Below are 70,193 nucleotides of genomic sequence, written 5' to 3' on the forward strand. Positions count from 1 at the left end.
GGTGGTAATAAGCATTGAGTTTTTCTCCTAAAGCTTTATTTTTGAATTTTTGTTTATGGTTAGTTTGCAAAATTAACCATGAAAAACATTGTTGGTTTGAATATTGTCTATGTTTCAAAATATTTTTTTAAGGTACTTTTGAAAAAATAATTCATGAAAAAAACATGATTGATTCCACGGTTCCACCATATTCCAAAAAGTTTCATGATAATACATGATAGATAGAGAAAAATAAATACTCCCTCCGTCCCTTTGTAAGTGTCCTGCTTCGTAACTCCAACTTATTAAAAAGACATCATCATTACACCTTTCACATCAACTTTTTCCTCCACTTTCCTTACTTACCCATCATCATTACACTTTTACTTACTAACTTTTCAAAATAAAATCTACTTTTAGGAACAAAATAGACAATACACCAACTTTTACCCCCTTAACTTTACAAAATGGACACTTATTAAGGGACAGCCCAAAATGGAATACTGGACACAAAAAAAAGGGACGGAGGGAGTATGATTTCCGAATTTAAATCTGTGAAAAATAAATCGGTGGGATTTTGTTATTACGAATTTTTTAAATATTGAAATCCTTTCAAAATTAGGGAAAGATTGAATCTCACTAAATTAGAAAATGATTGAATCCACTAATTTAGAAAAGCAATATACACATACATATGAATATCTTATTAAGATGGTAAGATGGGTAATTCACCATCTAAAAGGATGAAAACATAACTGTTCAAAATGACCTCAATGAATGATTGCGTGGAATGGAGTTTGAGGATGGATATTTAAGTCTCCCTTAAAAATTCTTACGATCCAAATTAAACATGCATTAGATATATAATCTCGCTATGTGAGATATAGAAAAATACCATGGAGGGTGTATTATTAATCTCATCACTATGAGTTTGATGATTTTTTTTTTATTTTTATGGTTCATGCGCAAACCATTGTTAAACGGCATCGCCACGGGCAGTCAAACGATCGAGGGTTTCGCTAGGGGAAAAAAACATGGGCTCATTCTGGTGGAAAAACTCAGTAAGATACTAGCATGCAACTTTTTGAAGTACAACCGGATGATTAATCCTTTAGTGGGAGCAAAAGAAAAATTTTGGAACTCAATTTCGATCTCAGATACCAAGTTCGTACTTCTATTCCATTGACGTCTTCTTAACGTCAAAAAGGAGCGTAAAAAATCACAAGCCATCTTGAGAAATATGGAAGTCTCAAATCAAATGGTGCCTGGAAAAACAGCAGGCTCCTGAGAAAGCACTAATTCAACTGATCAATTAACTTGTCAGCCAGAAAACTCCCCTATTCCTGGCTTTATTTGCTTGCAATCACACCGATAACATGAGAAGAAAATTCAAATTTGGTTTCAGTCTAACAGGCCAAAGACGGGTATCACCGTATCACTTATCTCATGCTCAATGAAAAAACGCAAGAACAAAGTAAAAAACGCGGGCACCTTACAGCAGCCACTTATCACAGAGAGGATTTCAAATACAAACCTGTTCTTGCCAACTAGTAAGACATGTTGTAGAAGTAAGCAAAATGACTTGCAGTATTGTTCCTGTCACAATTCCGCTCCAAATCCCCTCGCCTCTTAGATTTTGAAAAAACCCAATACAATAGCCAATGGAATTCCAACCAGATACTATGCCCCAAAATTGACATAGGTGCCAATATGCTGCCACCCACTTCCTCTGGCAATCCCTGCAGCAAAGGAAAATTAACTTTAAGGTGTGACATGGGGTTGTAGAAAGGGTGATCCTATCAACTCCAACACTTTCTTTGTTCTCAATGCCTCTGTATCAGCCTACCACCTTGGTTTGTCTTTCAAGGTTGAGCAACGAAACTTTACGACAGCATTTTAGTACACTATTGTGGAAATAGTTGAAGGAATCAACTTCCAATGACAAGTAAAGGAAGCTTTGCATAATTTCACAGAAACACCTTTGACCGAAAGATAGCCATTAAGCTGCATGTTCTAACACATTTACTAAATATGTGGACTTCAAATTAGCATAGAGGGCGTTTGCTGTAGATTTTGGGGAGGTGATTTTAGATTTCGCTAGTGTGTTTGCCATAGCTTATACTATTGCTTTTGAGTTGACATCGGTTTTCATGCTTTTGAGTTTCGATTTTCGGAAACAACTTCTGTATAGGCTAATGTTCAATGAATTCCTCCGTAGTAAAATGTGCAAAGATGCATGAAATCTAACCAGATAGTATTGCCATTAAGCTGTCCATGATGATGGAGAGACAGAGAAGAGGAGACATTTCTCTGACATAATCCACGACATCTTTCTCACCACTATATGCATATCCTAGAATGAAGCGGCAGCAAAAGAGAGCCGCGCTTACCATAATTGCCTTTGCAACTGCAAGAACCATCACAGCGCAGACACTCAGTTGAGCTGCCCGTGAATTCCCAGCTCCTAATTCATTTGAAATCCGAGTGCTACAGATATGATCAATTTTATTCTTATCAGTCATGTATGCACTGATGCACATAAATGCTTCAACTAGAAACAAGCTTAAGAAAACAGTACTTAAAATGTTTTATGTACGAAATACATGCTTAAGGAAACAGCTATCGAAAGCAAAACCTTGCAGCCGCACCGATAGAATATGGTATGAGGGAGTGCAGTGAAGTAGTTGTAAGGCTGTTCACACAAATGGTAGAATATGATAAGCACTTACGTTGAAAAAGTTCATATAACAGAAATTCACAAGAATAGAGAAGAAGCATACCAGATTGAAAGCACGGAAGATTCGAGTTCTGGGTTTGGTAGAAGCCCGGACAACAATTGGAGTAGTTCAAATGACCACCATTCAAGACTGTACATTGTGCATGGGCAGGAAATATCAGGATCGAAAAGGGACATAGAAAGTACGTAAAACTAAGGCAATGTTTGGTTCGCTGGAAGGAAACTGCAGTGAAATGGCATTCCCTTGGAATGTTTGTTCTTACTACAAAAGGAAATCATTACTCAAAACAGTTTAGATGAATAGCCATTCCACCAGGAGACCAAGGAATTACGATTCCATTCGTCTCTGAAATCACCAGCGAACCAAATGCACCTAAGTGCAAAATCTGCGCTCATAGAATACCAAACCATTCCGGCAGAAGGAAGAGCGTAGCTGAAGAACTCCCCAATGCTCAGGAAAACATCCCTTGACAAAGAACACAAGCAGTTTGTCCATGAAGATCCAGAGAAGAGATATCGGTTGGCAAACCAGAATGAGGGACAATATTGCTCCATAAGTATAAGTTCCAAGCTTTCAATACTGCTCTGCTCCATAAGCTTGCCCACACTGGGTTTCCAATGCACCTGCCATCCCAAACCGCATACATATAAATTAGTAGTCAATTTGTTATGGAAAAAAGACGTCGGTGCAAGAGGTAAAAAGATCAAGAAACCACTTCATAATGCATAAATTTTGAATTGGGTGTCCATATTAGTTTGGAATATTGCAGGGCTAACTAAAACAAAAAAAAAAAGGACAAGAAACAAAACTTTACAAGGGCACTGTAGCCGGTAATGTTGGTGAGAGGTGGCAATTGCCACACTGGAGAGGGAAAGTTCACTAATGTGTCCCACCATTAACATGGGTGGGACATGCAAGAGGTACTGCGACATTGTCACCACCACCATCGGCGCTGCTATGGCGGTCACCTTCTTCAGCTCTTCCACAAACGCCTTCGGTGCGATCGGCACCAACTTCCTATCTCCATTTTTCAGCAACAAAGCCTCTTCCATCACCCCCTTCTAATGTTAATTTGGCTTCAACTGTCAACAAGAAGGAAACACAAAAAAGGGATAATTCTGTGCTTTAATCTTTGTATTTCCCATACGAAGATTAATAAAATCTTTTTTCGCCGTTAAAAAAAATAAAAAATCTTGAAAGAAAATTCACCAACCACCTTATAAAAAGGTTCCAACACATACCATAAAGAAACTGATCCCAAAAGAAAGTACCATAAAGAAGAATAAAGCAAACATGTTTGGAATCTTTTGAAAACTGTTTACCACTAGTGATAGCTATAGAGGTCAACATCTAGAGCTTGTCTTGTTATGAGGATATAATATGCATGAGCTCTTGCATCCATATTTCCTAGTCAGAATTTGGCTTACTAGGAAAAGAGAAATGAACTTCACAGGCCAGAGAATCCAATATATCCCAATTGAATATAACTAACAACATCCCCACGAGGTTTTTCATTGTTTATTAACTCTAAAGAGTACCTAATGTTAATTAATAAATGGAAAAATGGTGCACCATTGTCCAATTTGGCTCTTAGTCCAGTGTGCAACCAAAGACCGGATTTTGACAAAAAGTCAATTGGGGTATGACAAGCAGGCACGGTGTGCCCCAGCGGTTGACAGGAACCGTGCCCCAGCGGTTGACAGGAAGCCTTGCAAGCTACAGCTAACAGACAGAAGAAAAGAAAGAACACATGTGAGCCCACCCCACCCCTTAGTCTCACTTCTCTTATCCTACAATCAAACATGCTTAAGGTACATCTGTCCCATCTTTTATGGGATTGGTTGTCTAACGAATAGGTAATCCCTCCACAATTTATTGCATTACTCAGGCGTACTGCAAAGAAAACGGTAGGTCATAGACTGGAGGACCCCCGGGTACATCGTGATAACTCTCTTCAACCAGATCAACAAAGGCAAAATCAGCTAACTTCTCCACCGGGAATTCCAAGCGGTCAGGCAACTCTTTACAAGTAAATGAGATCTATGTGATTCCTTATCCACCTCAAATTTTATTTCTTTCCATGCTTTATGTATTTCACCATTCATTATAAGCAAACCAGAAGATTTTACTTAAAGCTAATATAAGGGTTCAGAAACTGACAAAAAAAAAGTGTCTCCTTACTCTCTAAAGAGCCAAACGGAGATACAAGCTAAGTAGTCTAAAAGGCACTGCTAACTGGTTTCTTGAAAGTGGATTGGTACAATACATGAAATCCAATTAGACTTGAAAGGGGTCCAATTAGACTTTGGCCTTGTTGGTTAACCTCTCCATATTTCTAGAGACTCAAACAAATGTATTCTAGGCTTCATTTCACTTATCAAAAAGATGTGGAAAAATAATTTCTCCAATAAGTTCAGTAAAGTGAAGTCAAAAGAAAGTGAAAGTATTGTCTCTCCATTTTCCTACTCTCTGTCCACTTCCTTCCGCTAAGCCACCAAATGACCAAATACGTAGTGTTGTGAATCCCTTATTCAATACAAACCAGAGAAGTTCTTAAAAAATGGCTCTTTAGAGAGGCCAAACAGGACCTAAACATCAAATCAGGGATAACAACAAAGGCGCGAGTGCTGGAACTAGGTGGCGCCTACCAAAAAACAAAAATGCATACTTGCAATGCAAGGTGACAAAAAAGAAGCAAGAAAGTTGCAAAGCAGGGTAAAGCATAAAGCATCTATGCAAAAGGCAGGCAAAGTTTGGAAGGCACTGCAAAAAAAAGCTAGATTTTTCGTCTTCTCATCATTCGCATTCCCGGTGATACCACGTGGCCATACAAACAAGTGAAAAATCTCAATGGCACATAAAGAAAGGACCGGATTCTCTCCGGTCATTGTCCAAGACAGTCCAACAATTTTGTCACCGCCCAAAGGATACTTACCAGTAAACTATTTGATATTTGAGCCCATAAATGTGAGGGAGCTCCGGCAACTATCCGAGATAGTTATGTATCTACTCAATTATATTTGGTGACACTGCACCAAAAAATATTACTGTTACACTCGGTCTTAATCACTTATTCTACCCAACTTGAGAGCAACAAAGTAAAAGGGAAAGAATTAGAGAAGTCAGAAGAAATGTCTTCTTATTTTCTAATACAATGAACTTACTTCAATGTTTTCTTTGCCATTGAATCCCAAATGCAAAACATTTATGTCCATTTAAGTACCTTGCTTTGCTATTAACCTTCTCTGCTGTTAACATACATACAACTCAAATAAGCCCAAAACTAAATGGGGAACTAGGATACCCCACCAAGGGAATGTATAAATTCCTCTACTGCAGAAGAATAGTCCTCTTCTCTCTCCATGGAGTCACATTGGGTAATACTGTGTTACAATGCTGTTTCCTTTTCTCTGTTAGATTTGGTTAGTTCTATGCTGAAAATCCTCCTTCCTGTCTTCCTTCCTTCCTTTTCTTGACTTTGTTTGCCTGCAAAATCCACAATAAAATTACTTCATCATCCTAAGAATTGTATAACTACACTTTGGATGTCATTTTCCTCTATACTCCAAATCGTTATCACTGTTGAAGAGGTGTATGGAATAGCAAATTTTGGTTTCAGGCCTATCTTCAAATTTAACATAAAGTTCTTATCTTGTTAACCTTTCTAGATAACCACGCAATCCGGAAAACTACTACCAAATTTTAGTTACGACAGAATAAATAGGAACCCAAAAATTGCACACAGAAAGAGCAACATTGAAATGATATTGAAGTACGACATGTTTATACTTCAGAAATGTTGTTGTATGGCTGAAAACGAATAAATTTATGAAGTGCTCAAATCATGACCGGCTCAGAAATGTCAATCATTGAACTATCCAAAGTTCCAAACTCTGGGAGTTAGCTATCACCCATTGCCATTAGAACCTGATGGAAATTTTTTATTCCAAATCATGAAGGATGGTTTCATTCATCAAAATTAAAAGGCTCCACCACAATGAAGATTTGGACAATAGGATGGAAACAGGGAATGAGAAAGGGGAAAGATATTAAGACACCAAAGCTGCATCAGCCATCAAAACATTAGAAGAATTTACTTGAAATTGTGCCAATAATTTATTATTTCCCCATTTGACCATTTCAGTATGCATAAAAAGTGCAAACACAACAGATGAAAGTAGTCTATTTGATGACACTAAAAAATTGTACAGGAACATTTCTCGGAGAAGATCAATCATCGAAGGTAGCCTTGAATCTGTTGATCTAAGCCTAATGCAGAAAAAAGATGACTCATTTTTTGGAAAAAGGATGCATATTTAAGATCTTTCATGTTTGCCACGAGGAAAACCAAAACAAAAAAAAGGATGCACAAGTAATCAGCATGTGAGAATTTGAAACATGAATACGCTGAACCACCAAGGGAGAGTGAGAAACTTACCTTCTGATATTCAACACAGTCAAGGCAAGAACCCTTCAAAATGGAAAGCATGCTGCATCTAAAACCCCAGCTTTTCATTCCGGAACTAACTTCGATGATTTCTCATGATTAAGCATTCAATCAAATCAGGATTAAAAATATGTGGCTGGACATGAATCTGGGGAAAAAATGGCCCAACATTACTATTGCCTCTTCAAATTTTGTCTCTTGCTAGAGCAGATTACAACTAGCTACTAGTTTGACCAGTTGTATTTACACTATAAAAAGCAAAGTCAACCTGGCAATAAAAGCAAACCCAACCCCAACATAAAAAATTATATCACCACCAGGTAAAGACCAGAAGAGAAATAAGAAACCATACCTCAATTTCAAGATGTACATTAATCGTCCAAGGACTGTACTTGTTCCTTGTTGATCCAAATAATGGGTATATGAGCAATCTTCAGCCAATCCTCACCACTCTCTTTCTTGCACCGGCTCTCCAAATTTGGACATCCCTCAATTCGCAGCTCTCTCAGATTCTTTTGACCACCTAGCCCATCCGGCATAGACCTCAGATTACTACAACCCAAAATCTCAAAGTATGATAGCGACTGGAGGCTTCCGAGCCAGTTTGGTAGAGAAAATAATCCTTCACAAAGCCACATCTCCAGACGCTGGAGAGAATTCAAATGTTGCATGCCCTCTGGAAAAGATTGTATCTTAGGACATCCATTGATAAGCAAGTGTTGGAGTACTGTCAGATGTTGCATTCCCTCCGGTAACGACCTTAGTTTGCGACAGCGTTGAAAACATAAGGATCTGAGAGAAGTTAAGCCTTCCAAGCCCTTAAGGTCCATAAGACTGGCACATTCACTTATATCAAGTGAGTCCAGAGAGTTTAGGATTTCGAGTCCTGACAAATTTCCTAGTTTAGGGCAGTAATTAAGTATCAATCGCTTCAGAGAAGACAAACCAGACATCTGATTTTGCAGAGTCTCGATATTGGGCATACACGTTAGCTGTAGGGACTCCAAGGCCTCGTGATTTTGAAACAATCCATCCGGTAGAATCTCCAACTGGAGGTTAGATATCAAAAGAGAGGAAAGCGAAGTCAGATTATTCACTGACTTGAGTAACATTTCATTGTCACCAATCCACAATCTCTTAAGTGTTGTAAGGGCAGGCAAATTAGTTAGCTTGGGGCAGCTTATTATATTTAACTCTCGTAGGCAAGGAAAAATATATTGTCTTTCCATTGTCGACCATTCCTCCAAACTCGGCATTTCTTGAAGACTGAGTGTCTCCAGCGCCTGGAATGAAATTTCCCCATCTCCATAATACTCTGGGTCGAAGCACTTCAGAGAATCCATTCTATGGATATTGAGTTTTTTAAGGGAGAGTAGTTTCCCAAGAGGCGGAAGCTGTTCACATCTTGTACAGAATTTTAGGGAGATATCAACCAGATTTTTAAGAACCAAGCCCATCATCCAATTTGGAAACTTTGAACCTCGGTAATAATTTATACTCAGCTTCTTCAGATTTGAGTGAGGTTGGAGACTCTCAAGCACCCCTTCAACATCATTGGGTAAGTTTTCATATTTGTGATCACTCCAATGTAAATACAAAGAAACAAGATCATGTTTCCTCTTCAAATTGGCACTCTCAGCGTCCACTGGACTTCTTACATTATCAAGTCTCTTTATGCTCAGCTCCCCCCCAAGATTAGAATCTTTCAGCTCGCCAATACGATAACCCTCACCCTGGCCAACAATGAAGATGCTTAGTCTTCGTAGGGAAGTCAGTTGTCCCAATTTAGGGGGCATAGAAACAAGAGAATGACACCCTTTAATGTCCAGGTATATGAGATTTCTCATATGTTTCATGCGTTTGGGCAACTTCCAAAGCTCATAACAATGTTTAAGTTTCAAAGTCTCTAGGTTTTGGAGATCACATATTGATTCTGGAACATATACTATATTAGAGAACGACATGTTGAGGTATCTAAGATGGTTTGAGTTGGAAATTGATTTTGGTACGTTCCCAGATAAAATCCAAGAATTCAACTCCAACACCCTGAGATACTTCTGTTTCGATACCCAAGGAGAAACTTTTTCCCAAGAAATACGAGTGTCTGGATGTAAAACAAACGACCGAAGAGATGGAACTTCAAGCATTGCCTCATTCCAAGTTACTCCCCCTGCTGAGTGAATGTTAAGAAGCAAGTGACGAACCTTTCCTGGAACTTTCAGATCCTTATGCAGGTCCATAACATATAAATCATATTGCATAATAGATAGCGCCAGATCGTGCATAAGATCGTGCATTCTACATACTGTTTTGCAATCGAAATTCTCCTCCACATCTTGTAAGAAGGATCTCCAAACTAAGTCATTGAATATCTGATGGCCCATGTCATGTAAAGTTGTTTTCCCTAAAGAGGGAATAAAACCATTCGCCATCCACAACTCAATCAGCATGTCTTTCTCCATCTCACTGTCTTTAACGAATATACAACAATAAGCAAAACATTGCCTCAAGTGTGGAGGCAAATTGTCATAGCTCAACCGTAAGGCAGGCAAGATAGTACTTCCATCATCTGGTAGATCCCAAATCTTACTGTCCCTCACAGATAACCACTCACTTTCACTGCTTTTAAACTGCATGAGGCTTCCTAGAGCTTTTATCGCTAAGGGCAACCCTCCGCATTTTTTCACTATCGCCTTCCCAATCTCAAACAGCTCATGGTTTTCCTCCATCCTTCGATTGTCAAAAGCTCGTTGCTCAAACAAGGACCAAGAATCATCCTCCGATAGACCAAACATACAGTGCACAGGAAGTGTAGCCATAATATGAGCGACTTTCTGACTCCTTGTTGTCACAACAACCTTACTGCCTTTAGCTCCACACCTAAGTACATCTTTTAGTGTATCCCACTTCTCATGGTACTCATTCCACACGTCGTCCAAGACAAGCAAATATCTCCTGCCACTCAATTTTTCTTGGAGGCGGCGCTGGAGTGGATCCAAGTTCGTGATATTGCATGCACCTCCTTCTATGGACTCTACAATCGCTCCCGTTAATCTCTTTATGTCGAAATCATCGGACACGCAAACCCAAAGTCTTAAATCGAAGTGCCCCTCCACTCTCTTATCATTGTACACCAATTTAGCGAGTGTAGTCTTGCCGAGGCCCCCCATGCCGCATACAGCACACACCGAAACACCATCACGGTCGCTCAAATCATCGAGCAACATGTTAATTATCCTTTCTTTCTCGTCATTCCTTCCAAGAATTTCGGATTCATTCACGAAGGAACTAGTCTGTCTTCCCTCCACCCCACGAGATTCGGGCACCATCAAGCCCTCCGTCAGGTGAAAACTTCTCTCTCCTGCAATTCTATCCAATCTCTCCTTAACACCCTGAATCTTATTCCCCATCTTCAAACGAAATATAAGCCTATTTGGAAGAGAGAAAAAGGCACTTACTCGGTGTATTTGAGAATCCAGTTTTCGTTTGAGGGCTTCGGTGGCGAATTCGTCCAACACGTTGTCGGCATCGTAAGCTGAATCCTTGAGCTTTCGGAGCCAATTCCTGATGGGCTCGCTCGTCCATTGCTTGGCCTCTGCATCAGCAAGCACTGCCTGGATTGTACTCAAAGTGCTCTCCAGATTTTTCAGCTCAGTTTCGAGACCCCAGGCGATTCCGAACTCCTGTAGGGCTGAGGAGGTCAAGGTCGTGAAGATTGTCTGTAAGAGAGAGGAGAGGAGTACATCTGCCATGGCCCTGTTTTTCTTTTCTCAAGGAGATGAGATGAAAAGAAATGCAGAGTTTTTGAAGATAAAAGAAAGGAAAAGAGAATTGGGAGTGAGAAAAGTAGGGAGGGAGGGAGGGATAAGGTTTGGGTGGGCATGGTGGTTTCTTTCATTTGTTTTCCACATAGGGGGCTCCACACGTTGTTGACTTGAGAAGAGAGAGAGAAGACCAGACCCCAGAAAACAGTGTTTCAGTACCATACCATGGCTCTTCGCGTGGGTTGCTCCGAAATTGGAAGGTTACTTCTCTCTCTCTCTCTCTCCCTCTCTCTGGTAGCGAATGTCAATTCCACCCGCCATCACGCGGGAGATTTCAAAACGGTAGATGCGGAGAGGAATTACCGGAGGAGAGTACAACCAAAACAAAATGAACATGGAGAGTAAAATGAGAGAAAATAAATGGTACTGTACTAATTATTTTTGAACTCCAATTTTTTATAGATTTATTTATTTTTAGTGCCTAAATGGTACTAATTATTTTTGAACTCCAATTTTTTATAGATTTATTTTTTTTTAGTGCCTAAATTACACCGAGTTAAAATAAATTTGAATGCATTAATAAAAAAGTGGAGTGCAAAAATTATTTTTTGCATTTTTATTCAAAAAAAATTGTAAAATCTTGCAATAAAATACTCATAGTTATTAACTTACCATTGAAAATGACTTTGTTTTCTCAAGTCATTTCGATGTTTAAAATTAGTTAAAAAATGAGTTTCGGGAATCTCAATAACTTTTAGGGAATTAGTAACCAATAATTTTGTTCTCATCCCCACCGCCAAAATGTACCAATAATTTTGTTTACATTTGGTAGCAGTGATTTAGTATGTGATACTATTGAACAGGTGAGCTATCTTTAATGGATGAGAAATAGTTTTACTCATACATTGATAAGAAAGAGTTCTCTCTCTCATAATTTCTTCTAAATCCTCACCAAATCACACTCTACACGGACTGTTAAGCCTTTTTAAAGGGATGGTTGGGGCGACAAGAAGAAAAATAGTAAAACAGAAAACTTCATTTCCACTTTCTTAAATAAAAAGGGGGTATTCATATCATTAACCACACGATCAAGATTAAACATGAAATCTGAATGTAGAATCCAACAACTCTGTAGCTCTATATGGTACAATTATAGTGGCCTTGTCCCGCTCTCACTTGCGCAAACATACACAACACAAGGCTCCCTTCAGTCGACAATTTATTTGAGTACATCAACACCTCTTAAAACAAATAATCCAAAAGAAAGAAAGAAGAAAAACTCTACAACAAGATCCTAGACTCACATTATTGAACATTGTCGTACTCAGTCCGCAAATCAAATTTCCAGCTCGAGCCTACAGCCACCTCAGTTCTTGTGCTGAAGTCTCCCACTTTCAGCACCAGCATATGGATCGATCGTGACGTTTATCACAGCTGGCTTCCGGGCCGCGAAAGATTCAGTAAGAGCAGATTTGAGTTCATCGGGTGTCTCAACAAGATAACCCTTGCCCCCAAAAGCTTCAATTAGGAGATGATAAGCTGCACCAGGGACAAATGAAGTAGGTGCAGGGTCATCCTTAAAAGGACCAGTAATTTCTTCAGGGCTTCTCCTATCACCGCCGTATACACCACCGTTGTTGAAAACTATCACCACCACAGGTAACTGATATCGAACCAACGTCTGCAGAAGTTCAAAAACACAAAATGCATAATTAGAGATGGTACATATCTTGATTTCCATGTACAAAATTAATAACCTCATTAATTAGAAATATCAAAAGATCAGGGCTGGAAAGCTAAAAAGTATAGTAGTATCTCATAGAGACTACATGATTAAACAGAACATCTGGATCTCAACATTGCTATTTGAAGTAGATGGTGGTGAATTTCTTACATACCTATTCTTTTAGATGTATGATATACACCGTTCTGCTGCAGTGAGTCTAAGTCATAAGGAACAATGGTTACGGAGAGATGATAAACACTACTGTCAGGAATGAGATGCATAGTAACATACCTAGTATGAAAAAATTCAGGGATGACCCTACATCCCTGTCAAAAGTTTTAACATGATTTTTTTTACTGCTTTGCTCTATCTCGGAATTCGATATTACAAAAAGAACTTCACGTTCATGCTCATGCCACTAACCACCTAAGATAACTTAAACGGAAACAGGCCCGCTTCATACCGAGCCAAGAACAAAATGGCAATCCTAAGAGTGCAGTTAAATGACATATGAACACTACCCATAATAACTAAGCTCAGCATGACATTATAGCCTACCCAAATTCGGATTCTTGCACAAACTCTAGGAACCGATGCCAGCAGTAATTGTCGAGACTTTATGTGGGGTACCAACTACCAACAAATAAGCATTCAAAACATAGCCTCCCTGCTGGGTTTAAATAGGATATACATATGGTTCCCCGAAGAACACCAAAAGATGAGAGATTGGCATGCTTTCGAATCCTCCTTAAGCTTCTTTCTTTTCTTTTTTTGCACCGAATCCTCCTAAAGTGGTTGAGCCCCTCACATCAAGGTTGAGGGACCAACCCAAAAGCACACTGCCTTAAAGGCTGGTAGCAACAGTACTCATATACATCCGCTAACCCCAATGACGAAATCATTGTCCCAGCTTTCCTTCAACCTCTAACCACCTTTAAACCACTCTTAGGGGTTAAACATTTGTTTCTTAGTAACACGCATGAATACTTCAATGAATGGAGGAAATACAAAACCAGTAGTTCGAACCATCTATTCTAGTGGCTTATGCTACAAGAGGCTTGAAAAAGAACCCAAATCACAGTCGAAAAAAACACTCCTCACCCTCACTTCACCATCTACATCTACTTCCTAAGCACCAATAAAGGAAGATAAAAAATCTGTCACCTTTTATTAACTTAGGACAATGGCTTAATCTGCAATTTGGAGAACTGACCAAGGCAGACTATAGATATTCATGACTGCAAAACCCGTTGCCTAACATTCTTTTAGCTGATGATGAAATCTAATCCAACTCAAAACAAACTGCTACATATATTCTGTCCAAACCAGAAGAATCATTGCTATGTTGGCAGAATTTTTTATTCCTCGAACTGAACCTAAATTTAGTAACTATAAAAGTAAATAGAATCCAATAATTATATTTTCAAGTACGACGACATGTTTACGTTCCAAAAGATAGTTGTCTGGCTGAAAATGACTAATTTCATGAAGCGCTCAAATTATAATCGGCTAAGAAATGCCTACAACTTAACCTCAAAACTTACAGTGGTGAAGAGAAACTTGTAATCATTAATACCAACACAACTTAATGGCAATTTTTGGTTCCAAATCATCAAGGATGATAAGAACTGTTTTATTCAGCAAAATTAACAGGCTCCACCAAAACGAAGATTTGGACAATAGATGGAAAGGGGGAACAAGCAAGGGGAAAGATATTAGTACGCTAAAGCTGCGTCAGCAAGCAATTAAAAACATAGAAGAATTCATTGCTTGAAATCGTGCAAAGGATGAAAGTGAACCAATACCAACTTTTTTCAAATCTAGACATATCTGTATGAGCATTAAGACAAATTGAGACATTTCTGAGTTGACAGCCACCATCTCTTAGTGGTCATGGAAGTACCTTCTCCAGAACTGAATACTTACACTTCTTACAGCAGAAATGCAAGGGGTAACATTTTGATGTAACAAGTGCACAATTAAGAATTCAACAAGACAAACGCTTTGTCTTTGTAACAATTCTATGCCAATACGCTATGATGCAAGATAGATGAGTTTTCCATTGTCAGAAGGATAAAACATATAGATGTATAGACAATAGGCAAGTACGGAGACAAACCTCAACTTCCATAGCACTAAACCCAAATCCAGAGTCCCCTTCGACTGCTACCACAAGCCTGTCAGGTGAAGCCACAGCTGCAGCAATGCAGTAACCAAGACCAACCCCCATTGTCCCCCATGTCCCAGCATCAAGCCTAGTCCTAGGCTCCGTCTGAACCAACACAGACCTACCAACATCCATTGTGTTTGCCCCTTCAGAAACAACTATCGGAGCAGGACTACCCACTCCCAAAATTGCATCCCTTATAATTCTCATCGGTGTCAGAAAATTGAACGGCACAACGTCCTTTGCCAACTGAGCCTCCATTTTTGACACGTTCTCATTCGCTTTCTTCTGTATAGCTTCAACCCAAGGGTGAGTTTTCCCCAAGCAAAAAGGGTCATCCTTAATCTCCTTATTAATCATCTCCACAACCTTTGCTGCATCTCCAATCAAACCCAAACAGGGTTTTCTCAGGTCAATTTCCTCCTTGCTTATATCCACTAAGATGAACTTCACATCTTTCGACCACTTCGGCGGCTCCCCAAAATGCAACAACCAATTAAGCCTTGCACCAACTACGAGTGCAACATCACATTTACCAATGGCTAGTGACCTTGCCGCTGTCGCAGCAAGCTCGTGGGTGTCGGGCAACAATCCCTTCCCCATGGGAGTCGGCAAAAACGGAATCCCAGTAGTCTCAACCAGCTTCTTCAATCCATTCTCAGCTCTAGCAATAGCCGCACCTTTACCAAACACAATCAATGGCCGCTCTGCGTGCCGTAACAACGAAACCGCTTTTTCAATCTCAGACTGCCCAACAATTCCAATTACCTGTTAGCAATTTCATGTTAGTGAACTTGCATAGATCAGACAACCATACTCTATCTACTGTCCCATATATGAGTAGTGGTGGTAATGCCCATCGAGTTGTTCTCCTAAATCTTTATTTTTTTTTCGTCTTTTCCAAATTTTTGTCAAATTCCTGTTATATTTTTTGAATTAATCATCCGAGATGAGTCTAAAAAAATTTTAAAAAAAAACATAACAAAAACTTTAAAAAAATCATAGACGGAAAAAGTGGAAGTAATGGTTGTTAAAATCTTACGATACGGGATACGTATTCTATGATTTGTATCGTCTCCTTCCAAAAACGATACTTATCACACACTTTTTTATAGAAATCCTACGATACGGCAGCGTATCCTATGATGTAATAGCGTATCCCGATCCACAGCGTATCCTACGATTACTTACAGAGAACAAATCATACCATATTTTAAGAAGTTGAACACCAAATGCGTTCTGATCTTTTCATCTAGTTATGGTCGTGCATGTCCAAATCATTTAAAGAAAACCCAAACTCAAAGCTCGAATAAAAGAAAGAATGTATTTCGATCATGTTTTGCGTGAATCAAATAACGGAACGTTTTCTTTTCCCTTAACTCATGCACCAGAAAAGGCATCAATGCGATAGGCCCTACCTGAGAGACTTGGAATTTTCATCCTAAAAGTAATTTTTTCATATATAGAACACTAATTTTTCAAATATACACCATATTTTTAGATTATAATTAGATATAACTATATTTTATTGTATATTAGTTTCTGTTAATGTATCTTACGATACATAAAATCAAATAAAAGATACACGATATGTATCCCGATTTGAAAACACTTTACAATTGCTCCTAAACTTTTCTCAACAATCACAGACGAAATCTAAACTTTTTCCAACAATCGTTTCATTTTTCTACACTTTCTTGATTCCTCTTATTAAGAGGAATAATTGCTCCTAAAATTTTTGAAGAAAATCGAAACAGAATCTCACTAAAAATAAATACTACATGGTGTCTCCATCCGTCCAAAAAAAAATGTCTGGTTCGCAAATCAAGAGGTTAAAAACATTATATTTTTCATTGGAGAAAATTCAACTTTTCTTCAAAACTTTAAAAATTCATTGATATCTACTATCTTGCAAAAAAAAAAAGTTAAAATATTTTTCATACAAAATATACATTTTTTGCTAAGTTCTCGTTTTGCCTAACCGCTAACCGGACATTTGTTTTACAATTTCTCGTTTTGCTAGCTGCGAAATTACCTCTTTTTCGACACCCTTCTCAGCCTCAACCAGCAACTCCTCAGCTTCAGCTTCACTAACAGTCTGGTGAAGCACATCCGTCGGAAGATCCAAGTAACACCCGCCGGGCCGACCCGAACCCGCTTTCCCAATCACTTCAAAAACACACCTAGGCACCTCCTTAATATCCCTAACCCTAACAGAAAGCTTCGAAAAGGGTTTCACGGCCTCGACCTGATCCAGCTCCTGGAAATCTCCTCTACCGAAATACCCCTGGTCGCAGGATCCCGAGATCATTATCATCGGCCAGGCGTTGGCGGCGGCGTTGGAAACGCCGGCGAGGCCGTGGACACAGCCGGGGCCGGAGACGGTGAGGAGGATCCCCGGGCGGCCGGTGAGGTATCCGTAGGCGGAGGCGGCGTAGCCCGCCGACTGCTCGTTGTGGAAGGCGACGAAGCGGACGCCGAGGGTCACGGCGCGGGTGGCGAGGGCGGTGACGGGGATGCCGACCACGCCGAACATGCGGTCCACGCCGGCGCGGCGGAGGGAGAGGGCGACCAGCGCGTTGCCGTCGAGGGGAGGGTAGTTGTTGGTTTCTGCCATTGACGTGAAGGGGTTTTCGTTCTTCTGGAGGTTTACGAAAGTTGGGAAAGTAGTAGTGGGGTTTGTAGTGAGAGAGAGAGAGAGAGAGAGAGAGAGAGAGAGAGGGGGAGGGTGTGGGGGATTTTGGTGATTGGGAAACGCGTTCGTGGGAGAGATTTATATAGGTTTTTACTTCGTTGCGAAAATGGCCCCTGGTGGTTCGTTAGGGGCGGAAGGCAGGATGGACCGACCGGTCGAGTTGGTGGTAGTCCAAATTGAGTCGTCTTGGACTTTTATTCAGCCGACGGTGAGAAAGAATGAGAGAAGAAAGAGGATATTTTTCTTATCAAATCTCGCTTCTACTTCTTTCTTATTTTTTCTCTCCATTTTTCATGTGCATGCTCAATTCAAATGAATGATTTCATAAGAAACCGCAATTCTTTTCTTTCTTTTATCATTTTTCATCGGCATGCTCAATTCAAATGAGTGATTTCATAAAAAAACCGCAATTCTTTTCTTTCTTTTATCATGAAATCCTTTCATCTAGTGTATTGTTCATCGTCCATTATCAAGGTAAAATCCGACGGTCTAGACTATGCACTCTAGACTATGCACAACATGATTCCTAGATCCATCTATCAAAATGGGATGTTTTATATTCCAATAATGCGACAACCACACCAACTAGTAAACACCCATTTAAACTTCCACTTTGATGTTTAAATGAGTGTGGTGCTAGCATTTTTATTTGAGACTGTCTTATTTACGGAGGTGCTGCACTAACCAATCTCAGTCGTTTATTCGGGTAATCAATGGCTGATATTTGTTTTCAATTATGACCGATCACAAATAACTCTTCATCGGAAAATTTTCACTAACATCTTGACCGTCCAAAAATATTTGGACGGTCACGATTGAATACTGTAAACACTTGTTTACAGCACCTCCGTAAAAAAGATTTTATCTTTTTATTTATATTATTGTGCATATGGACATTGAGAAACTAAATTTTTGAATTCTCCTTGGAGTAATAAACTATAAAGTGTCATTTCCCCCTCTTTTGTGGGAAAAAAATGAGTAATAATTTTCACTCTCTCATTTTTTTACAACTGCATTCTCTTTTTTATCTTTTTGTGGTGTGAATTTACAATATTATCATTCTAAATGTAAAATAGTATACAAATCAAAGGTTAATTATGTAAATTCACATCCTAAGAGAACAAATAAGGGAGTGCGGTTATTAAAAAAGTGGAGTGTGAAAATCAATTACTACCAAAAAATGATACAAGCACATAGAGAGTGCACAAATGATACGGAACCATTCGAAATTACATGGTTGAGAACCACGTGCATTGAACGGATATTGTCACATCTATATGCAAATTTGCACATATCAATTTGTATCTATAGACTATAGCATTACTGGTTTTGTGTAATTTTAGATCGACTACATAATTACAAACATTTGCTCGAGCAGGATGTGTCCTCTAATTCCGGATATGCATGCATCCTTTTCTCCGATTGCTCAACTTCCCTTTTTTGACCGTCCCTCCCTCCCTGTCGAGCATCGGGGGTTTCCCCAAAGCAACAGTCGATCGACTCCCCTTTCTTATCTCTCTTTTCCCTGTTCGATCGGCTGTCATTTGTGTCCCTCTTCCTTCTCCCTTTCCGATCGGATTTGGTTCTCCCTATTCGTTCTCCCCTTCCCCAACCGATCCGATCATTTTTTGTTCCTTTCTGATCTGTTTTGCATGCATATCTATTTTGCAGGTTGACGTGGTGTGGCTATGCTATGTTGTGGCTAACTGATCTGTGTCAGCTGTCGTTAAATATGAGTGTGATTCGGCCGGCGGTTTAGTCGTGTTTTAGGCGATCGCTGTGTCTTGACGTGATTGGAGCTTCCTTGGTCTGCGTTCTTGAGACTTGCTCGTGGCGGCGATGGGGAGCTGTTTGGTTGTCCTATTTTTATTTTTCTTTATGTTGTTTTCTGTGTATTCACAATGTTCTTTAGGCTCCATAGCCTTCGCATGTCGGCGCTCTCTATCTTAGGTGATAGCGCAGTTGTGTGTTTGTTTTGTAATTGCTAAATCCTTGTAATTTTTCTTCTCATTTAAAAATATGATGTTCTTCTTTGATGCAAAACAAAAAAAAAAAATGTTAAGATATGTTCTTGTGCTGTTAATGTGGTCCGTTCGTTTTCTTTCATATATATATTTTCATGTACCAAGAGTCATGTATTGTATCAATCTTCAAAAAAAAAATTCAGACATCACTAAAAATTAACTTGATTTTTATTTTTGAAGAGAAGATAAACTTGTAAGACAAATTTGTTTCTCTGTGGTGAGTACGATTTCTGAATGATGTACATATCAGTCTTTACAAAATAAACGTTATAAATTGTCAAATAAAATCGTAGTAAATTTCATTTTATACGAGACATTGACGGAAAAAAATATCATAATTTCACCCCGAAAAGTTCCCTCGATTGCAGTGTACATGTACATATCGATTTGTTACTTTAGCAACACTGCTCAGAAAATACGGCAGCTTTTTGGAATTTTGAAGCTCTCCTGGAAGCTAAACCCAAAATCCAAGTTCCGCTCAAGGTTTTTTTTTTTTTAATAGATTTTTTTGTTTTGTTTTTATTTAATTTTTTCATATTTATTAGTTTTGCACATAATTTTTGTGAATTATTGATTTGTCTCATCAAAATAAATCGGAAAAAAAAATTATGACTTTTATCCAAATATTTTTGAAAATATCCAACAAAAAAATTTAAAAACTAGTACTATGATTTATAATCTCGTGATGAGTAGCATTTTTTTTTGGCAGTGATTTTGCCACTTCCAATGGTGGAGCTATGTTGGGGCTTGGCTCCTTGTGCGTTCGAGTTTTATAAGTTTTATTTTGTATATACCATTTTGAATATTATTGATAATTATCCGTGTATTGCTACTTATAATCTTAATAATTTTGGTTCGATTTGATAAAAAATTGATTATTTTATATTTTCATTTCTCAATTTCTTTTATAAATAAAAAATAAGCACGTGATAGCTAATGTAGCCTAAAAAATCATTTCAATGTACAAATATAATGAACTAGAAAACAAAAATCTTACAATATAATAAATATACGTTCTAATAAAAAAATATGTCTACTAAGCCACAGCCCCCCTCCCCCCTCTACGGGTTAAAATATTGGCTTCACCATTGGGCACTCGCCACCAAAATATTGGTTGATTTTCCACTACCCAAATTGTTACCTTTTAAGGAGTGACAAAATCAAATATGTGTTCATTTTGACACGAAAGTGTCATTAATAATTTGAAGAGCGACCTGTTTATTTCGTGCACTAGATTAGCAATTATAAAGGCCCCACGTCCCCTGTCTTTTTGCGAGTGTACACAACAGATGTACCGGTCCGGATAATACCGAAAGTCGAGAGTGGCTGCCTTTTAAATATTGGCCCCTTCTCTCTTGTCTCACAGTGTTGGGGACCCTTGGGTGGAAGGAAAGGGAAAGCTAATTGAGATTGATTTTTGCGAATTGTTAAATCTTACCTTCCAAGTTAATTTACCCGGTTTGCTTCGACAATGTGTTCTTGAATCTATAGTTTATGTATTTTTTGCAGTTATTCGTGTATTTGATTTGATAGTTTTGATTCATTCTTATATTTTGGGATGAAATCTTTTACCTTCCAGTATTGAAATGAAATAATTGACTATTGACAAAAAAAAAAACTGGCTAATTTACCAAAAAAAAAATAAAACTGGTCAATTTTACTACTAATTTAATTTCCTTTACTATTTTTTAGTTGGTCCTCCCTCGTACACAATAGTACAAAATTGTTCGGTTATATTTTTATGTTCCTCAGCAAAGTTTTGGACTCCCTCCTTTGCAAATTTTTACTCAAATCTCTACATTGTACATTTTTACTCAAATTCGGCAAGATTATTTTTTCCTTCTCAAATTTACAACTATGTAATTAGTAACATTTTTTTTCAATTTGTGCTTAGATTTGGATTTATAGAAAAAAAAAAACTTCACACCAAATGAATATTTTGTTTAAATTTAATTTAAAGTATAATCAAGAGTTGATGATGCTCTCACACGTGTTTCGTAAAAAATTAGTAGATTTTCGAAATAGAAAAACTTATTTATAGAGGTTACATAAATAAAATTTTTGAGCACAATCACGCACGTCCAAAATTGTTTTGAAATATCTGAATTTTAAAAGAACTCTTTCAGAAAAGACTTTCTTGGGAAAATTTCAAAAAAGCCCCTGAACTTTCTGACAACTTGCAAAAAAACACCTGAACTTTCACTATCAACAAAAAAACACCTAAACTTAGCATTCCGTTAGCAATTAAACCCCTGCCGTCCAATTCCGTCAATTTTTAACGGATGGAGCTAACGGAAGGCGTTAACTTTTTATTTTTTTTTACTTTTTATATTCAAAAATTACTTTTAACTCTTTCTTTTTTTTATTGGTAAATAAATATGCAATAAAGTTTTTTTTTTTCTTACTATTTATCAAAAATTACTTTAACTCTATTTTTTACTATTTACAAAAATAACTTTAACCACCATCTTTTTTGTTACTTTCAAATTTTATCTTTCCCCTTTTTTCTCTCTCTCTCCCTCTTTTTTTTTTTAGAACTTTAACCCCACTCCACCAATCAACTGCCAAAGCTCTAGCTCTAATTTTAGAAATTCAAAATTACTCTTTTTTTTAGCATTCTTGTTTTTTATATTTTTTACTTCCAAAATTACCTTTAACTCTTTATTTTTAGTAGTAAATAAATATGAAATAAAGTTTTTTTTTCTTACTATTTATCAAATATTACTTTAACTCTAATCTTTACTATTTATAATAATAACTTTAACCCATTTTTACTATTTATTGCATATTTATTTATGACTACAAAAAAGAATGAGTTAAAAGTAATTTTTGGAAGTAAAAGTAGTAAAAAAAAGAAAAGGTTACAAAGAGGAGGTTAAAATAACTTTTGAATTTTTGAAATTGTGGCTAAGGCTTTGGCGGTTGGTTGTGGGGTTAATTGGTGGTGTGAAGTCGATTCTAATAAGAAAAAAAGAGAGAGAGAGAGGGGGGGGAGGGGGGGAAGGTAAATTTTGAAAATAAAAAATAGGGTTAAAGTAATTTTCGATAAATAATAAGAAAAAAAAGAACTTAATTGCATATTTATTTACCAATAAAAAAAAGAAATAGTTAAAAGTAATTTTTGAATGTAAAAAGTAAAAAAATAAAAAGTTAACACCTTCCGTTAGCTCCATCCGTTAAAAATTGACGGAATTGGACGGCAGGGGTTTAATTGCTAACGGAATGCTAAGTTTAGGTGTTTTTTTGTTAATAGTGAAAGTTCAGGTGTTTTTTTGCAAGTTGTCAGAAAGTTCAGAGGCTTTTTTAAAATTTTCCCGACTTTCTTTTAAAATTCGGATCATTGATTTGCCGAGATGGACGAATGAGATCGCGTGCTTTCGTGAATAAGTTATTCTCTTCTCGAAATCATTTAGTTTGGGTTTTGAGGGCAATTTTTCGGTTGAAATGAGTGGATAAATAGATATATACTCCTAGTAAAAAATTATTGGATACCGTGCGCAAAGAAAGACAGTTGGGTTTCGAGACCCAAAACGAACACAGATTTTTTTTTTTTGAAAATTTGAGAGGGAAACTGCGTAGTATTTAGGTTGAAGGGGGCGGGAGCTGCTCGTAGGGTTTCACTGCGAGAGAGAAAGTGGTGAAAACATGAGGAAGACATAATAGGCAAACCAGTTCTCCTCTCACTCTTACCAGAAAAATCTCTACTTCGTCTCTCCAAACTCGATTCAGCACCAGACCTCGACGCCCGCCATGGTTTCCCGCAATGTGCTTATCGACATGCTTCTGTCCGATTCCTCTTCCGACGACAACTCAGCGGTGTTCATCATGTTAGTTTTTCTATACCGAAAGCGTCTCAATCGCCGAAAACGAGAAGAAGAGCGTCTTGATCGCCGGAAAAGATCCCGAATCCGCCGGCTCCGTCGCCAGTCTCGATCACTCCCGAGGCCTTTTGTTCCTTCACGTAAATCCCCCTCCCCCTCCTTCTCTGTCTCTATGCGTGCGTGTTTGTGTTTCTAATAGTAATTTGGTTTTTGAACCAGTTAACGTGCACCTCGACTGATAAATTAATATAGGGGTGCAAATGAGTTGAGCTGAGCTCGATAAATTAGCCTAAAACTTGAGCTCAAGCCTAGCTAATTTACTTGACAAACATCTTTAAATGAGCCAAGTCTATACAAACCAGCTGAGCTTTTGAGCCCTTTTAATAATACTAGATGAATTTCATCGTCCACTAGGCATATTTGCCCATTGGGCTCATTCTGTAGAAACTTTACGTCAGACCCAAAGTTTAAGTTTTTAAGGTGGAGATGAGATGTTGGGAAAATGACGGCCAATGACGTGTTTTGATAATTAATATTAGCTAAGGACATTCATTTTCCTTGAGATGTTTGATATAATAATAAGTGATCACTTATTTCATTCCCAATCAGTTTGGGATTGTATACCGTAACACATTGCCCTCACGTGCAACCGCGTTCGAAGTCTATCATGCTTAATTTCTTTTTGCGTCAGTGAGTCTATTATCGTGCTTCCTCTTTGTTGGGTGTATCATCGTGGGGTGTGAATTGTGAATTGTTTAAATTATGGGATGGAATAAGTCTGCTCTGACACTATGCACAAGTTTTATTTCGAATCCAAAAAGTGTGAACTTTTAAATGGATAGTTCTCAACATTATATTAAGTTAAGTGATCATTCGTTGTATATGTCGGGATGAATTCTGTATGAATTGGTCCCAGTTGATCGCATCTACAAAGTTTCAAACATGAGATCTAGATGAACTAAACCCTAACGTCTCAAGAGTTGACAAGTTCCCCTTGGAGTTTATAATGTGCGTTTTATACGTGTATCAGTGTACGCATATGTACATCTTTCTAGGAAGAAGTGCCATTGACAGGGTGCTTAAACATGGCGGTGGGAATGATGCCTCTGATTCTTGTTCATCTTCTTCAGACCCTGAATTGCAGGCAAATGATGATGATGTTGTGTTTGTTGGAGAGTACGATGAATCTCTCTCTTATTCTTCCGGTTAGTGTCCCCTTATTGCTATAGCAGTCTCTCATCAATTTTATCTTCCTTCATTATTCAGACGAGTTGGGTTTCCATATTGTCTCTGTTGTTAGTTCAAGAAAACTTACCATGTTCTATTTCATGGTATTGAAACTTTTTGCTGAAGTGATATTCTCAAAAGTTGTTTTTGTTCCTATTTAAGGCTTAATATTTACTGTTATATGTTTCACATAGCATGTGATCCTTGTTTTGTCTTGCTGAAAATCCTGTGGCCTAATGAGGGAAGAACTGTCCTATTTGATGTTTCGTTTTGCAGGATATGAGGGAGAGGATAGCTCTGCAGATGAAGTTGATGTTAACTCATCAGGTAAGCTGTACTATTTGAAATTCTTAAAACTTTTGTAGTAATAAATTGAAATTCTTAATTTCAGCAGTATCCATTTTGTTGAGCTGTGCAATTACTTTGACCTTCTCTTTTATTTATTTATTTATTTTTTTTGGGACCTTCTCTATGTACCTCTTTATTAGGATGGTACTATGATTTTATGTAGCCTATACTTATGTCAGGAGTGCAACTTGGTCTGGTATAAACTATTTCGTCAATAGTTGATTGATTTTACTAAATTGATGTAACCTATTCCCAACACAATCAAACAATTGATAAAGACATTGAAGTGTCAACTTCTTCTGGAGATCCTAGATGAAGAATAACTTCTTGCTCTATGTACCTATGCGGAATTACATTTCATTTTCTCACGCATAATCAACGTCCTATTTCTAAAAGGCCACTAGTTAGAAAACGTGTCTTATATTAGCTAGTTACAGTTGGTGCACCTTACTATCAAGTAGAATTGTGTTATTGCATAAATGTTGCTTTACTGAGCAGCTGTCATCAGAGGGTCATGTTTTGCAGGTTCATTTAGGGATATCCAAGCCTGCCACATCTTGCTACCTGCAATGGATGAATACCAAACAAATATTTTACCCTCAATTTGTCTTTTTACAAAACTTGCGTTGGATTTTGCTGTTAGTTACTTATAACTCTTTAAAATGTGTACTTACCAAAAAAAAAAAACTCTTTAAAATGTGTATGACTCTGCGCAATTCAATGCCTTTGGACATTCGGCTAATTTCGTATTTGCTTCCTCCACATCACTATGGTGATTTACATAGTATTGTCAAAGATTGAAGTTCAGAGTAAATTGCTTTGTGTTAAACTCTTGAAAACCAACCGACTCCAATATTTATCAAGGTATAAGCATTGACAGGTTCACTTACAAAGGACGATGATATCGGAATAAAAGATGATGGACAAGGTGATGCTAATGTTGTGAATACACTGTCTAACACTGTGGCCGAAGAAAACTGTATCCCGTCTGATGTAGGCTGCATCTTGAAATGTAAATCGGGTTTCAAGTGCAGGCTATGCCCAAGAATAGTTTGCATGACAGAGGAGACCTTGAAGGCTCATCTGAAATCCAAGGTACATTTTTAAATACTCAACTTCTTGATTCATTAGAAACCAAATCAGCGTTCGCAGAAGACCCCATTCAACATAACATGATTAGCAGAAATCCTTTTCCATGTGATCAGCTGCAAAGTATCACATTCACAGCCCTGACAGCCCCTTTGGATGTTGAGAAAGCGTGGGAAAAGAAAAGAAAGGACAGTCCCTTCCCTTATTTGGATAACTAAAAGAGATGAGATATGGTGAGAAAGGACAAAAAAAATAAAGAACCAGGATGAATCTTTATTAGTCCTTTTTGTTCCTAACCAAGCCTGTTTGGTGAGAAACCACAATCCTTTCTTTTCTCTCCCTTTCTCAATATCCAACTCACAATCCAAAGGGCCCGTTAATGCTGCAATGCATGGGGCCTCCATCCTCGTCCCTGTCCGATCTTTTAAGTTCTCAAATCTCCATTACTTTGTACCTATTAACTATGTCAATTTTATTATAATAGTAGATGTTTTGAACCTGTTTCTCGAACCTCACTCTCGACACTTTGAAATGTAGAAAAAAAAATGCTTGGGAGGAAACTTGTTTGTATGGTCTCATCTACTGATCTAATGAAGGCTCCTTTTACATTTTTACAATAGAGACATGCCCGCTCTGAAACATTACTTAATAAAGGGAGGCTGCGGCTCATTCGGAACAGTGATGGCGAAGTTGAGGGAGAGGTAGATGCTGGTGCAGAGAGGCGTGCTCGAATTGCAGCTGCTGCACTGGTTGGTTCATTAGCTATTGAGATGATCTCCAGATAACTGAGTAGAATGAACCTATGTTGCATTCAGACCTCAATTCATTTCTCTTTTTTAATTATTACAGGTTCCAGCTAACTCAAGGAAGGAAAAAGAGGTGCGGCAGAAATGGAGGAACAGGCTAAAGAAGGTCGTAATTATGACATCGTAGGGGCTGCGTTTGTGCTTTTGGTGAAAGAAAATGTAAATTCTAATAAGATTTTTGTGTACCTTACAGAAGAAGGGAGAAGATGCAAACTTGGTTAAAGCCAGCCTATCAGCAAAGCATCCAGCAAAGAAAAAGCTTAAATTTGAGGATTGAAGCTTCTGGTAAGTATGTTGGCTTGTAGACAGTGAACTGGGATGTATAATCAAGAAACAGAACATGGACATAGTTTGTGGTTTTTTTTGTGTGCTGCAAACAAAGAGCTGGTATAGTCCTACAATTTTTTGGCCGAACCCGTGCAAAGGGCTACTTGAATGTGAATGTACCATGACATTGCTGTTGCTTTTTCTACCCTTCTGCAGATTGGGTTTGTGTGTATCTTCCTGTCACCTGTTTAGAGACAAATAGGCTTTTCAGCAATAACATTACCGGCTCGAAGCTTTGCATTTTATAGTTTGTGCGCATTATACATTTGGTTTGATTTTTGGTGAAATTTAGTGCGAAGAATATTTTGTTTTTGATTGGGGGGAGAAATTACATTGAAGTATGGTTAAATTAGGCCTATTAATGGGCCAAATCCAATCCGGATCCGACAAATCCAAATCCGATAGTGGTAATCCGAATCCGAAAAATAAGAATCCGATCTGAAAACTTTTTTACTTCAAAAATTTTAGCAAAAAAAATAAAATAAAAATACATCTTACACATTTTTTTTTTCAAAATAAAAAATTTACAGTTTTTAAAAAAAAATTAAAAATAAAGTTCGGATTGAACTGATAACGGATTTAATCCGATCTGTATTTGAATTACCGAATTTAGATTATTGGATCGACGTTATCAGATTTGGATCGGATCCAAATTAGATCTGATCCATTGACAGGCATAGGTCAAATCATGTTATCTATACTCGGAACACCTCTTTCACAAAGCAACTGCAAATTTGTATGGTACCAAGTATGGGAAAGGATCATCTCATGCAATGATTTTTATATGCGACTGCAGTCTTATTTGATGAAAGAATTACTCAATTGGCCTAAATGCGTAAATCATTCATTCAAAAAATTAAGTTGATTAGACATGGAAAAATACTTGATCGAATCATATTCGTGGTCAAATGGATACCGATTCCAATCAACCTAATTTGTTACATGGATGAAGTGCACATCAATATCTACAAAATGAACAACTTTAATCGTTGAATGGAACCATGGTAAGTTCTAATTGCATCACGTGATGAATCACAGAAAGAATTCTTGAATCGTGTATACCATATATAGTAATTACTGCAAGCCTAAAGACAGCCCCAGCGCAGAGAGAATATTTAACCACTTGTGCTGAATAGCACGATGTGTGTGAGAGAGAGAGAGAGAGAGAGAGAGAGGGAGAGAGGGTTACCTATTGAACCAGTTAACCAACCTGTATGTAGCCAAGGAAGACAAAACTTAGTTTCTTCCAACTAACATTGACTTCCATTCAAAAAAAAAAAACTAGCATTGACTCCGAAATTTGATTTTAACACAAGGGGCAAGAACCCTGGGGATCCAGTTTAATATCCCATGACACGCAGATCCGATCAATTACAAGCTACAACAAACGTGATCATCCTTTGAATCTCTCAAAAATGACAAAAGCGTGCACATAGTTCCATGGGAAAGGATCATCAAAAGTTTAGGCCATGGATCAGCTAAAATGGACAATCTTGCTTCATACCTAGAAAAAGGATCAGGCGTCTAGAGAAGTTAACAGACTTGAAATCTAAAGTATTTCACCATTTGAGGGCTTATCAGGTGAAGCAGACACTTGCTCGTCTTCGTCGTTTCCATCTACTTGAGTGTCACAATCTGGCGGTGAACCAGACACTTGCACCTCTTCTTCGTTTCCATCTACTTGAGCCTGACAATCTTGCGAAGGGTCTTGTACTCCACTTTCACTGTTTTCAGAGTGGAAATTGATGGGGAACTTCGTAACTCTGGGTTTGTCGGATAATATATCTCTTTGGACCTTATCAATCAACACCTTGGCAGGAGGTTCCTCTCTTAGCTGTGCATCCTCGTAATCGTTGTTTACATAATAGCCCACTCGAATAAATTCCTGACCTAGATAAGAACATGTCAATAGGAGCACCGTCACGCCAATTATGTCATCTTCACGGATCTTTGAAGGATCTGGGGGATCCGCCTGATGCAAGTGGCCAATAAGATAATATTGGATTAGACTCAATCCATAAGCATTCCAAATAGGAAACTCACAATAAAGCAATTAATTTAAGGTGTCGGTACAATTACCTCAAAGACAAAACGATAGTTCCCAACGTTGACAGGCCCAACAAGTACGCTTTCTAAAACTTGATCATAAGTTTCATCCTCAGCAGATCCCACATAAGTGAGTTTCCATTCAATATCTGCATAAAACAATTACCCAAAGCAAAGAAAACACAGAGATTAGAAAAGGCAAGCTTTTCTAACTATGCAGTTAATTTCCAAAGTTCAGTAAGTATTCATAGAGATAATCTAGATCTCAATGCTGCATATACAAGAACATGCACACTCTACAAATCATATTTAGGGCTGCTTGCCCTCCTTGGGACAGGATCGTGTTCTGAACTGGTACCCCATTTCTAGAGTTTGTTCTAACCAATTTTTTTGAAGAAAACTTCAACGTTCAATTACCCAAAGTAAATAAGTTCACTGTTGTAGGTCAGACATAAAACAACACAATTGACGATACCAGCTTCAATTAAAGGTCCCCAAAGATACACGATGCACAATGCAGTGAGTGAATTCATACAGTATCCTACACCAAATGAATGCACCAACTAACGGAAGGACCACACTTTTATTTTTGTTTAGGGAAGACAACATTACCACACATGCCCATAGAAATGTAGCGAAAAGGCACAGAAATATACAAATTACTTCTACCAGTAACACATATCAAGATTCCACAAGAGTTTGTCATCCTCAGAATTTTGATGGACAACTGCAATAGGTTAAAAGGCCATATTTCGTCATGATTGATTATTTGTTATTCCTTGACATTTGAGTTATGTAGATGAATCGTGTTTGCAAAGTTATCAAAGGTAATAAAATGCCACTAACCAAAGTTGGAATGCAAACACATACGTGTTTTATGTATTCATCCTCAAACAGTCCATATGCTTCAAGAAAAGGTTAATCTCTTTAACTCGTGAATAATAACTATGCTGTCACGCACACTATGCTTGCTTTAAAGTCCATTCATTTTGCAATGAACTTCCATCCCCGTCTGTAAGCCTTCTAAAGGCATCTCCTTGTCAACAAAACTCTGATGTGTTCTCTTTCACTTTTGAAAAGTGTCAGACTGCAAGTCAAGTCCATTTACCTCCCCTTCAATGGTATCTCTTTCACAATTTACTTACTACCGACAGCAGGTCCCAAGACTGAAAGGATTCTAAAGAGGCAGAAGAAAAAACTAGTGTAATTTGTAATAAAGGCAAACCAAGCACCTAATGAGGTGGTGGTAGCCTGGTAGGAAATGCATCGCAGCAACTGCCTTGAACCAGAATTAACAGGGTTTCTATTGCATGAATATAATTGCATGCACCAGAGGATTAACATAGTAAGAAAGAGGAAAAAACACATGGGCCCCTTGTTTCTAGGGCATGTAGAATGTGCAAATCCGACACATATATCTAATGCCTTGATCATGCCAAACTGCACTCAGAAAGGATCTACTCATCAGCTTAGCTGGTTGAGAGTTTGAGACTAAGAAATTTGTTTTATTGACTTGATTCTTCGTGCAACAAAACACCTTTTACCAACACCAGATTGCAAAGGCAAGCAAGCAGCAAGCTATACCTCAATTACACATTCTAATAAGGTTCTAACAATTCGTAATAACTTCATGGGCCATCTTGGGACTAGTTGGGAGCAATGAAGTGAACAATATAATATTATCACCATGATAACGTAAATTTAAATAGTCCCACTGTCTTCTACATAAAAAAAAGGCATTGGCTTATTGGGTTTGAATTATTTCATCGAATATATAAGTCATTACTCTTTTTGCATGTTAGCCTCTAACATTACTAGCTCAATGCAATATTCAGAGAAAGAAACCCCAAAACCCTGATAAAATAATCTCACCCATGAAATAACCCTTTGAAAATATAAAACACCAATCGACCCTTCAAAGATATCACTATGGGCTAATCTTCCAGCTAAATTACGGAAAAGAACTTACGTTTAGGCTCCGTTTGTTTCAATGTAAAATATTTATGAAGTAAAACATTTCCCATGACAAATAATTTTTCCAAAAAGATAGTTGTCGTTTTTTATTTCCGGTGTTTGGTGGATAGTGGGAAAAATAGTTTTCCCCAAGTTTTGGTAAAACAATAGAATCAATCGAAGTCTTCGTTCAAAACTGAAAAGTTACAAAATCTTATTCTAGTCATGATTGAAAAAGATAATGCAATAAACAAGAAGATTTCTGTATTCAAATCTCCTGAAACAAAGTATATGTAATACTCCATATATGTATATGTGAGAGAGAGAGAGAGAGAGAGAGAGAGAGAGAGAGAGAGAGAGAGAGAGGGGAATTGGGACAATTTATGGCTTTTTTTTTAATCCACGGGACAATTTATGGCTAGAAATTGAATTTAGATGAGCAGATGCAGAGGTGGATAGAATTGGGGGAGCAAGAGCTCGATTGACATGCATCACTTAAAATGACTTACGGCAGCTCTGTCGGTAAGTTATTATCCACCAACTAAGGTAAAATGTTTTACATGTAAAATGCTTTTTTTTTTATGTTTTGTACAACCAAACAATGGAAAAAGGTAAAACATTTTACGTCGAAACAAACAGAGCCTTAGTTTGATTTTATCACAATTCACCAATAAGCCACATGGTCCCAATGTAACCCACATTGTTCCACCTCTCGACATAAAATATTGCAAACCCTAACTCAACAATCACACGACGTCAAACCATAGCAAAATATGTTTCACAACATGCTTCCAGCTCTCAACATAACATAACTAAACAATCACACGACGTCAAAAATTAACCCTATAGCAATATATGTGCACTCTCCTCGGTGGACGTAGTAAAAACTATTAAAAATAAAGCTCTTTCTTAAACATTTTGCATCTTGCTCTAACAATACAAACCCTAACCCTAACCCTAACCCTAGCCATCGACCATGACCATAGTTCTATACATAAAAAGGTATGAAAGCCGGCATGGAAGGAGAGAGAGGGAGAGAGACAGTACCGTCTTTTAGAGGAGTGACGCATTCGTAAGAGATTTCGAACTGGAATGGGGCGAGAAACGACGCCGGGTTGTTCAATACGGTAACGTTGGTGATGTTCACGGCACTCATCGGCAGAAGCCTGTAAAGCCACCGCCTCAGGCCCCGAAAATGATGTTGAAAAGAACTTCCCCTGGCTAAATGTAATAGCTTTCAATAACTAGCAACAAACCGAGGGAGAGAGACCATCAGAAAGGAAGAGATGGAGACAACCAGAGAGAGAAGGGGGGAGAGAGCAGGGGATAAATAGAGAGAGAAAGAGAGAGGGAGACGAAGAGAGAGAGAGAGGGAGACGACGAGAGAGAGAGAGCTGCGGGATACACAGAGAGAGGGAGACGAAGAGAGAGAAGTACCTGTTGTTATCGTCGCCGGAGCCTCCGATCTTTGCCGCGGCTGTTGAAATTTGTTCAATTTGGAGGTAGCCGCTGAATTTTGTTCAATTTAAAGGTAAACGATTTGGGGGGTTTTCTAAGGGTTTGTTTGGAACATAAGGGGAAAAAAAAGAGAAATGAAAATTATTTTTTGAGGCTTACGAGGAAAACTTAGAGCCCGTTCCAGAACACCTTCTTAAAAAATAAGTAATTATTTTACATTTTCAAACTCAAAAATAATATAAATGAAAAAATAATTTTTTGATTTTTTTTGCACCGTATAAAAGATCTCATTAAGATCTTTCAAACAAAATCCATATTGCATATTTTTAGATTTCATTAAGTCAATTATTTTTTAGCTTGAAATTACCTTCTTAAAAAATAAGTACTTAAAACCCGTTCCAGAACGGGCCTTATTCAATGCCATTGGAGTGGTGCCTTAAATTATTTGTTTATTACATATTTGTGTGGTTTTCATTAGGGGTGGGTAATAGGTAATTTTGTGTCATTTTCGTGTTATATATCAAAATCTTAATTATAAAATCCCACAACATTTTTGAACTTATCAAATCTTTCGTGTCATGTTCGGATCGTGTCATTTTCGGATTGTATTGTCATGTCAAAAAGTCCTACTTTTCGCTAAATTTTTATTTTTTTTAGTTGACAGTTCATCAAACTAACTTCCAATGTATAGAATTACCCATAAAAATATTTATTTTTAGCTCAATTATATGAATTTATTTTGTTTTTCGTGTCAGGCATGCCGACCCTAGTTTTCATCATATATTATGTGGAGCCCATACAAAAGTGTGATAAAGAAGAGTTTGGAGTATCGTCATGTGGTGCTACAGAAGCACTAAATAATTACCCGCTTATGAGGGAACAAACAAGAAAAAAACCCTCATTTTCTTCTTCTTTTCTTTATCTTTTTTTTCTCAAGTTCCAAACAAGACATTAATTCCAGTTGATAATTTCTTACTAGTTTCACGAAGTTTACACTAAAGTTGCCGACGGGTTTGTATTTCAATGACATTTTCTCACCTCTTTCACATGAAAAGTGAAGGTCTGATTCTCGCCAAGAGCGCGAGTGTTTAGTGTGATGGTTGGTGCCCTTTGAGCTTGACCCACCCGTATGCCGCTTAGCAATACCTATTTTGCCTTCTCCTTAAGAATATACTAGACATCTATCGAGTGAAAAAAAATTACCCTAAAGTTTGTGCCCAATATAACTTCGGAAGTTACAATACATTATTATGGACTCCGTAGTATGTGTCACAAACACTGTCCAATTAGTGATTGATGAATTAGCTTTGTCGTCAGCTCCAACCTGAACCTGCAAAACAAAACAAGAGCTCGAGTCACCGGTGTGATGGCGTCCCAACCACCCTCCAATGCCTAAGTCAATAGAGTACTTGCTATTTGGTGGGAGAATTGAGATTCTCGGTTTATATGTTGCGCACCTTTTATTGGAGTTCTACTGTCATACTTATATGCATTTTGATAGGAGGTTGAGTCCTTGTAGGACTGTATCTCGTAGATTCCGGATTATCTCTTTGAGGAATGTGGAGTCTTGCCTTAGCTAGAAATCCGTGGGCGTACCGCCTTAGCTACCCGTCTTCGATCATGTATATCATTGGCATTTTATGCTTATCCTACTGTCAGCATTCCTTTATCCCTTAGGATTTAGGTTTCTCGGCGTGGTATCTTTATTGAAATAAGTATATTCCGTGGATAATATTATGGATATTATCCTTCTCGTTATAGCTAGGGGCCAGAGCTGGTCCTTGGACCTTTTGCCAGCTTCGTCTGAAGAACGGAGCTGGAAAATCCTGACTTTGTTCCAGGTAGGTTCCTAGAGAGGTCCTGGTGAGGTTAGCTTATACTCCCCAGGTCTGTAATCCTTGTAGTGCTGATGTTCTTAGGTCTACCATACTTATTAGGTACTCCCCTGTTTCCAAGGTTCATCTTTTCCCTGGAGGTTGGGAACACAGATTTGACCTAAATGGCGGTTACCGCTCTTTTCCTTCATTGAGGGTTTTAAACGCGTGGGTCACATTGTGGGACAGGTGGCAGAATCCCTGCTACTCTGGTGTTTTGAGGTGGACGACGAGGATTAAGGAGGATTTCTCGGGATTGGAGTAAGGCTCTTAAGCTTATTCTTATTCCAATCAACCTTAAGCAGAGAGACGTTTGAATCTACCCAGGCAATTTGTTCTGTGAGGATTTTCTTCATCAATCTTTTCGTCGTTCTCCTAGAGCCCGTTCCCTTTAGGTACGTCCTCGTTTCTTGGCTGTTCTCTCTATTGTTTTTAAACTGGATTCTCCCCCTAGCGTAGAGATTTCGGGCCCAACGTGAGCCTTTTCAGGGGAGTTTGTCTGTGCTAGGTTGATTGACTTCGTTTCCATCAACCTTTACTCTCCTATCATAGAAGATTTCGCCCCTTATTCTATCATTCTTCAAAACAGGGTCTTTCGGGACCTCTTCTTTCTGTCTGCTGATTTGTATTGTAAGTTCTCCGTAGGAGCCCTAATGTTAGAAGGATTTATCAATTTTCCTCTATTTTGAACATCGAGGAGTTGTATGAAGAGGAAGAGGTGTCGTTGCATCGTAGCAGTAATGTTAGGGTTTCGTCTGACAAAGGTCAGTCGAGCATTGGTAAACCCTCATCGCCTCCTACTTCTTCGTTGAGGGGTTCCCGTAGGGTTCCCATTTTTTCTGCTTCTAATATTCCTTCTACGATTACGAATGAGGAGTTAGCCGTCCTTAGAGTCAGATACTCAATCTCGGTGTCCGTCTCCCTTAGGAAACCTTCTGGGTCTGAACGGGCTTGTTCTCTTGTCGAGAATGAGACTTGTCTTTACTCCGGTGCCCTAGAATGAGGTCTGCGCCTGCCCTTTCCTACCGTGGTGAGGGACTAAGTTTTCTTGGTTTGTACGCAATTCTTGGCACCTTCTGATAGGTGTGCAGCGCTTTGAGGCGCAACGTCGGATGGGTAGACTCTTCTGATGAAGGGACCCTTTCTGAACCAATTTTTTGTTCAGGAGGCCCCAGGAGGTGTTATGTGGTATTACTTTACAAAAAGGCCTGGTGAGGGGAGTTGGTCACAGAGCTCCTTGCTGTGAATAAGAATTGAAAGGATAAATTCTTTTTTGTTGGCGGAGATGGTTGGGAGCTCCATAACTGGGAGATTGGGACTTATACCCCTCGGATTCCCAGTAGGTGGGGGGTTCCCATCACAAATTGTAAGCTATTGCTTTTCTTTAACCTTGCAATTGCATAAATTTATTCCATGTTCTTATGAACTCTTCTATGTTTCTTCAGCTAGAGCTCCATATCCTCTGAACCCTGCCTTAAAAGCTGAGCTCCAACAAGCTAGACTTGTAACTCCTGAGTCACTTGTAACTCCAGAGTCACTAGCCACGTATTTGTTAGGTCTAGAAACCACTCGTGAGGCCTTAGCTCTTTCTAGAGGTACTTTCTATTTGTCTTATTTGGTGTTTTGCTATTAGCTGACCTTTACATTATTTTCATTTCTTTTTAGAAGGAGAAAGTGAAGACGAGGATATGGCACCAAAAATGGACAAAGTTCTGCCGGCCCAACTTAAAGCTGAGAGAACAAAGCAAACATCTGGGGCCGTGGCTCCCAAAAGGAAGAGCTCTCGTCTCTAGAAAGAGCTAAATGTTGACAATTTTCTGGATGCTAATCTTTCCACTGACCCCGCTCTTGACATGGTGATTGAGAAAATCACTGAAGATGAGGTAGAAAAATCAAAAAGAAAAGCAAAGGGACTAGCTGCGGAAGGGACTCCTGCTGCTAAAAAACTAAGGTTTCTAACGGTCCTTCTGTTTTGGGTAATTATCAGGAGGCTCTCAAGCGTGCTTTTGGGCTGCTGAGTGCAGTAGATAAAGATTTGATGGCTGAGATGTCTCTCTAGGCAGTTGGTTGAATTGGCCATGGTGTGCTCTTGACATTTTCTTGATTGTTGTTGTTCTCTTTATTGACCTCTTTCTTTCTTTTTGTAGGTTGCAGCTCAAGGCCATTATCTTACCTCCTAAAGCCATAGGCTGGGGAAGCAAGTCATTACTCTTACTGAAGCTAACATGAAGCTTACAAAGCAGGGGGCCACCATGATGGCGGAACTTAAGAAGGTTACTGGTGAAAGGGGTGCCGCTTTTCGATCAAAGAGAGGTTTGAAGGAGGAAAGAGATGTCGCTGTGGCGACTGCTAGAAGTTTGGACCAGAAGACTTTGGAGTGGAATGGTGAGCTTGAGAAGTACAAGATCATGAGCCTGGGGATGGTAGAAAAAGTAAAGAATGCTCACAGGGATGCTATTGAGCTCTTCTTGCAGTCCCCTGAATACCGTCAAAACTTAACTCAGCAATACTTTGATGGGTTCAAAGCAATGAGGAGCCAGGTGGCCTTGGTTTACCCAGATTTGGATTTCTCCAAATTTGAGGCTGATGATGATGAGGGGCTCTCAAGTCTGGACAGGGTATGGAAGGAAGAGGACCAAGCTGACGATGCGGCATCTAAAGATACGTCTATCCTGAGCTCTTCGATTGCATCACTTCTTAAAACTCCAGAAAAGGTTATTCTCTCCGTTGAGACTCAAACTCAGGTAGCTACACCTACTGGCCCATCATCTGGTGATGGGCAAGAAATTGACGTTTCCACCCCTGGCCTTTGAATGGCCGAAAACATTTAATTCCTAGGTCTGTAACTAAATACTTCTAAATACTTTCGTACTTAACTATTTTTTTGTTCAGGAGTGGTCTTTTGATTTGACCTCCACTCCTGCTTGGTTGGTTGACTTTGAACTCGTTCTTCCTAATGACTTGTAGGGGTGATCTTGGTGAGATCACATTCATTGGCCTTTTGTTTTGAAGATATGAATATGACAGGTACAATGAAGGCGTACCCCTATTTTGTGCCAAGCTATGGCATATGTGATAGTCTTTGTGCATGTTATGATTGTGCTATGCATATTGACTTTTGTGAATTTTGCCAATTTTTGCTTCTGTCATAGATATGCCAAGCACTTGAGCTCGGTCTTATATATCTTAACTGGGCCCATTTTTAGAGCCCGGAAATTTTCCTAAGCTTTTATATATTTCATAGCTGTGTTACGTTTGTGAGCTTTGGAGATTTTTCCTTAGCTTCTTTTATTGCATAGCTGTGCTACGTCTGTGAGCTTGAAATTTTTTCCTAAGCTTCTTTTATTGTATAGCTGTGCTACGTCTGTGAGCTTGGAAATTTTTCCTAAACTTCTTTTATTGCATAGCCGTGCTATGTCTGTGAGCTTGAAATTTTTTCCTAAGCTTCTTTTATTGCATAGCTGTGCTACGTCTGTGAGTTTGGCTATTTTTCCTAAGCTTCTTTTATTGCATAGCCGTGCTACGTCTATGAGCTTGGAAATTTTTTCTAAGCTTCTTTTATTGCATAGCCATGCTACGTTTATGAGCTTGAAAATTTCTATGCTACGTCTGTGAGCTGGGAATTTTTTCCTAAGCTTCTTTTATTTTGGATTTGTAGTAGTCCTACTCCCCTAAGTGTGTAAATTGCTTGCGTCCAAACAATTGAGACACTTATTTGATTTTCTCTTAGGATCTTTCTTAGATGAGTTATAATTCCGTAGAATTTTGCCTTTGTTTTTTTGAAAATATGTCAGGTTGGACCTGAGGGTCCAAATCTTTTGCATTAAGTAGAGGCATGCTTAGAATATCACTAGATTGCAATGGCTTACTCGTGCCTCTTCACCGGAACCCTAGTTCTTCGTCAAAACCTTAATCTGCAAAATAGACAAGGGGGGAACGCATCTTTGCTTCTCGTAGCAAAGGCCCTCCGATGCTAAAGTTAGTATCATGTACTAGCTATAAACCTAATTATCAGTAGGAAACTCGTATAAGTGCAACGTATTGCATACCTTTTACCTTTAGGTTTACCTCATATTTATAGATTTATAGATGCTTGCTGCCCAAGCATCCCTATTGCCCTAGGATTCCTATCTCGTATAGGAACCCAGGATATCTTGGATTCTCGTTCCCTTATCAGTTTATTACCTTAGTCCTTTTAGGTCTCTTTTCCATAACTGGCTTAACATCCCATTCTCGTTGGGTATCTTTCCCAAATCCTACATTCTCGGAATCTCATTCCTTAACGGAATACCACTGTTTCTGGACCCTTCCAGAGTGTTTCTTGCACCTGAGGCTGCTTTCCCCAGATTTCTCCTCTTGTTCGGTCTTCTCATTGCCGAATAGGCTACTTAGACCAGTGACTTCATGTATCACTGGTCCTGTATCGCCGCTCACCGCTTTGCACGGCGGTTTATCTTATCTTACTTACTCCATGGTCCCATGTACCATTTACTTGGGCCTTAGTTGGGCTTGTTCGGGATTACCTCCCTACACGCAAACGATTAGCGAACCGTCTAAGTTGTGGTATAAAAACCAGTGGTTGTTATAGATTACTCCCCATTCCTCAATCAAATTCAAATTGCAAATGGCAGACAATGATCGAATTTTAGCATTGTGCCAAGAGCTGCAGAGTCTGAAGGCAGCCATCAATGGGCTGTCTTCAAAGATGGAAGTCATGGCGGAATCACTTTCCGTCAATGAGAAGACCGTCCGCATGGTGCTGATATCTAATTAGGACCAGCTGGAGGCTTTCCGAGGGCAACCGGCGTCGCCTATTCCTTCTCCTCCGAGGGAGGGAGGTGGTGGTTAGGTTGGAACTTTGTGGGTTTTACCCACAAAGTACTTTATGTAAAAAGTTTTCCACACCCTTTAACGTGTGGATATTATAAATAAAATTGAAAATTTTTATTCTTGCTTGTCTTTTCCATATCAAGTATACATGAAATACCGAACGATCTTCCCTCGTGGAGAGTTTTATTGGCCACAGGGGCTAACGAAAAGAACACGTGGTCCTAACAAAAATAACTTTGGTGCTAAAGTTTTATTGAAAACAAAGAGTTCCCTGAAAACAGAAATAAACTTCCATTGCAAGCACCTACTTGTAATACTTCTTGAGATGCTCTGCGTTCCATGAGTTTGGCAGCTCTTTTCCCCTTAGGGTTGCGAGCCTGAATGCACCAATCTTAACGTGGTGTAAAACCTGATAGGGTCTTTACCAGTTTGGGCCAAGTTTGCCCACCTTCTTTCCAGTTGGATCAACTTTCCTTAGGACTAGGTCACCAGCCCGAAAATCTCTTGGCCGAACCTGTGCGTTATGGTACTTGACCATTATTTGCTGGTACACGGCCACTTTGGGCATTGCTGTTTCCCTTTTTTCTTCCAAGAGATCTAGCTCAGCCTTGAGATCTTCCTGGTTTTCTTGGTCTTTTGTACTTACGGTCCTATAGTTGAGGAGCTCAATTTCAATTGGAACTATTGCTTCAGCCCAAATGCTAGAGAGTATGGAGTTTCTCTAGTTGCAATTAGACTTGTTGCACGATATGCCTATAGCACATTGTATAGCTCATCTGGCCAAGCTCCTTTGGCCTCTCGTAGTCTCTTCTTGATTCCCTTCTTGATAGTTTGATTTGTGACTTCCACTTGGCCATTAGCTTTTGGGTGAGCCTTGGATGCATAATGTACGTGTATTCCCTTAGAAATATAGTATGCTTTAAACTGAGCATTATCAAATTGTTTTCCTCGGTCTGTGACTATCACTCGTGGTAACCCAAATAGGCTAATGATTGACTTCTATAAGAAATCAATTGTGACCTCTGCAGTGATCATTGCCAGTGCCTTAGCTTCGACCCACTTCGTAAAGTAATCCACAGCTATAATGGCATGCTGGGCCTGGCCTGCTACCATCGAAAGTGGGCTAATTCGGTCTACTCCCCATGGGGCGAATGGCCAAGGTCCTTTCATTGGAGTTAGGGCTGTGGGAGATCCATGAATGATGTTTGCAAAACGCTGACACTTTTCACATTTTTGGGCCATAGAGTTGCAATCCTTTTGCATACTTGGCCAATAGTATCCCAACCTGAGGAGTTTATAGGCTAACATGCGGCCACCTTGGTGATCCCCATATACTCCTTGGTGGACCTCGCCCATTGCCCGTTTAGATTCTGCCGTAGTCAGACATCTAAGATATGGTAGTGAAAAGCTCCTTCCGTACTCTATATTTCTGTAGTGTATGGTTTTAATAGGGCTATTGCTAAAAGAGCTTTTTGGCGTGAGTTAAGGTCTTTATATGGCACTATTGGTAATGATGTTTGGTGATTTTAATTCTGTTCGAACTCATGCTGAAAGGGTGGACTCTGATTCCTTTGATGTGTCCTCTGCCGTTGATTTTAATGAATGTTTAGAAGATATTGATATGGAGGATATGGCTTCTAAAGGTTTCTGGTTTACTTGGACGAATAGAAGGGTGGACTTGGCTTTGTATAGAGTAGAATTGACAGGGCTGCAGTGAATTCCAAGTGCCAAGATCTTTTTGTTGAATCTAAAGCTGTGTTCCAAGCTCCAGGTATGTCAGATCACTGTCCTATTGTTGTTACTATTTTGCCTTAGTGTAGAAGAAGGATTCCTTTCAAGTTTTTCAGTTTTTGGATGAATCATAAGAACTTCCCTGATGTTTTGCTGGATGCTTGGTCTAGGGCTGTGCATGGTAATCCTATGGATGCTTTGTCTCAAAAACTTAGGAAGCTCAAGCTCTTGTTAAAAGATTTTAATAAGGAGTTCTATCGTGATATTCAGAAAAGGGTTGCTTTGGTTAAAGAGGAATTAAGTAGTTTGCAAGTGTAGTGTTTTACTTTACCTTTTGATGATGCTATCCATGAGTTGGAAAGAGATGCTCTTCTTAAATACTCTGAGTTAGTTGTGGTAGAGGAAGGTTTTCATAGACAAATATCTCGGGTGCAATGGTTGGCTTTGGGAGATCAAAACTCAAAATTTTTTCATAAAAAGGTTAAGAGCCATATAGTTCGTAGTAAAATCCTTTCTATTAGTGATGAGAATGGTAATAGATTGGAGGAGCCAACAACCATTAAAGCTAAAATTTTGGGGTTCTATAAGAAATTGTTGGGTGAAAAATTTAATCTCAAGATGAGTTCTGCTAGTGTTATGAGTTCCTTAGTTACCTTTAAAGTCCCTTTGCATATGAAGGATGGGCTTATTCAAGATGTCACTGCATAGGAGATCAAAAAGGCTATGTTCGCTATAATGGTGATAAGGCCCCTGGTCCTAATGGGTTTAATGCTAGTTTCTTTCATAAGAATTGGTCTATAGTTGGTCTTGATGTTGTGAATGTTGTTACGTATTTCTTCACACATAAGTGTTTGCCTAAAGGTTGGAATGCCACTGCATTAACTCTTGTTCCTAAGTTGAGTTGCCCTCTTACTATGAAGGATTATAGACCCATTGCTTGTTGCAATGTAATCTATAAGTGTATTACAAAGCTTCTGGCTCTCAGATTGCAACCCATTCTTCCTCATCTTATTGATCAGTCTCAAGCTGCGTTTGTCAAAGGTTGTCTATTTCAGATAACATTCTTCTCAAGAAGAAAATTAGTGATGGACAGATGATTTGGTACCTTTTCTTTGTCTCATTTAGCATTTAGCATTTGCAGATGATTTGTTTTTGATGTCTAGTGCTGATTGTGGTTCTCTCTGTGTGTATAAGTCTGCTTTGGATGAGTTCTACTTGTTTTCTGGCTTTAAGCCCAATTTACAGAGAAGTCAAATATTTTTCTCTGGATTTGATGAAGATTTGAAAGGGGCTTTACTTGATATTCTCCCTATTCCTGAGGGCCATCTTCCAGTGAGATATCTTGGTGTGCCATTGATCTCTTCAAGGCTAAGGTATGAGGACTGTGTTTTTCTTAAAGAAAGGGTTCATCAAAGAATTATGAGTTGGTCTAATGTGCTGCTGACTTTTGGGGGACAAGCTCAGCTTATCGATTGTGTCCTCTTTAATATCCAAGTTTATTGGTGTTCCTTGTTTATCCTGCCTCAACGAATTCTGAAAGATCTGACGTGGAGGATCCTTAGCAGGCAACCACAGAGCATAAGCTTCAAAAAAAAAATTTTTTTTAGAAAAGATATGAAGTAGTTTTGGAAAAGAAGTTCCCAGAAGGAGTTTAAGCTAGAATGAACAACATTGGCTCTGATACCAAATTAGACAGACACAAAGTGGGTACAAACACAAAATAGGTTAGGATTAAAGAGAGAATTCAAGAGAGAACACAACAAGGGATTTATTATAGGGAACACACTGATTTTTACTGGCTTGGATTTACAATAAGGTGGTGCCCTCCTTTTATAGGCATAAGGAGGGGAATACTGACACGATAAGTTACATCATTGCTTACACCAATAATAATACTTTACTGTTCTTAGTCATACGTCTACTTTTACACATACTATAGGATATGACAAAAGCAAGAGACAGGACCAAGCATAAAGAGAAAAGAGGATGCCACTTGGCCTAAAACAAAATCTGGTTTCCCTTGGAAAATAGAAGTAACGGCAGAAGGATGGATGAATAGGCTGCAACATCAAATCCTCAGCCGTGAGATCAATTCCTCGGCAAATACTTCATTTTCACAAAGACTTCTATATATTTTCAATCTCTTGTTCTGTATTCAAAAAACAACAATTACTTGTTCAAGAAGCCATGTTCTGACTATCACATGCAAACTCAAGACATTTGGGGGCATTTCTCATTTCATGAACAAAAAGCTTACTTACTGTTCAGTTTTAGGGTAATCATAATAGGGAGAAAACCCATTAGGGTTAATTTCATTCAACTTAAAATATATATATATATATACAAGCTGTATAATAATTGCACTACCGTCCTAGATACTTAAACTAATTACATGATAAGACACATAATTACACTAGATACAAATAGATTCATCATCTAACACTCCCCCTCAAGTTGGTGCGAAGATATCAATCAAGCCCAACTTGAACACAATAGGATGAAAACTCTTGCTACCCAGCCCTTATTTGAATATATCAGCTAACTGATCTCCAGATCTCACAAACGACATACATATCAAACCCTCGTTCAACTTTTCCTTGATGAAGTGTCGATCAATCTCTATGTGCTTCTTTCTGTCATGCTGAACGGGATTATGAGCAATGTTAATGGCAGCTTTATTGTCGCAGTAAAGTTTCATCGGAACACTATCAGCAAACCCCAAATCAAGTAACAAAGTTTGGAGCCACAAGAGCTCACAAACACCATTAGCCATAGCTCTATATTCAGCTTTTGCGCTAGACCTGGCGACTACCGATTGCTTCTTACTTCGCCAGGTAATCAGATTACCCCCAAGGAAAGTGCAATAGCCAGAAGTAGAGCGCCTATCATCCACAGAACCAGCCCAGTCAGCATCAGTGAATGCCTCCAATCGCAAATGGCCATGATTAGAGAACAAAATTCCTTTTCCTAGAGCTAATTTTAGATACCTCAAAATACGATAAACTGCATCTAGATGTGAAGTACGAGAATCATGCATAAACTGACTAACAACACCTACTGCATAAGTAATATCTGGTCGAGTGTGGGCCAAGTATATTAGTCGACCCACAAGTCGCTGATACCTTTCTTTATCAGTACGCTCCCCCACGTCTCCACTAAGATGATGATTCGCCTCAATAGGAGAATCTGCAGGTCTACAGCCCAACATGCCTGTTTCTTCCAAAAAATCAAGTATATACTTGCGTTGGGAAATAAAGATACCTCTATCAGACCTCGCTACTTCTATTCCAAGGAAGTATCTCAATGATCCCAAGTCCTTAATCTCGAACTCTTGAGCTAGACGAGACTTAAGGTTATGAATCTCACTCACATCATTGCCTGTCATTATTATGTCATCAACATAAACAATAAGGACATCAATCTTACCATTACTTCGCCAGATAAACATCGTATGATCTGCATGGCTCTGCTTGTAACCAAAACTCAGCATAGCCTTAGAAAACCTGCCAAACCAGGCTCTAGGTGACTGCTTCAGCCCATAAATTGCCTTCTTTAATCTACACACCTTTCCTTCACTTGCAGGAGAAGAGAAACCTGGTGGAATATCCATATAAACTTCCTCCTCTAAATCACCATGGAGAAATGCATTTTTCACATCAAACTGTTGAAGAGGCCAATTCAAGTGGGCAGCACACGAGAGGAGAGCTCGCACAGAATTCATCTTCGCTACTGGAGCAAACGTCTCCTCATAGTCAATACCATAAGTTTGAGTAAAACCTCTGGCAACAAGCCTTGCCTTGTATCTTTCAATTGTACCATCAGCCTTTTGCTTAATAGTGAACACCCACTTACAGCCCACTGGTTTCTTCCCTCCTGGAAGTGACACTAGATCCCAGGTGCTATTCTTTTTCATAGCTGTTATCTCTTCTACCATAGCTCCTTTCCACTTAGGTATCTTGAATGCATCCTGCCAATTCTGTGGAATAGATATAGAGGAAAGAGAAGAGACAAATGCATGGTACGAAGGAGACAAACGGTCATAAGAAACAAACTGTGAAATAGGATGTTGAGTACAAGATCTAACACCTTTTCAAATAGCAATAGGAAGATTGTTAGGATCCATAGGAGGAGGTTCAATAAGAGAAGAATCATTACCAGAAGAGTCAGCTGAGGAATCTGGAACTGGATTGGGTGATTGTGATTGACAAGGTGGTAACGTACATGAAGACTTTCCATTTTTCCGTCTAGCATACCTCTGTAAGCCAGCTCCCTGCAGTCGTTGTCGTGCAGGTAGTTGTTCCTCCATGTCACCATCAATATCATGTGTTTCCCTTTCAACAAATACTGGTTCCTATCCAGTGTTTTCTTTCTCCCCTTCACTATGATCATAGAAAAATTTCTCCCTCTCACTATGATTATAAAAGGTAAACATCTCTTCCTCCTGTTGATGCTTCCCCTGAAGAGATGGTTTGGAGAGAGAATAAAAAACCTCTGTTTCCCAAAAGGTAACATCCATAGAGACAAACATCTTCCTTGAATAAGGATCGTAACACTTATAGCCTTTTTGGGTAGGAGAGTACCCAACAAAAATACACTTATGGGCTTTATGTCCTAACTTGGCCCTAAAAGGTTTTGGGGCATGAACAAAACACACACAACCAAACACCCTAGGTGGAAAAGTCGTAACTCGACAACTGCTTGGCAGGCACTCAATGGGTGTTTTAAAATTAAGGACATTGGATGGCATACGGTTGATAAAATATGTAGAAGTTAAAATAGCTTCTCCCCATAAGTATTTGGGAACATTCATAGTGAGCAAAAGAGATCGAGCGACCTCAACAAGATGACGATTTTTACGCTCAGCGACTCCATTTTGTTGTGGAGTGTCAACGCAAGTCATCTGAAAAATAATACCATTATCATCTAGATATGTCCGAAAAATCTTATCAATATACTCAGTCTCATTATCACTCCGAAGAATTTTAATATGTGTATCAAATTGAGTGCACACCATCTTATGAAAAGATTTGAAACAGGAAAATACTTCATTTTTTGACTGGAGTAAGTACACCCATGTGGCACGAGAATAACAATCAATAAAAGTAATAAACCATCGATAGCCCTTTAAAGAAGTAACAGGAGAAGGACCCCAAACATCAGAATGGATAACCATAAATGGAGAATCACTTCGTTTATTAATAGGTGCATAAAAAGAGCGTTTATGTTTTCCAAACTCACATGCTTCACAAAAAAACTGATCCCTAGGACAATGTTTAACTAAAGTAGGAAAAAGTTTATCTAATATCCCAAAAGAGGGATGACCTAATCTACGGTGCCACCGATGTAACAAAGAAAGAGTGGAACTCATATCTGCCCGTAGAGCTTGTCCACATGATAAAGATGACTGAGATGGATGAGGTGCATGCTCCAGATAATAGATGCCACCATGTACTTTACCACTGCCAATCACCTTCCCCGTTTCCAGTTCCTGAAAGATACAGTGAGTAGGAAAAAATGTCACAGAACAGTTTGCAGAATGGGTAAAACTACTAACTGAAAGAAGGTTAGTGGCAAAGTTTGGAATATGGAGGACTGAAGAGAGAGAGAGATAGAGGGAGAATAGCGAACGGAACCTTTTCCTGAAATAGCAAAGAACGATCCATCGGCAATTCGAACCTTATCCTTACCAGAACAAGTGGAATAAGAATAAAAAACAAAAGAACAACCTGTCATATAATCTGAAGCACCAGAATCGATAATCCAAGGAATACCAGAGGAGGCAGTAAATGCACTAGCTGGAATACATGAATGAGCAAAATAGGATGCAGTAGGAGCTGCTGTGGAAGTAGGAGCTATAGTAGAGGCAGAATCAGCCTGAGCCATAAGACGCCTGAGAGCTTGCATCTCCCCCTGAGAGAAACCGCCAACAGAATCAGAAGGTGACTGAACTCCTGTACTGAACCCAGAATCAGACAAGGCAGCAAACTCTGAAACATGTGCCTGAGCCTGAGAACGCCCGGGACCACGACCTCGACCTCCACGTCCACTGCCTCGCCCACGAGAAGGACGACCATGTAACTTCCAACAGAAATCCTTGGTATGTCCAGTGTTGTGGCAATAATCACACTGGAGTGACATACGGTCTATGGTCCCACTGGTAGTACCAGACTGAGACTTTCCACTGCCAGACCCAAACTGTCCCTGCGGAATAGCAACCAATGCAGAACGATCAGAAGTAGGAGCTTGTAACATAGCACCCCTTCTGCTCTCCTCCTGTTGAACAATGGCATAGGCCTCTCCCAAAGATGGAAACAGAACACGACCCAACACCTGCACTCTAATTGGATCATACTCCACATCAAGACCAGCAAGAAAGTCATACACACGCTCTTTCTCTATTCTTTTTAACCAAGCACCAGCATCAACGGAACAGACTGCTTGAAACCCCTGATAATAATCAAATTCTTGCCAGGCCCCACTGAGATCAGCAAAGTAAACAGCAACAGATCGATTGTGTTGATCCATAGTACGAAGTCGCTTTCGCAACTCAAAACACTGAGCATCATTGCCCTGCTGAGAATAAGTCTGTTTGGCAATAGTCCAAATCTGATATGGAGTGTTAAGAAGCAAGAAAGGACTACGAATATCAGCTTTCATAGAATTAAACAACCAAGTCATGGCTAAAGATCGACGAAACTCAAACGTCTTGAGTTCAACATCAGTAGTAGGCTCAGTAACAGGGCCTTCAATGAACTCAGACATCCCTTTAGCTTCAATGGCTAATGTAAAAGTACGAGACCAAAGTAAATAATTTGTGTCATCCAGTTTGATGGGACAAATATCCAATGGAGAGTTATCCAGAGTCCCTACACGACTCAACTCATCCTTGCCACTAGCGGAAGCCTATTTTTTCTCTTCTGACATCTTGAAAGCAGAACAATAATATCAAATAAACAATAAACAATGTTCCCAACAACTTTAGAACTCCAAAAATAATAAATAAAGGTTTCAAAAACCCTAGAATCTCAAAAAAAATCAATTGAATACCTTCGGATTTGATTGAAATAGTGTTGAAAAAGAAAAAAAAATAGATTTGATCGGCGAGAACAGATCTGATCGACGGCGATGGCAAGCCCCGACTGATCGAAGTACTGTTCACAAATCACTGTTCACGCGAGTACTGTTCACGAAACACTGTTCATGCGAGTACTGTTCACGCGACCACTGTTCACGAAACACTGTTCCCCCGAAAAGTACTGTTCACGCAGCGACGAGAAGAACATCGTAGGTCGCCAGGTTCTATTGCTCTGATACCATGTTCAGTTTTAGGGTAATCATAATAGGGAGAAAACCCATTAGGGTTAATTTCATTCAACGTAAAATATATATATACAAGCTGTATAATAATTGCACTACGGTCCTAGATACTTAAACTAATTACATGATAAGACACATAATTACACTAGATACAAATAGATCCATCATCTAACACTTACAAAAATCATCATTGCGGTTGCTTTCACTACATAGATACAATTTCTGCTTGTCTCTTTACTAACTATGAACAGAAAGAAAAGAAAATCCTAAAGCTAGTCCCAACGGCGTCTTTGAAATGATCTCTAAGATGAAGAAGGAAGTTGCTAGCTATCCTCCCCACCGCCAGCTGGTGCTTGCTCAGCCTCGAGCTGCAAGAAAGAGAATGCAAACACTCAGATTCAAGAAATAATGCAAAGCAAATGGAATACATAGGAAAATACCATACCTCAAGGATCCGACGGTGCTGTCTCCAAACCAAAGCCTCTGTGCTCTGATAAGCGTGCAGCCACTCTTATACTATCTTAGTAGGCACCTGTGGACACAAACCAAGTATCAGAATGCAAGATACAATGACAAAGCAGGGAAAGGCAATCCGAAACAAAGTGGTACCTATGAAACCTCGGCTGGCAGTGTGTAAAGCTGGGTTGAACAAAGAGTAAGTGCTAAGCGCTCCTCCTCTCCATCATCAAAATGGAAGGAGATGAAGGAAGGGGCCCGAGGCCAAATAGGAGCAACTGAAGGAGCAACAGGTGGATCCAAGAAAAGACGACAGTACTCCATGTAGTCACTCGCCTGGAGAAGTAAGGCTGCCCAATCTCTGGCCCAAGCATTCTTTAAATCCTCCTTGGACATTGAAGAAGTAGATCTCATCGACGCTGGAGGAGGAGTAGGAGGAACGAACTGGTGCGAACGGCATTGGCTAGCTACCCGATTGCTTAAGTACTAGGCTCGACAAAATGGACCCTCAAGCAAGCTACGAGTACGGTCCAAAACTCTAGAGCTTGCAAGAGGGGCATCCTCAGGTAAGCCACTCCAAAGATCGAAACCTACCTACAAACAAGGACAAATCAGCTACAATACAAAGCAATGGAAGTCTAAGGAAATACAGAAGGAGGAGAAAAGGTACCTGATTGACCGTCAATCGGTCCAAGACTTGCCGCCATTCAAGAATGCTCAAAACTGGCGACCGTGGCTTCTATTGGCCTGCCAACCACCGCTCGTAGTGAGGAACACAGTGCGCATCCTCATGCCTAGTGTCAGGAGGAAACTGGAGAAGATGCTCGAAAACCCAAAGCTGAAAAATGGATCAGCAAAACAAGTTCAAAACTAGGAAAAGCTAAAACAGGAAATGAGGTAAAAGGGAAGGATATATACCTCAAGCACTCGGTAGTGACCGCGGAGAATGGGACTCTTGTCCCGTGAACAAGCTCCGAGATTGCCATACAAGGTAGCCAAAGCAGATGCTCCCCAGTTTCCCAAACGGCCTCCAAATGCTGCAGAGGAGCCAGAAATTGTGTATGCACTGAGCCGTCCTTGTTTGCAAACAAAGTCTTCCCGAGGAGGTAGAGAAGGAAAGCCCGCGTCAACTACTCGACGCTCACCTGAGTAAGGATGTCAGCTTTCATGAAGTCTTGTTCAGCCAAGCAACATGAATGTGACCTCGGGAGTGAATAGGAGGCACCTTGCCTAAGAACCACTCCAAGGCCCCTACCCGTTCCTAAAGCCTGGGATCAACTCGAAGAGGAGCTCCACCTACTTGAAGGCCAGTCAGAAGAAAGAAGTCGCCCGGCGTGATCATCATCTCACCAGCATATGGGAGGTGGAATGTATTGGTGGTGTCCCACCATCTCTCCACCAACGAAGTCATTAACGACCAATCAATCTTCGGAAGGTTGAGACCCAGAATGAATGTCTCGAAACCTGTAGCTCGCACTAACTCCCGGGCTGGCTTCGGCAATACGAAGAACCACTTATGCACCTCATTGCCTCCTCCACGAGCCTCCAATCTCCTATTTCTCTGCAAGGAAAAAAGGGAGTTAATCTCATGATTGCATAAACAAACAAAAAAAGCTAGGGGCATCGAATCAACGTTTTAAAAGCATGCATTGGCTCAACAGGGGCAAAATTATTTTGGCAAAACAAATTCGACTTAAACACGAGTCCTTCTCATTCACGCCCTTGGCTAAAAGGGATTTCATCCCGAGAATGAAATTCATCTTTGATCAAAACTTTGAACTAAAGTAAACCTTTTACTATTTAGGAAACTTACTGGAACATTAAGGATGCTCAAGTGCTGCTTAGGCTCTCTATGAACTACCTCGGCCTCTGGGCCACCACAGGAGGACGGTACTGCAAGAAACCACCATAACCTAACCTACGCGAAGGAAGAAGGTAGGTAGTGGCGACAAACGAACCAGGCTCCTCAATCGCTTCCTCGTCAGAAGAAGGGTATTCACACCTGCATGGAGGGTGCGAAGACGAACTCGCGACGCCTGTAGAAGCGGTTAGTAGAAGGTTGACTGTGTCAGAAGGCGACGCGGCCATCACGTTCAAAGCAAAAGAGGATAGCGGTAGCAGCACAATAGCGGTCGGAGGTGACCGTGGTGGTAGTTGGGAATGGAGGCAAACGGTGGTCGAGAAAAATGGGGACCAAGAAATCTCGGACGAGAGAGGAGAGAACGAGGGGAAAAGAAAAAATGAGCCGTGAAGTCGATTAAACCGAACTTAAATCGATTTTTCGACTTTTGGCTTTCTCACGGCCGAGACATCGATTCCTCAGTCGATACATCCTTCTTGATTCCACTCCATCAGTACTATCGGTGAAGGTCTTGATATATCTTTGTGCTTTCTAGTGGATGGTGACGCTGGAATGGTGAAACTCCTTTAGTACATCTTCCCGAAGGGTAAAGATGTCAGGTACATAAATTCATTCTCGGAAATGAAGACTTAGGTCGGAGTGAATTGTCCATCCTGCAAATGTTTTTCCGGTCTATAGTCATACTCCTGGTTGAAGGTTTCGGCCAGAAGAATTTTCTCGCTATAATGCAGGTATGGCAACCAAGATAAAAAGGCAAGCTCGTTCCGTTCTTGCGGTGGGTTAGAGTTTGAACTCATTAATGGCTTTCATCATTTCCATTCTCTGATAGCTAAACTAGGCACTTGTCCTCGGCTCTTACAACTAAGCACATCAGCTACCAGTTTGCTTTTCCTTGAACTACTCTGCATATAGATAAAGCTGCCAAGACTTTAGGGTGAACACTACTACAACCAGTTCCAAATCCCGAGTTGGATAGTTTCTTTCTTACGGCCTTAATTGTCGAGATCCATAAGCGACAATCTTTCCATTTTGCTTCATTTCATTCGAACTTAACCCTTTCACGGGTCAGTTGAGTCATTGGCTCACCTAAAATTGAGAATTCTTGAATGACCCCCCTGTAGTAGCCAACTAATCCCAAGTGACTTCTAATCTCGAATACCATTGAGGGTCTTTTTCAGTCCATGACTGCTTACAACTGTCTACTGAGATTCCCTTTTCTGACACTACTTGCCCTATAAATTTGACTTCTTTTATTGAAGATTCGTACTTGCTAGCTTTTGCACATAGATGATTGCCTGGAATACTTATAGGACAATTCTCAAATGGTTTTCGTGTTCTCTCTCTGTTGGTGGGTAGACAAGAATGTCATCAATGAACACTACCACAAACTTGTCCAAGTACGGTGTTTAAATCTTGTTCATCAGACACATGAAAACGGCAGGGGCATTGGTTAGATCGGAAGGTATAACTACGAACTCTTAGTGTTCGTAACGTGTGCGGGATGTCGTTTTAGGTATATCTCTGTTTCTGATCCGCAATTGGTGATACCCAGACTGTAGATCAGTCTTTGAGAAACAAGTTGACTTTCTCAACAAGTCATCCATATTCGGAAGAGGGTAACGGTTTCTGATCATGGTGGTAGTTAATTCAGAGTTGTAAGGTTCATTCCTTCTTTTTGACGAACAAAGTGGGGAGCCCTGGCGATGTACTGGGTTGGATGAAGCCTTGGCCTTTGACTTCTTCAAGTTGCTTCTTCAGTTCTTGGGGCTCAATCGGTGCCATTCTGTATGGAGCCATGGATATTGGTGTTGTTCCCGGTTGCAATTCTATAATGAAGTATATATCCCATTGTGGTGGTAGTCCCGATAATTCCTCTGAAAGCACGTCTTCGTATTCACATGTAATGTGGGGAAGAACTAACTCCATACGATCCGTTTCCTCCAACTTAAGGCTTTCTAACCATCCCTTGAGTTTATTATGCCACTTAGTTTTGTGAGCCTTGGGTACAGAAGGGTCTTGCCTATCCCCCTTAAATTTGAAGCACGTTCCATTTGGTGAATAAGCTGTCACCATCTTTCGATGGCAGTCTATGACAGCTCGATGCACGGTCATCCAATCCATCCCGAGTATGACATCAAAGTCAGTCATCTCGATTACTCGTAAGTCACATGTTAATTGTAAATTTGACACTTCCAATTCACACCCTTTCCCTTACAGATTAGTACTACTGATATCTTACCCCCTAATGGTGATGTCACATGCATAGTCATCCTTAGGGGTTTCAGTTTCTAGTCCAAGTATGAATGAGTGCGAAGCTCCGGAATTAAATAAAGTTTGTACATATGTGGTATAAAGAATGAGGGTACCTTGGATTACTGTAGGGTCCATTTCATTTTCGTTCCTTGCAATGCAAACACCTTCCTTGTAGTGGGCTGGATTTGCCCGTTTGGTCCTTGTTCTGAAAAGGGCGAGTTGGCGGTTGATTCTAACCACCGCGAGGCTGATTTTGTCCCCTGGGTTGGTTACCAAACCTAGCCGGTCTAGCCTGATTTTGATTCTTAAATCCTGTAGTTTTACCCTGATTTTGCGGCTATCCTCCTTGGTTTCCAGCTCCAATTATCTTAGGACAATAATTCTTAATATGTTCCTCCTCCATATAGTAATAGTAGTGGTGGTCTAAGTTTTGGTTTTGAGGAAAGAGGTTGCAGTTTGATCCAGGGATAGGGTTTGAGCCTTGGTTCTGCGCTTGGATCTGGTTGGGATTTGAGCCTTGATTTTGTGCTTGGATCTGGTTGGGATTAGGGTTAGGGTTTCGGCTAAACCCTGGATTGGGGTTCCTCCAAGCTTGGTTAAATTGTGGTTGCTGGGGGCGAGTATAGTTCAGGTTGTAGGGTTGGGGAGTAGGAGCATTCTTGTTTCTATGGATTGAGCTGATAGGTCCTCCAGCTGTTGTCATGGCTTTCTTTTGCTTACGTTTCACCTTGAAATCCAAGCTTTCTCTCTCCATCTTAAGTGTATATTGCACTACCATTGAATAGGTGGGGAGAGTTTGTGCCACCACATCTCGACGTGTCTCAGTGAGTTTCCATTCGAACTTTCTTACATTGGCGTCGTCAGTAGGCACGACTGTCTGGGCATAGTGAGACAATTCTTCAAATCGTGCGACGTACTAGGCTACAATCATGATGCCCTGCTCGAGACTCATGAACTCTTGGGCCTTTGGTTGTTTGGCCGGTGTTGGGAAGTACTTATCAAGGAAGATTTCCTCAAACTTCTCCCATGTCTTGGTTTCCACATCGTGCATGCTTTCCATCAGTTTCCACCATTGCTGAGCTTCCCTTTGCATTTGATAGGTAGCTAGCGCAATTCGATTGCCGGCTTCACGGATGTCTAGTGTTTTGAGAATCTTCTTGACTTCTTCTAACCATGCTTCTACAACTAAGGGATCTGGTTCTCCTTGAAAGTAGGGTGGGTGGCGTTTGTAGAATTCGTTTAGTGCATGACTCCTAGTCATGGGTCCTCGGGGTGCATGTGGGGCTTCCTGTTGTTGCTAGCCATTTGCGGTGGCAGCGCCAATGAATGCTTGCATGAGTTGAACAAAGTCTGCTGTTCTGATTGGGCTGTTAGGTTGAAGGCCCCCATCTTGTCCATTATTTGGTCCATTATTCTGGTTGTTGTTTCTGTGCAATCCATTCCTTGTTTCCACCATCTAGACACTGTTGTGTTTTGTCTTAGGAAGGGGGTTTTATTTACTAAAAGTATACACACACACACACACACACACACATAAATGGAGATAAAACATTGTAGACGTATTGGTTATATACTCAGGTTGATGTGATCTACCCAATCTACCCAAGGCCGAGGGTTTGAACCTAAAGCTCTGATACCAAGTTGTAACGCCCCGATTTTTTTCAAATATACTTGGAGGCACTAAATATTAATATAAAGAAAAGTTTGCTTTATTAATGACTAAAAAAGATAATTCAACATAAGAAATTATTTATTTCGACTTGTGAAAATACTAAATTTGATTGTGGTATTGAATTTGACAAAACCCAAAGCTGATTCCTAAGCTTGTTACGGATCCCAAGCATATTCTGGTTAAGTCTCCATCTCCAGATTCATCTCTGGTAGTACTACCCTCCTTCAAGGTCCTGTGTCTCCTGCTGGTTTTCTGCAAAATCTGACACAGATGCCAGACATTCCATACCTGAATGAAAGAGTTCACCTCGTAGTATAATCTAACCTAACTAGCCCCCCCTCCTCTTCCCCTCTTACATTACAGCTAACAGGTAACAATATATTATCAATACAGAAAAATAATACAAAAGTAGTACATATAAACTTATTCATTACTGTACAATAGCTCAACAACAAGGAAAAGCTCATCATGCCCAGACCACAACTAAGTTTCGTCTACCTTAATCACCACATCAAAATCACCATTGGACTCCCGTCAGTTCTATCATCACAAAACATCATCGAACCACCCGTCAGGTTCTATCATCACAAAATATCACTGGACCACCCGCCAAGTTTTATCATTACTGGACTACCCGCCAGGTATTATCATCACAAAACATCACTGGACTATCCGCTAGGTTTTTAAATCATCACTGAACAACCTGCCAGTTTCAATTCCCATCATTGCGCTGCCCGCCAGTTTCAAATCTCTCACACAGTCCGCCTGTAGACATCTTCTAACATCTCTTTCCAAATTAACCTTTACCTAGCAACGTCTAGGTGAATTCTATTCCCAATTCCAACCCATGTCTCTAGGGTCCCATCTAGCATACATATCAAGCATTCGGAGCAAACATGCAATTTATCGAAATGATAATAAATAATTAGCATGGAAATCACATAACTTTTTAAGAATGGACCATTGCCCTTAATCTTGTTTGGCCAAGAAGTTAATAATAATGCAAAAATCTTTGTATAAAAAAATAAATAATTTTGTTCAATTACTAGTAAGTCTAGGCTTAGATTAGTCTATTTATGAAATTAGATTGATTAATAAATGCACTAAATAGATAAAAATATTAGAATAATTAACATGACATTAATTAAAGTCCTAATGGTCCTATGCAGCATGTTCGAGTATCAAAAATTGGGTTCAGAGGGTCGCGAGATTATTTTAGATAAAGACACTACCGGAAAATTACTGAAAGAAAAATAATTAGGTAATAAATAAAATATGTTGAGGTTATCAAGGTTTCATCTTAGGAGTATAAAGAGTCTCAAAAAAATTATCCGGGCGTTAAATACGTGGTTCGTGAGGTCGCAAAGTGGTTTCGATTGAAAACTTTGTAAAATAAATAATAAATAGATAATTAAATAAAAAATTGAAATTAACAAGATATCATCTTTGAGGTGCGAGGTGTCTAGAAAAAATAGTTCGGGTGTCACAAATGTTGTTCGGAACGTCACAAAGTGGTTTCAAACGATTTTTAATAAAATCGAATGAAGTTCACAGTGGGAGTCTCCGCCACAAGGTCTGACCCGGTCAAACCTTGCGGCTCTCCAGAAAAAGACTGAACCTTGCGGTGCGAAGTTTACGGCCGCAAGGTTGAATGCAGAATTCGAATTTTTTTGTCTCCTTCCATGGTTTGATGCTTGGGACCTCATGGGTCTATGGGTTAGGCCTAAAAACACCTAAATATAGTTAGAGAAGTGTTGGATAGGATTATAATACCTTGGGTTGGTCAAATTGAATCAAAAACCGAAATTTTGAATTTGGAGAAGATGACTTCAGGTTCTTTGATCGGGGGGGGGGGGGGGGACCTTGGGATTTAATTGATGGTTGTTTGGTGATGCTAGGAGTTGAGGGGAACGATTGGAAGTGTTGAATTGGATTTAGGATACAAACCCACTTTTCTCTGTCTAAAACTCCATAGCTTGGAGTTCAAATTGGCTACTATTTCCTCTTATTTCCGACTAGGTGGAGTGTGGTGGTTGTAATGGTGTGCCCGTGGGTCAATGGAGTAAGGTATTTATAGGCGAATTTCAAAGAAGGTGATAAGATTGCATTAATGGAAGTTTGTTCTCTTTGGCATTGAAATGGTGTCACGAGATAGGAATAAATTTATGTTCAGGGAGGAAGTATTAAGAGGATAAAAAGGTATTGAATTTGGATTATGCTTGGAGATGAAGGAATTTTTCGATCAGTGCCAGTGGGGACGAATTTGTTTTGCTTGGAGGGAATGTAAAGGAAGGGAGTAATGGCTGGAGAGAGAGGGAGCTGTGGGAGAGAGAGAGCATGGAAGAGGGAGGGAGGAGGTACGGGAAATGCATGCATGTGTGTATGAAAATATATATGTATAAAACGATATAGTATTTGCATGCAAAAATATGACTTAATAATATTATTATTATTATTAAAAAAATAAGGTCAAAAATCTAGGTTGTTACAGTTTGGTGGTGCCCTGAACACAATTTTGACATACAGGTATACTCTAGCGGCACCGACCTTTGGTCGAGTCCATGCAATTTTTTGCTTTTTCGGATGCTACTCAAATATAAAAGAGACGCAGAAAGATTATCGGAGTCGCCCAATTTGTGGAACTCGTTGAGAAAAAAGTCCGTGCAAAAAATAAAGTTGATTCGACTTCGTTCACTATATGCCCACGAGAGAGATCCTCTCACTCCAATGTGTCCAGCCACTAGAGAGTTGTGTAAGTGTGCATGGTTGTAATCAAATTGAATTTAGAAGCCAAGGCCTTTAGGACAAGGTAAAGGTAAATACAAAAAACTAAAATGAGGAGTAGAAATATGAAGATGCATAGAGAAGAGAATACAAGAAAAATGAATTAACATTGACTCAAACAAGTAGGTATACAAGTTAGAATTACGTTAGCTAATCAAGTTCTAACTTCAACAGACTAACCCAAGGAAGAAAAGAAGTATGAACCTGGATCAAATCACTATCAAGAATAGAGCCATTTTGCTCTTTTCATTGGAATTCAACTCTTCATTTATGTATAAACTGGTGGACCCAGTATAGGCCAAACGGGGTCACTTGACCCCACTGAGTTCCAAAATACCTTTAGAGTAGGTATAGTTTTGAGGAGTTTTTTGTAATTTTGCCCCAAAAGATAATATTCTTGCCCTGAAGATCCCACAAAATTACATGTGTTGTAGATATTTGACCCCACTGCAATTAAATTTTGGGTCCGTCCCTAAGATTAAACACCACTAGAAAACACCACACCCATGAAACTTCACAACTCCAAGAAGCTAACCACCCACTACGGCAAACTATTCCTCAAGGTCAGTGAGAGTTAAGATATGTACGACTGCAAACTGTGGGGGCTCCGTTCCGGATGGTTCGTCCTTTTTGAATGGTGGTTCTGGGTTAGCTCCTGTCTCCTTTGCTCAGTCCTGCAAAAATGAAGCACGACTAAGGGACCACACCGGAGGTTCTCCGGGATGGCCCTCCGGTGCAAGAGTCAGTTTTGCTTGCAAGGAAGAGTTAGAGATTAAGAGCTAGGGTTTTGTTTGTGCATACCTCCTTCAAGAAGGCATAATGGGATATTTATAAGGAGACCTTCTCTTGGTCTCCAAGATTGCACCAACGCTTGACACGCGTCGGCTGATGTCACTGTTACATCACGTTTAGGGTTTTGCAACCGTTTTCATGATGAGCTGGCACCTTCACGTGCCACCATCATTGTTCTCATAACCATTCGGATGACGTCATAACCATCATCATACCCATGGTTGCTGTTCTGACGCGGATGAGCTGGATCGTCGGCCAAGCCATGCTCGGCACCGAGCATGTTGTGGGACCTTCGGCAGCTATCCAAACGAACGTATCCTCGACCCCGAGCAGGTGTAGGGAATGGAGCATTAAAGGAGGCGTAATTAGAGGAACCCTCGGCGACAGGGACCTTTGGCTACGGTTGCTGATCCGAACGTCCAAAGAAAGATGTCTTGGAGTTGAAAGTAATACTAGATCACGCTCGGAATGGCCCGAGCCATTTTGCTCGGCCTGCTACACAAACCAAACCAGCTTCTAGTTATCTTTTTGCGCCCTCTAGTTCTTCTTGATCCTCCATTTAAGTATCTTCTTTGATGTGTATTTCTCTGTCCCCATGACTTCCAACATAATGCCGGAAGAAAAACTCGGATGTGGAGGAATCATTCACGTAAAAAAAAAGAACATATAACAACCAAATCAATGACATAATTGGAACCAACTGAACCACTAATCAAATGTCAATTTCAAATAGTAAAAAAATGGATTATATACAAACAAATCAATAACCACATAAGTGGTTATTTGGTGAAAGAATGACAGGTAACATACATATATAACATTATATGCGAGTTTAATGGAATAAAAAGGATGCCAGATAACTATATATTGATAGATAACCATATATGTTAGAAATGATGCCATGATACAGGATTTGAATTTGGATATATAACCATATATGTCTGTTATGGTGGCATGATACAGAGTTCAGATATACACATATAGTATTATATGTGGTTCTGTTGGCATAACATACATTCCAGATATCCCAATGTAACCATATATGTCTCATATCTATCTTTGTTATATGGTTATCTATCAATGTTGGAGTTACACATGACAAAAGTTCAAATATAACCATATATTTGCACTTTAACCATTTGATAATAGTCCACATATAAACATATATTCACACACAATTCACAGTGGCAATTTTGTTATATGTTTTGGGGATTTACAAAGCGCAGAAAATCACATATAACCATGGGTTTGTAGACACCCCAATTTGGCCTAACAATTATTTCAAGTCCCACATTGGGGACCATCTCGATGATGAATGGATACAGTAATTGCTGGTTGACTTCTCGTGAACTTTAGGACTTAGGTGAGAACTTTTAGCCACTTAGAGGACCCAATCCAAAGCCAAATAGCCTCTTAAAAAGAAATACAGTATCCTAGGAGAATCCATCTGTCAGCCGTGACATTGATCTCACGGCCTCAACATCATTCTTTCACTTGTGAAACTTGTTGCTTGAAAATCTCCCTGAGAGATCGATCACTCGGCCGCCAGGTCCATTCCTCGACAGCCTAATCATTTCCTCGGTCGCCAAATCCTTTGCACGGCCGTCAGATCGTCTATTTTCTAGATTCTGGAATGTTCTGTCAATCGTTTGATCCGTTCACAAAACCTTACCAGCCAAATCCCGATGCGTTCGAGCTACGTAAAGAGATTACAAAAAGAGATTTTTTGCATATATACTTTTGATTTAATCGTGCGTTTTGATTGGTTGGAGTGAGTCACCAATTGCCTATATAAAAGAACCTTTGGCTCCGAAATTAAGGACACAACGCACCTTCTCTAGCCACGAAACTCTACAAATATACTCTCATATATCCCCCCTCTGCAAAAGCCCTAACCTCCTGAAGGCAGCCGCAATCCGACGACCCTAACCCCGAAGTTTAGACCCTAACCCTAGGATTTCGAGAAGCACAATCAGTCAATCACCCTCAATCTGAAGCAATCAAGCAACTGAGGGATCAAGGTGGTGAGGCCCAAGGGCCTTTGGTTTGTTTTATTTACAGTTTATGCATACTAACCGAAACGTTTTAATTCTCTGTTAAGTTTTGTTCTGGTGTGAGGAAGAACATTGGCTGGGACTCTGTTCCCTCGGCCGGTACATCGATCCAGAAGGATTCCTCGGACGTGACATATATTCACCGGCCGAGAGATTCGTTCTCTGCTTGCTTTTTATGCATGTTTCAATTATCGTCTCGACTCACCATTAACTATATAAAGGCTAATTAATCAGTCTATGTGTTTAGAATTAAATAAAGCATGAATTAGTCATATGTCGAACAACTATGGGCCAATCTCATGACTGGGTAAAGAGAGGTGCCTAATACCTTCCCCTTATTGTACTTTTGGCTCCCGTACCCGAAATCTCTATCTGTTTTTTGTAGTTTTTATAAACTAGGTGGCGACTTTGTTTTGATGATAATCGTTATCGTGTGGCGATGTTCCTAGCCATGGGAATATCCACAATCTTGATTTATGAAGCAAACAATCAAACAAATAACAACGATCAATCTGTATGGCAATGCCCCGCTTCGAAAGGTGTCATAGGGTTAAAGGTAACACCTACCAAATGAAACCCTAAACGTTATATGTTATCTTATTTTGAGATATAAAAATCATTGAAAACCATATCTAAACATATGCTAACCATTATATGTAATCTTTATTTAGGATTTACAAATCACAGAAAATGACATATAATCATATATTAACATATATTCGAACATAATCATATATGCACATCATTTATTCGATTTTTATCCATTTGATGATACTAAACCCTAACCAAAGAAATATCTCTATTATAAAATACAAGGGTGTGGGGACAAGTTATTGGACCGGCTTAGATTCATTTGATCCAAAGGCTGTAGTGCATCCTCCCATTTCATAGTTAAGTATCCATGGTTTTCACCTTAATCACACAACTACCATCCCCTTCCAACCAAGATGCGTAGTGCCATAGGCACGGGCTAGCACTAGTATATATCATAAAACAGAAAGGTGTGGGGATAAGTTGTTAGAATGGCTGAGATTGATTTGATCCGATGGTTGAGGTGAGATTTCCCTTTTATTAAATTGTCCAGCCTCATTAATTTAATTACAGAATTGCCACCAAACAAAATTACACATTGAAACCCTACTGTAGAAGCGTTCTCCTTCTCTCTCTGACGAAGAAGATCCCACACAAACACTACCTCACCCAAACCATCTCTCTCCTTCTCATGCGCCCTTTTCTCCTCACCGTCTTCCACCACTCACGATAACACTAACCCGCCTTTCAAGCTCTCCACAATCGAGACCTGCTCGCCCTTTTCCAGCTTTTGTTCATGTTTCGAATCTAGCGGAGGTATGTATGGGATCTCTGACGTCTATTTCATGTCTCTTCCCTTTTTATTCGTTTTTCCCTTTTGAAGTACGTGATTATTTTCGGGCCATTTTAGGTCATCATTCGTTGAAGTGGCTGTGAAGTGTTTGTTGAAATGCAGGTCAAATTATTTTGGGGCCATTTCTGATCCGAAGATGTTTGTTGAAAATTACAATTCTGTGTAGTACCAGCCCAAGAAGGTTGGGTAAAAAATGGTTTTTTCCAATGTTCTGTCCTTTAAGACGTACTTCCTCCGTCCCACTTTGTTACGCCTAGTTTGACTTGCACGAAATTTAAGAAAACATTACAATTAGATTGACTTTTTATCAATTTTCCATTTTACCCTTGTAGAAAATAGTATTGGAATACTAAAATTTTGTTTAAAAAAATAATTGAATCCACCAAATCCAAAAGTACTTTCCTGTCATGTCAAGAGAGATGGAGCCAAATCAATTTCTTGCCCATTCTTTACTCCATTTCCTTTCAAACCATGTTTAATATTCAAATTTGGGAGGGAGAAAATTTCTCCTTAAATGTAAAAGAAAATGAGGGGTAAAATGGTAAAATTAACATTCAAAAATGGAAAGTTTTGAAACAAGCGTATCATTTTGGGACATCCCAAAAAGGAATAAGAGCAGAACAAAGTGGGACGGAGGGAGTATTTGTTTTTTAAAACGGTGTGCTCCTCATGCCATGAATTTCTCAACTTTGAGCTGCCAAATTGATGGGTTTACTTTATGTATGACTTTATTTTGTTTGACAAAATCCCTGAATAACAGAATGTGGTGGATTGATACAGTAGATAATCAGGCATTAGTATCGGGTCAATAGATAGATTAGGTTGTTTTCGGTGTTTCAGATAAACTATGCTCCTTCCATTTTGTAGTTAGGAATGTAAGTGAGTGAGGTATCTAATTGGAAGTGAACTCTTGCTCATGATCGATTTGGTTATTTGATTGGCTCTTTTGTAACTGAGATGACAAAATTATTTAGTAGTTGGTAAGCGATGACACGACCGATAGTAATCTACATAAGGATCTTATCTGAGCTTATTATGCCAGCAATGGATCAATGATCTGTTTGTTTTCATTTTCAGTTGGTTGTTTTTCAGTTTTCTTTCAGCTTATTACACCACTTTTGTATCACTTTATGGTTTTTTTGGGAGGTTTGTTGCTATTGTGCATTAGTTTTTCTGGGGGGCTTTCCATGGATTTTCTTTGTATAGACTTTATGGGTTTTCTTGACGCATTTGGTTTATCATTAATAAACCAAATCTGGTAATGTGCACACTCCTCTTACTATCAGTTGGTTGTTTCTTATGCAATGTTGCATGAGTTTGAAATTGGTTTGTGTGTCCATAAGAAAAGCACACTAGGGATTGTGAAATTGTTTAAGCGGTTAAGTAACTACTTGCAAGGACTCTTCTTGCCATTCCTTAGGGTGACTCTTTGACGAGTAGAGAGGTCCCAACATTATATTTACTGGTCACTCAGTTCACTCTCAAGCAATAGATGACGACCTAAAATACACTTAATCAACAAAGCTTGCTCACTATCCGATGGCGCCACTCGCACGATAGGCTATTAGCTCAGTGGTAGAGCACGTCCTTGATAATTGCGTTGTTGTTCCTCGGATGGGAGGGCTCTTAGCCACTTGGATAGTTCTATGTTTCTTAACACTCTTTATGTGCCTCTATTTCTTTTTCTTAGTTGGTTGGTAGCGACAGTTTGGGTTGTGGTTATTTCTGGGGTTCAACGATGTCATTAACCCAATTCGATTTCTTTTGGAAAATGAAATACTCCATAGAACAAGGGTTTGTCCGTGCTTACGGCACTATCCACCCCGATTGAAATTATCCTTTGAATCTTGATAGTGCCCATGCCTAAAGCACCTATTATCCAATTTTCCGTAGTTTCTTTTCCCTGGTTGAAGGGAAATTTAGACATACAAAAGGGAACTCTCATTTACACACACACACTCTCTCTCTCTCTCAATTGCAAAACCCATTTCCACCTTCTCCAAAATGGGTCTCCTTTCTCCTTTCCATTATGCCTTTCGAGTGTTCTCCTCTATAGTTTTACAAAAATTGATCCGGAAGAGAGGTGTTCCCGATACCACACAAACCGACGTGGTGAATGGTGGTCTTTGTTGATTGCTATATTTCACGACCAAAAATGTAAGACTGGGTCTCTTTTGGTCACTCATGTTATCGTAAGAAGGTTTGATTCAAGCTAACAAAAAAAAAAAAAAAATCCTTCAATCGGTGGTTGAGATTATGTTCTTAATCACATCCCTTGCTGCTAATTTTGTACTTATTTTTTGTTGTCATTAGGGTATTTGGTCTCATTATTTCATACTCATTCAAGACTTTGGTATGATCAGATTTTTTTGTTATTACAGCTAGGCTTAGATAATGGATGTGAAGAAGACCGTGAAACTTTTCACTTTCTGTGAGCTAACTGGGGTGGATCTAGAATATAGGGTGCTGCTTGATTGTATGTTTGTTTTACAAGATTACTGTCTCAAGACTCCCTCCAACTGAATACATTGTCTTTCTTTGTTCGTCTGATCACCTATTTGGGTATTTTTTTTATTTCTTTTGTTAGCTGGTATGTAAAAAACACAAATAGATATAGAAGTAACTACAACCACTACCACTGCGAGTCACTACTCCGCCCACGAGTGCAACCTGTAGCTTATTACTAGTTGTTTCCGGTTCATTTTGTTTAATTTTTGGAGCTAAAGTGGTTGCAGGTTTGAGGTATATCTAAGCAATATTATTATTTGTTCGCAGTCCCCATTTGATTAAGTCAGGCTGAGCTTTATGCTTTGCGGCATCATCAGTGTTGAGTCATCTTCTAACCACTCCAGTCAGGTTTGTTCTAGCCGCTTTCTTTCCAGTTTATGTTCATTATATCTACAATTGACTCCTCATGCTCTTACTTACCTTTTTGCTTTAGAGAAGGTGTGGTGCGCATGGTGGGTATGCAACGGGAGAAGAGAGTGGAGATGGCTCTGTTTTGGAAGAAATAGCCAACGGATTGAGCTGGGTAATCAGACTCTTGGAAAAGGGGGAGCAGAAGATCTTTAGGTAGATGCTTTCACCTGTTATATCATGAGCTTCAATGTAACCATGTGTAGATGCTTCTTTCCTTGGTTCCAGGAAAAATTGTTGAGGATAGAAAATTCAGTGGAAATTTGATATAAATTGGCATCAAAGAATGAAGATTTTAATTTCTTTTCCTACTATGTTGTTCGCATTGTTCACATCAGTAGCTAAAATATACTTCCAAGTTCTAACCTTTTTGGATTCAAAAATTTTGGATGTTCTTGGTCATGGATCTGGACATGTGGTATAGAACAAGCTATATGCACCGAAAAGGGTTTCTAAACTCAAACTCCAATACAAATTGTTCCAAGAAATCATCCGACAACAAACATATCATCCATAGTTGGGAAGGTATACAATCAATGATGGAAGTAGCTGATATGTATGTAGCTTGGATTATTTGATGGAGTTTGCACTTCTATTTGGAGTGATGTAGTACCGCAGGCACGGGTAAAAATATTTGAAGAGAATCACATACTAATTAATCGATTTAGTGTTTGAGCCACTAGCAGGTGCTGTAGGCATGGACAATTCCAATCGGGGTGGGTGGGTATCATGTCAATTGGTTATGAACATGTCAACGTCTTAAAAAAAAAACTTGGTTATTCGGTACTTTCACTATGAACATTGAACTAAAAGAATATGATTGATTTGGTGTCAGATTCGTCTTTACCCTGATTTCCACAATCGGGATGGGTAGTGCCGTAGGCACGGGTAAGTACTAGTATATATATATATATAGTTCCGATCAAGTCCACACCTTTTACGGTCAGGACCATCCGCACTGCCATATTCCTATCGAATTTCGATTATTCGAGCCGCTCAATGTGTTCAGAACGTGATTTTAAGGGTACCCGTACGCGTGTGAAAAATTGGCAAAAAAAATATAAACGAGAAGGGCTTGATTTGAGCAATTTTTTATTGAACCATTCAATAAAAAAACTATTCGGATGAAGTCCTTCCCAATCATTTTTTTGTCGATTTCTCGCGTGTACTGTTAGAATCATGTTTTGATCACATTGAGCAGCTCGGATCATCGAAATTCAATTGGAAAAGGGGAGGTGCGGACTGGAATCAGGTCAGGAATCCCTGACCTAATCCGGACTGCATATATATATGACTTGATCCGGACTGCATATATATATGACTTGATCCGTACTGCATATATACATATATATATATATACCGATCAAAGTTCACATTCATTGGGGTAAGAAACATACCGATGGCATCGATGGCAACGAAGGGGACTGACGGCAATGGAGAGAAAATAAGGGGCAAAGGAGATCGAGAGAGGGAAAAGAAGGCGATGGAGTGAACGACGTATCATATTAGAACGAGGCGAACGGTGAGGGAAGCGACGGTGACGAACGGTGAGGGAAGCGAAGGTGAAGACGGTGGTTGACGATGGTGAGGGGAAGCGATGACGACGAACGTGGATCATCTAGGGTTTACGCTGGTCTTGCGCGCTCTCTCTCTCTTTGTTTGAACGCTTTGAACGTGAAACCAGAAATGGGGGATAAATGGCCTGCTCTAGGTTTCAATTTTTTTTAAAATAGGGGCATTTTTGTGTTGCTAGGTTATTATAATCCTTAATTATAGGTTAGTGGACTAATGGGGTTACAAACATCCTAAAGTGGACCACCCACCAAATCACCCGAAATCCAATGATATAATGAAATGAACAAAAAGATAATAATACTAGTCAATTAAGCATAGTTGAGAACGGACAACATATAAAATTGGGGCCATGTTAATATTTTGTGCTCATCAGCCATTACATTTATTTTTAAAAAGAAGCGAGATTTTGAAATTGTCTTGCCAAATGATCTCCCTTTTTCTTTTCTCTATCATGCTCATAACTAGTTCACACTCTCTTTTGCTTTTGCCCCATTCCACGGTCTTTTTGCCAAATCTGGGAACAATAGAGATCATGGCCCTTATATCTCACGACTTTCGAGTCAGATAGGACGAACGATAATTCCCATAACCCTACCCCTGCAATTCTTTTGAAAAGCAGAATACTCATCTTTCGCGAGCTCAATACGCAGAGTTAACTATACCCATCAACTAGCACAAATCTAATCCATGTATGACATTCTTCCTTCTCTCATCATATTTGGGCTGTCTCTCAGTGTGAAATTGCCTACGTATTCTAATTAGGGAATCAGGCCTTTTAACATAGTTCCAAGTGACAACCTTTGGGGTTGGAGTTTACTCATTTTTTCTCCTCTCATATGCTTTAGATTTTGCCTAGGCTGCCTAATAGAGACTGAGATCCTAGTGAGCTTTTTTCAATGTCTTAACTTTTGCCTAGGCTGCTTTTTGCGGTTTCTTGCCCTAGCAGGCTTTGCTCTTAATTTTTCCTTAGGTTCCTGAAGGTCCAACGAGCATCTCTCAAAAAAAGGGATTTTGCATTTAGAGGAAGAATCGGGCGGAGATATTCCTTAGAGCCTTCTTTGTGTTTGTATTTTCATAATGGGTAAGCTAACTCTAAGTGTTCTTGTGGAGATAGCGCCGCCTCTCTTTAGTTTGACAGAAAGTTAGTTTTAAGTAATTGAAGCTTGCTCCTACTTCCCCTTTCATCAACGATATCGTGAACTTGACCCTTAATTTTTCTCCGTTTGGCAAAGAGACCATGGAATGGGACAATTGCAATTTCAAGAATTAAACATTGATAAGCAATTAAACATTGATAAGCATAACTGTAGAAGATAAAACGGGAATTCATTCAGCACTGAAAAGTAAAATGCCCAATCAGGGGTCTAGAATATATCTTAGCTTAAATTAGAAAATAGAAATTATGTTTATTGCTTTGTCATGTCATGATACTGCAATTACTCTCATGGGTAGACCCCCCACCTCCCATTTTATCCTGAATACTTAAAACTTCATCAAAGTCATCGATACAAAGCCAAGGGAGCAACTCAAAACAGAGCCGTTTAATTTGGTTAAAACGTGTTTTTAAAAGTCATCGTAAAAAATCATATCATTCGGATATCGATAAGAGCATAATCAAATTTGCCCCCTCAATTTACAAGTGAAATTGATTGACTCAATCAAACCGTTATCAATTATAAATGATCTGATTTTTTATATTTACATAAAAATCCTTAAAGAATTAGTATTTAATTACATGTTCTCGAGCCTAATCAAGGCGAATATTATGACGTTCAGACTCTATTCATTTATCAAACGAGCATAACATTTAGGTTCAAATTTTGTTCGTTTAATGGACGAATCGAACTCAAACGAATCCTTACTGAGCTGAGCCTCGAACGGTTCGCGAATAGCCGCGTTCATTTACGGCATAGTATATACTCCTTTGCTTGTTGCTTTTTGACCTTTGCGAGAGCCGAGAAGAGTGAGAGAAAGAAAGAAAGACATGTCGGCGCTTCGAACTACCACTATGTTGATTGATCATTTTCATCCTAAATGGTCGAAATGAATTTTTGACTCTGATGCCTTTCAACGAGCACCCTAATACTCTTTATTTAGTTTCAGGACTCTCTTAAGATGCCCATTGAAAGGCCTTAGAGCCAAAAATGTATTATGACCATTTAATATAAAATGATAAGAAAAATAGGATCTTTATTCCAGTTCTAACAGATTGAAAATTAAAACACTTAATTTTTTAACTATATTTTTTAATATATAAATGGTGTAAAAAATAAGTGTTTCAATTTTCAATTCGTTTGAATCAGTGCGAAAATCTTATTTTTCTTATCATTTCATCCTAAATGGTCGTAATAAATTTTTGGCTCTAAGGCCTTTCAATGAGCACCTTAAGAAAGACCTGAAACTAAATAAGGAGCCTTAGGCCCCGTTCTGAAACGTAAAATAAATTCTTATTTTTTAAGAAGGCAATTTCAAGCTCAAAAATAATGGGCTTATTGAAATCTAAAAATATGCAATATGAATTTTATTTGAAAGATTTCGATGAGATCTTTTATATATTGCAAAAAAAATCAAAAAAATTATTTTTTCTTTATACTATTTTTGAGTTTGAAAATGTGAAATAAGTACTTATTTTTTAAGAAGGTGTTCTGGAACGGAGCCTGGGTACTCGTTGAAAGGTCTTAGAGCAAAAAATTCACTATGACCATTAAAGATAAAATGATAAAAAAAAAAGATATTTGCGCTGATTCAATCGGATTGAAAATCGGAACATTTAAATAATATTAAATAAATAAAAGAGAAAAAAATATAAAGATTATTATTAAGTAAATAAAAGGAGAAATAAGAGATAATGGAGTTGGGGTATTTTCGGAAGAGTGGGGGTGGGGTCGGAAGGTGTGTGTGTGTCAGGAGGGGGTGGGGGGAAAAGCAGTCTACATTGTATACTCTCCCACTTGTTGCTTTTCGACCTTTGAGGGAGCCGAGAAGAGAGAGAAAGAAAGAAAGACATGTCGGCGCGTCGAACTACCACTGTACGTTGATTGATCATCGGGATTTTGTTCCCCGTTTGTAGAATCTGACTTAGTTCTGATGCTTGTTTTCCGATTGGTTTTTAATTTGCTACTAGCTTTATCTTATAGTGTTTACCCCTCGTATCTGTGGTAGAATTAGGGTTCCTCTTTTTCCTCTTTCCTTTTGTTCCTTTGTTTTCGACCTTTTTCATAACTCATACATATTATACATTCGCTCTTTCTTTGCTTGCAGCCGAACTCCAGCATGGTAACCCAACAAGCCAAAAGGAGTATGAATTTTTGTCATCGATTCTTTCCCCCATGTGCAATTTACCGTTCTTCTTCACAAATTTAGTCATATCTTGTAGCTTCTTTGCCTTCGTTGTTCAGACGCGCCTGCCTTGGACTTTTCGTTATCACTGAGGGTGGAAGACTGTAAGTTTTGGGTTTTCTTAAATTTGTTATTCACAAATTTGGTCCCTTCTCGAGCTTTCATTCGATGACTCTTGTACCGGTTGATACTAACCTTTTCGCAACAGAAGATAAAAAATAGAGTGAAAGGAGAGGGCACTTGTAATTTAGAATTTCAACTATCCCAAGTCCCACATCGGCTTTGTATAGGCTTGTCAATGTAGATGTAATAAGCTCTTAGGCACGCGCCCTCGCCATGCCAGATTCTGAGGGTGAGTTCTACAGGAGGGTTTGTATCATTTGGGATCAAAGCTATCCACCAATTTGAGTATGGGATAATACGGTTTGCAGCTTTGGGGTTCGAGTCGGAACAGGGACGCCTTAAAGGTTGGATTAGAATACCCCAGTTGGATGGTGAATAATGATGAGATAATAACAGGGAGCCCTTTTTCACCAAATTTCACCATTTTTGGTGTGATAATCGCAACATCACTCATGTGGACTTTTGGATTTTGAGCTGGGTGTCGCAAGCTCTCCATCTTTCTCTAGTCGTGCCCCGGCAAGGTTGCCTTCAAGATCTTACACAAATCGTTTGCTTAGTTGCCGGAGTCGCCGCGACCTAGCTTGTTTCTTTTCTTGGTCAAACTTTTAAATTTCCTT

At 39.3% G+C, this 70,193-nt stretch overlaps 7 protein-coding genes across 10 annotated transcripts; 2 read left to right on the forward strand and 5 right to left on the reverse strand.

Moving 5' to 3' along the window:
- Positions 1-1,452: 1,452 nt before the first annotated feature.
- On the reverse strand, positions 1,453-7,278 carry LOC131302855 (protein DETOXIFICATION 3-like). Its single transcript, XM_058329648.1, is given in 10 exon segments — positions 1,453-1,620; positions 1,623-1,718; positions 2,228-2,466; positions 2,615-2,671; positions 2,760-2,846; positions 3,120-3,196; positions 3,246-3,354; positions 3,533-3,559; positions 3,561-3,799; positions 7,156-7,278. Coding segments are annotated over 9 exon segments (1,020 nt in total). The 5' UTR covers positions 3,770-3,799; positions 7,156-7,278; the 3' UTR covers positions 1,453-1,501.
- LOC131302579 (putative disease resistance protein RGA1) lies at positions 7,155-11,019 on the reverse strand. The gene is made up of 2 exons (XM_058329291.1): positions 7,517-11,019; positions 7,155-7,312 (listed from the first exon to the last, which is right to left on the reverse strand). Exon 1 carries the CDS (start codon positions 10,914-10,916, stop codon positions 7,536-7,538), a length of 3,381 nt encoding a protein of 1,126 aa, XP_058185274.1. The 5' UTR covers positions 10,917-11,019; the 3' UTR covers positions 7,155-7,312; positions 7,517-7,535.
- Positions 11,020-11,973: 954 nt separating this feature from the next.
- Positions 11,974-17,732, reverse strand: LOC131302583 (2-hydroxyacyl-CoA lyase-like). The gene is made up of 3 exons (XM_058329294.1): positions 16,857-17,732; positions 14,774-15,589; positions 11,974-12,609 (listed from the first exon to the last, which is right to left on the reverse strand). Exons 1-3 carry the CDS (start codon positions 17,436-17,438, stop codon positions 12,295-12,297), a joined length of 1,713 nt encoding a protein of 570 aa, XP_058185277.1. The 5' UTR covers positions 17,439-17,732; the 3' UTR covers positions 11,974-12,294.
- A 5,298-nt stretch (positions 17,733-23,030) lies between these two features.
- LOC131302601 (uncharacterized) lies at positions 23,031-27,409 on the forward strand. Of its 3 annotated transcripts, none has more exons than XM_058329317.1 (7): positions 23,035-23,501; positions 24,492-24,566; positions 24,865-24,915; positions 25,817-26,031; positions 26,646-26,726; positions 26,875-26,937; positions 27,025-27,409. In XM_058329317.1, exons 1-7 carry the CDS (start codon positions 23,291-23,293, stop codon positions 27,106-27,108), a joined length of 780 nt encoding a protein of 259 aa, XP_058185300.1. In that variant the 5' UTR covers positions 23,035-23,290; the 3' UTR covers positions 27,109-27,409. The 3 variants fall into 3 exon arrangements, with proteins under 3 accessions (XP_058185301.1, XP_058185300.1, XP_058185299.1); XM_058329316.1 differs by having other exon boundaries at positions 23,044-23,501; positions 26,646-26,774; XM_058329318.1 differs by lacking the exon at positions 26,646-26,726 and having other exon boundaries at positions 23,031-23,501.
- A 1,036-nt stretch (positions 27,410-28,445) lies between these two features.
- LOC131302602 (probable histone chaperone ASF1A) lies at positions 28,446-32,752 on the reverse strand. Of its 2 annotated transcripts, none has more exons than XM_058329320.1 (4): positions 32,595-32,752; positions 32,205-32,401; positions 29,238-29,353; positions 28,446-29,130 (listed from the first exon to the last, which is right to left on the reverse strand). In XM_058329320.1, exons 2-4 carry the CDS (start codon positions 32,311-32,313, stop codon positions 28,708-28,710), a joined length of 648 nt encoding a protein of 215 aa, XP_058185303.1. In that variant the 5' UTR covers positions 32,314-32,401; positions 32,595-32,752; the 3' UTR covers positions 28,446-28,707. The 2 variants fall into 2 exon arrangements, with proteins under 2 accessions (XP_058185303.1, XP_058185304.1); XM_058329321.1 differs by having other exon boundaries at positions 32,205-32,378; positions 32,595-32,728.
- An 8,062-nt stretch (positions 32,753-40,814) lies between these two features.
- LOC131302856 (uncharacterized) lies at positions 40,815-42,989 on the forward strand. The gene is made up of 6 exons (XM_058329649.1): positions 40,815-41,032; positions 41,140-41,364; positions 41,413-41,582; positions 41,729-42,091; positions 42,192-42,423; positions 42,887-42,989. Exons 1-6 carry the CDS (start codon positions 40,815-40,817, stop codon positions 42,987-42,989), a joined length of 1,311 nt encoding a protein of 436 aa, XP_058185632.1.
- A 3,492-nt stretch (positions 42,990-46,481) lies between these two features.
- LOC131302600 (uncharacterized) lies at positions 46,482-47,937 on the reverse strand. Its single transcript, XM_058329315.1, has 2 exons — positions 46,855-47,937; positions 46,482-46,538 (listed from the first exon to the last, which is right to left on the reverse strand). Coding segments are annotated over exons 1-2 (960 nt in total). The 5' UTR covers positions 47,813-47,937; the 3' UTR covers positions 46,482-46,536.
- Between the last annotated feature and the right edge of the window lie 22,256 nt (positions 47,938-70,193).

Source organism: Rhododendron vialii, chromosome 10a, assembly GCF_030253575.1.
Source record: "Rhododendron vialii isolate Sample 1 chromosome 10a, ASM3025357v1".
NCBI lineage: Eukaryota > Viridiplantae > Streptophyta > Magnoliopsida > Ericales > Ericaceae > Rhododendron > Rhododendron vialii.

What these genes read in the sequence shown, in the direction of transcription:
- LOC131302579 (XM_058329291.1), bottom strand. Translation starts at nt 10,916, where the DNA reads ATGGCAGATGTACTCCTCTCCTCTCTCTTACAGACAATCTTCACGACC.
- LOC131302583 (XM_058329294.1), bottom strand. Translation starts at nt 17,438, where the DNA reads ATGGCAGAAACCAACAACTACCCTCCCCTCGACGGCAACGCGCTGGTC. An exon ending in AGAAGGGTGTCGAAAAAGAG is followed by an intron (nt 15,590 to 16,856) that starts GTAATTTCGCAG and finishes AATTGCTAACAG; the next exon opens with GTAATTGGAATTGTTGGGCA. An exon ending in TTAGTGCTATGGAAGTTGAG is followed by an intron (nt 12,610 to 14,773) that starts GTTTGTCTCCGT and finishes GAACTTCTGCAG; the next exon opens with ACGTTGGTTCGATATCAGTT.
- LOC131302601 (XM_058329316.1), top strand. Translation starts at nt 23,291, where the DNA reads ATGGTTTCCCGCAATGTGCTTATCGACATGCTTCTGTCCGATTCCTCT. An exon ending in AGTTGATGTTAACTCATCAG is followed by an intron (nt 24,916 to 25,816) that starts GTAAGCTGTACT and finishes AAGCATTGACAG; the next exon opens with GTTCACTTACAAAGGACGAT. An exon ending in GGAGGAACAGGCTAAAGAAG is followed by an intron (nt 26,938 to 27,024) that starts GTCGTAATTATG and finishes TGTACCTTACAG; the next exon opens with AAGAAGGGAGAAGATGCAAA.
- LOC131302602 (XM_058329320.1), bottom strand. Translation starts at nt 32,313, where the DNA reads ATGAGTGCCGTGAACATCACCAACGTTACCGTATTGAACAACCCGGCG. An exon ending in CGTCACTCCTCTAAAAGACG is followed by an intron (nt 29,354 to 32,204) that starts GTACTGTCTCTC and finishes TGTTTTATGCAG; the next exon opens with ATATTGAATGGAAACTCACT. An exon ending in ACTATCGTTTTGTCTTTGAG is followed by an intron (nt 29,131 to 29,237) that starts GTAATTGTACCG and finishes CACTTGCATCAG; the next exon opens with GCGGATCCCCCAGATCCTTC.
- LOC131302856 (XM_058329649.1), top strand. Translation starts at nt 40,815, where the DNA reads ATGGCACTATTGGTAATGATGTTTGGTGATTTTAATTCTGTTCGAACT. An exon ending in GAATTAAGTAGTTTGCAAGT is followed by an intron (nt 41,365 to 41,412) that starts GTAGTGTTTTAC and finishes TGAGTTGGAAAG; the next exon opens with AGATGCTCTTCTTAAATACT. An exon ending in TTCTATTAGTGATGAGAATG is followed by an intron (nt 41,583 to 41,728) that starts GTAATAGATTGG and finishes TTGCATATGAAG; the next exon opens with GATGGGCTTATTCAAGATGT.
- LOC131302600 (XM_058329315.1), bottom strand. Translation starts at nt 47,812, where the DNA reads ATGTCTGAGTTCATTGAAGGCCCTGTTACTGAGCCTACTACTGATGTT.